Source organism: Corvus kubaryi, unplaced genomic scaffold, assembly GCF_017639235.1.
Source record: "Corvus kubaryi isolate FWS band 111438036 unplaced genomic scaffold, C.kubaryi_AGA036_p1.0 37352, whole genome shotgun sequence".
In the NCBI taxonomy this organism is placed as follows: Eukaryota; Metazoa; Chordata; class Aves; order Passeriformes; family Corvidae; genus Corvus; species Corvus kubaryi.
In genome coordinates this window covers 2,965,545-3,033,888 of record NW_024581114.1, presented here as the reverse complement: position 1 = coordinate 3,033,888, position 68,344 = coordinate 2,965,545, and the positions used below count along the sequence as shown (strand labels likewise).

The 68,344-nt window shown below is 50.6% G+C and overlaps 3 protein-coding genes across 6 annotated transcripts; 2 read left to right on the top strand and 1 right to left on the bottom strand.

Annotated features, from left to right (window-relative positions):
* Nucleotides 1-22,330: 22,330 nt before the first annotated feature.
* On the top strand, nt 22,331-37,943 carry GPR157 (G protein-coupled receptor 157). 2 transcript variants are annotated; one of them, XM_042032159.1, is made up of 6 exons: nt 22,331-26,121; nt 26,260-26,721; nt 32,480-32,693; nt 33,925-34,119; nt 34,701-34,957; nt 37,175-37,943. In XM_042032159.1, the coding sequence occupies exons 1-5, from the start codon at nt 25,727-25,729 to the stop codon at nt 34,920-34,922; spliced, it is 1,488 nt and encodes a 495-aa protein (XP_041888093.1). In that variant the 5' UTR covers nt 22,331-25,726; the 3' UTR covers nt 34,923-34,957; nt 37,175-37,943. The 2 variants fall into 2 exon arrangements, with proteins under 2 accessions (XP_041888093.1, XP_041888092.1); XM_042032158.1 differs by having other exon boundaries at nt 22,331-26,721.
* A 93-nt stretch (nt 37,944-38,036) lies between these two features.
* Nucleotides 38,037-49,681, top strand: LOC121666525 (solute carrier family 2, facilitated glucose transporter member 5-like). Its single transcript, XM_042032160.1, is given in 13 exon segments — nt 38,037-40,099; nt 41,136-41,266; nt 42,844-42,942; nt 43,306-43,466; nt 43,962-44,086; nt 45,842-45,994; nt 46,077-46,202; nt 46,475-46,662; nt 47,040-47,150; nt 47,417-47,518; nt 47,921-47,996; nt 48,307-48,434; nt 49,063-49,681. Coding segments are annotated over 12 exon segments (1,554 nt in total). The 5' UTR covers nt 38,037-40,099; nt 41,136-41,209; the 3' UTR covers nt 49,291-49,681.
* Nucleotides 49,682-50,080: 399 nt separating this feature from the next.
* On the bottom strand, nt 50,081-66,747 carry CA6 (carbonic anhydrase 6). Of its 3 annotated transcripts, XM_042032156.1 has the most exons (10): nt 66,412-66,747; nt 59,597-59,688; nt 58,458-58,643; nt 55,010-55,158; nt 54,522-54,617; nt 53,938-54,004; nt 53,317-53,474; nt 52,322-52,445; nt 51,529-51,627; nt 50,081-51,009 (listed from the first exon to the last, which is right to left on the bottom strand). In XM_042032156.1, exons 2-10 carry the CDS (start codon nt 59,673-59,675, stop codon nt 50,396-50,398), a joined length of 1,572 nt encoding a protein of 523 aa, XP_041888090.1. In that variant the 5' UTR covers nt 59,676-59,688; nt 66,412-66,747; the 3' UTR covers nt 50,081-50,395. The 3 variants fall into 3 exon arrangements, with proteins under 3 accessions (XP_041888090.1, XP_041888089.1, XP_041888091.1); XM_042032155.1 differs by lacking the exon at nt 59,597-59,688; XM_042032157.1 differs by lacking the exons at nt 59,597-59,688; nt 66,412-66,747 and having other exon boundaries at nt 55,010-55,153; nt 58,458-58,568.
* Nucleotides 66,748-68,344: the final 1,597 nt, after the last annotated feature.

Below are 68,344 nucleotides of genomic sequence, written 5' to 3'. Positions count from 1 at the left end.
AGTGCAATGCTGGCAGCAGGGCACAAGGAACTATAAATACAATGCTGAGTACCCAGGTTTGTCTCTCTGTGCTCTTCTGGGGTGGTGAAAAACAGGTTTATTAAGCATCGTTACCTTAAGCAACAGGTATAAAGAAGTAAAAACCGACCCAGACCTCTGCAGAGGGGGTGGTGATGAGTGGAGTGCTGGGTGCAGACCTGAATCTCCATCTTTCCAGGCATCCTGTGCCTTGGGTTGTACAGCTGGTGGGTGTAAGTGGTCCAGTCAAAAAACTGGTCTCCAAATGGAAAAGCAGTGACAGTGAAAGGGAAGAAAAAGGCTCCAGGGCAGCGCCAGGACTCACTCAGATGCAGATTATCAGCAAATCTGAAAACTTGATCTGAAAGCTTTCAAGGGGGTAGCAAAAGGCAGTAATAAATTGAGATTGACCCTGAGGTACACTTGGTGTTTTGCTGTGATGCACTGGCGTGTGTAGATGAAAAATTAACATGTTTCAAAATTATCCCTTCGCAACTGTTGGTTCCAGAGCCAGCGCGTTGCAGAGCTCTTGCCCAAGTATTTTAGATGCTCTGTGCCCCTGGAAATGTCCTTCAATAACCTTGAGCTTGCAGTGGTTTCCCCTGCCTCAGTCTCACTGAAGACCAGAACAGCAGAACCAGGAATCCCCGTACTTGGTAGTTGCAGGATGTAAGGTCAAGTGTGTTCTCTGGACACTTCACTTCCACGGAACAGAAGGAAAATGGACTGGTGCCTGTTGTCTCTGTGCTCTGCCATGGAAATAGGCTGAATCCCCACGAAATGCAGGGTCTGCACAGCATCAGTGGCTGTAGCCTTCCAGGGCCTGAAGCAATGGAATAGCTGGGGACAAACTGTGCATTTCCTCAAACCAACAAGGGGCAGGAATTAAATTGCACAGGGCAAAAAGCATTTCGAGGCCTGAGCTGGTTTGGAACAATGCAGTTTAGCTGAAGTTAGTGACAGGTCTTTGGACGAGGCGTTGCACTGTTCTGTGTATCAGGAAAATAAATGGACCTGTCGAGTGCTAGGGGGATGCATGAGCTTTTTGTTTGGGTGTTTGTGGGTGTTAGTTTCATTTTTTTCAAATTTATTGTTTATACTTGCAGCTTCTGTCTGAATTCTTGATGTGGTTAAGACCTCTTAGCACTGCCGTGGAGAATGAGATTTCCCCCTGCTCTCTCTGCCACCCCCTGTCCTCGCTGCCACAATTTGAGAGCGCGTTCCCTGTGTCTCACACCGGAGAAGACACTGCCGACTCCTGGATAAGTTCCAGCCTGCTCCCCAAATTGAGACCAGCTCAGGTGGGAGCAGAGTGCACTTGAGAGGCTTCTGCAGATATCTGGTTTGCTTTTCGTTTTTGCTCTTGGGAGAGCAACATCTCCAGGTGAGAAACCCCGGCAGCAATCAAACGTCTGAGTCCCCACCTCGTTGGGAAATCCGCCTGCACAGGGAGCCGGTGCCGGCTTTTTAAACCCAATCCTATAGGATCAGGGTTCTTGCAGTGTCAGGGATTTAAGACTTTTTAACTCCCCCTCCCCCGTTTTTTTTCCTCGCCCGTCTGAGCAGCTCCGGGCTCTCCCGGCATCACTTCAGTGCAAGGACCCGTCTGACACCGCTTCTGCCAGGTCCTGCCTCCCTCCCAGAGAAGCGTCTGCAACTTTTGCTGCTCCAGACAACGCTGCATCCCTGGGAAAGCAGAGCTCCTCAGAGTGGATTTGGGGTAAGAAGAGACAACTTGGGAGGGAGGGAAGGTTTCCTAACCTGCTTTAATGGAAGCTCTTTCCTTTGCATGCTCTTTTAGGAAGGGAGGTATTTTAAAGAGGCTGCAGTCCTTCCTTCTGCAGGGCTGTCTTTTACGATTGATAAAAGATTAAAAAGTGCAACTTCTTCTGTGTGCTTGCTAATTAAACTTCATTCAGTTCGTTTCCTTTCTGCCTTTTAATATGAGGGAGGCTGAATCAGCGAAGGCTTTTTTTTTTTTTTTCCCCTCTCCATTCTGCTTTTCTAAAACAAGCCAACAAAACCAAATAAAATAATAATAATTAAAAGAAAAAACAAACCCTCACAACCAAACCCAGTCCAGGGACCAGTGAGGACCTGTGGTTCTGCGTGCTGGCCGCTGGCTCGCGGGCAGGTGGTGGGATTTTCCTGGCTGGCTGCTGGTGCAGTTGTGCTGCAGTCCGAGCCCTGTGCTGGCTGCGGAGCTTTGCAGGAGTGCAGCAGGACGCGCTGCTGCTGCTGCTGCTGCTGCTGCAGCACTTCGGGGACGGGCACTCCCCGCAGCTCCGGCCCTTCCCCGCCGTGTCCCCGCTGTCGCCGTCCCCGCCCGGAGCGGGGCTGCCGGGGAGCGCGGGGGGAATGCGGCGCGGCCGCTTTAAGAGTGCGGAGGTGCCCGAGCTCTTCTCCTCCGAGGGATCTGCAGAGCAGCATCCTCGGCCAGGGATTCCCCTGCCCGCGCCCGCCGGAGCTGCCGGCTGCACTCAGGGGTTTGCAGCCCCAAATGACGCGTTCCCACCCCGCGTTTTCAAGCAGTAGGTTAAAAAAAAAAAAAAAAATTGTTGTGTCTTGAAATGTCCAGGCTCAGAGCTCAGCCCCAGCGCCCTCCTCCCAACTGAGCGTGTCCTTGTACCTGGTGAGCCGACCTTAGAAAGTGTGTTGGATGAATCTGAGAAAAGCGGGCTGATGACCTCCAGGCGTTGCTGCCTTTCTACAGTCGTCAAAAGTTGAATTTGCATGGGAATGTGTCAGCACAGCCTCTTACTGCAGAAGTTTAACTTGCATTTTCCGGAGGCATGTGCAGTCTGATTTATTAATGGCGCAAGGACTGGTTGGTTTATTTTAACTCTAAAGTAAAAAAAAAAAAAAAAAAAAAAGACATCACTTTGACATAAACGTCTGCTAGCAACTTGCATTTTCCTAGTATAAAAATATCTATTAATTGAAAGGCAGCTTCTTAGCAACTCCAGAGCCTTGGGAACTGTATGGGGCAAGGGGGAAAAATGCAGTTTGAGCAATTATCAATTCTGTTGCAATAGCAGTGAAGTCAGCTGCGCTGGAATCCCTGCAGATCTGGGTTTGCTATTCCGTGTCTGGGGGCGAGGGGGGGAGGCTGCTCAGCACTCAGTGCTTACAGCACATCCCGAGTCAGAGCCTCGCTGCAGCCTGGAGTTGATGCTGGATGACATTAGCAGCATCTGAAATGACCAAATATTTGCCTTCCCTATTTTAGTGATGTCTCTTGACACCAGGAAGGGTGTTCTCGTCCCCACCGAGGCTGAGGCAATTACTGCTGTCTTCGACTCCGTTTGAGAGTGGGAGCGCGTGTTTACACTGATTAGATCTGTAATTGGGGTGGGCTTTTATCGTGCGCTTGCACAAGGACTAAGAGAAGTCACTCAGATCCGTAGGAAAGGTGAGTGTTATCCTCGGCACAGAGGAGCTGGGGCTGAGGTGTGATCTCTCAAGGTCACACAGTGCCAGCTGATGCTAGAGACAAGCCCTTGGCACCCTCAGCTCCCAGCTGCTCCTTTAAATTCAGTGAAACTTTCATATCTTCCTTCAGAGATGTCTCTGGCCCCAAGTCATGGAGGCACAAGGGGAGTCAGATGTAAGGCCAAACTCCTGAATTTGGTGTGATTTAATGCAGACTTTATGCAGCACATTAACACCGCGTTACTTCTGTTCCTTGCATCATCGTCTTAACGAGCAAGGAGACTCGAACTCATTTGTAAAGTACTTATGCTTTACTTTTATGTAAAGTACTAATGTTTGTGGCATTTATGAAGAACTCTCTAATCGGTAGAATAGGAACAAAGTAAAAGTAACTGAGTTTACAGCAGGCTTGGTGTAAATCACCAAGGGGCAATGACTGCGCCAGGGTGTTCCTGCAGATGGCTGCTGAGGAAGGGTTCTCAGCATGAGTAAATATCAGTCTCTGCCTTAAGGAAAAACACGCAACTGCTGTAAAACTGAACAGAACAGATTCCCTGAAGGTGGTACAAGGGGGGGAAGCTGCCACATTCCCTGGAGTTCTGCTCTCCAGAAGTGGGCAGAGAGCCTCTTGAAAGGGTTCTCCTCATGTCCTCTCCCCTGCAAAGCTGGTGTGAGTCTGTCCAACAGAGAGGAAATTATGATTGTAGAGGGTAAAAAGGAGACAAATCAGAGAGCTGTGAGTCTGAGATAGAAGCCCCTGTATTAAAGTGTCCCTGTCCTGGTAATCAGGTGATGTGTAACGAGTGCCAGGCTGCTGTAGGGAAGTTAATGCAAAGAACCCTTCAGTGCTGAGCAGTGGGAGGAAGAGTCCCAAAAGACAAAATAACACCAGAGTGCAAAGGCTGGGGAGGGAGGATGCACTCAATGCTATTTCTCCTCTTACATCCTCTGCTGCTCCGGCAGTTCTTGCTTTGCACACCTGGGAAGGCGCCTTCAGCACACATTAAATCTTAACAGGAATTCACAGGACCTCCAGTGCCACCCTAAACTCCTGTGCTGTGCCTGCAGTAGCCCATGATAGGTCCCCAGGCAGTGTGAGTACAACATCAGCCAGGCACTGAGCAGCCTGAGTGCAGAGATTCAGTGCCTCTGACACCTCGACTGTGCTGTGCCTGATGAAAGGCCATATTTCAGCTGATTTCTTCCTTTAATGCCAGTCTCTGATCTGGAAAGCAGTGATCTTTTCCTGGCTGCCATAGTGGATTTTAGAGTGAGTTTTAGCATTTTGGGCCGCCTGGGGTATTCGCTCCTGCTGGAATCTTTTATTTTAATAAGAGTAAAGTGTCTTGAGAAAGTAGGAGCTTTATGAAATGTAAGGAGGTTTATTCCTGGTGCTGATGAGCTTGCACAGAGAGATGCCACCTGAAATCCTCTGGTCACAGCCGGCACTGCTACCAGGGCCTCAGATGACTCTGCTTCACCACATGTTTAAGGAGTGGGACTTAAACTGTGGTTTGCTTGTTGCTACTTGACTTTTCAGTTCTGTTTCCAGGGGCTGGTAGAGAAATGTTTTTGAAGGACTGGGTCAAGTGACAGCATGTGTTTTTGGAGAAGGTCATGGATCCTGTGCCTGGCTCCCCACTGCAAAGGGCAGAGAGCCATTAAATATCTGGGTGTATTTGTTTTAACTCCTTGGTGCTGCTCAGGCAGAGGCAGTGCAGTGCAGCAGCAGGCTCTGTGCTCGGCTGCAGGGATGGAGCTTCTTTCCAGGCTAATTTGTGCTTCTTATTCCCTCCCTTAATTTACGACAGACTCTGTGGGTATTGAGCAGCACTGCAGCAAACCCACGTGCTCCAAGTTTCTTTCTTCTAAGAGCTCTGGTGTTATCATGAGTGAAGAAACACAGAAGTGCTGTGAGGAAGGGCCTTCTGTACAAAGTGGAATTCACAAATAGCTCCTGGAGCCCAGTGGAGGGTCACTGGCAATGCCTGTTCCTGTGAGGGATCGGGAAGATGCACTTTTCCTTCCTGATTAGTGTAGAGCAGTTTTGCCCACTTTCCTGCAGACCTGAAACTCTCAGGCTGGGGCAAGGAGAGAGGCTGCTTCTTGCAAAACCTCTGCAGGTTCTCCCAGCTGGCTTTGCCCCTGCAGAATCGGAGTGGTCGGGAGTGCAGGGGGTGGGGGGGGTTGGTGGCTCAGTCCTGTGCTGTGATGCACCAATGAATTAAAAAGCCTCACCAGCTGCTGTAAATTGCTTTCTGCCCATCCCTGTCTGACACGTCAACACAGGAATTCCCATGTACTGGGAATCTTAATGTTTCCTTCTCCTACCTCTGTGCCTGGGTGTAAATGTCCTTAAGATGTAATTTTTCCAGCTCAGCCTTCAGAATTTCTAATTATGCCAGGAGAGCTGAGCTGCAGTGGGGCTGCCATCCGGCTGCCCTTGTGCCTTTCCCCTGCTTCCCAGACAACTGAGCTTTTGAGAAGGGACAGCCCCTGCTGCTGAGTGAGGGAGAACTAAAATTTGGCAAATCTAAATGAGTTTTCATTTGCGTCAATATTCTGCAGCAAATAACTTTGCACATTTGTAAACAGAGGGCAAACTTACCACACTTTAAGAGCTTTCTTGGGATGAATTGGAAGTACTCTGCTCTTGTCTGAAAGTACAAAATTCAGTGAGGGATGTGCTTATCGAAGATGCCTTTCACTTGGTTTAGCAGCAGAAATTGTGTTGAATCCTGTGGAAACAAAATAAGGTCCCTGCCCTAGAAAGCTCACAGACAAGAGCTTATTCAAGAAAAGAGTAGAATTGGGCTTGAGCTGTCTGTTGACCTTGAGTTGTTGGTGAAATTTTTGGTTTTAAAATATCGGTGGATCATAACTGAGCATCACTCATAAGCCCTTTGCCAGTCCTGTCACTCAAAAAGGCTTGGCTGGTTGGTAGCATTTGATTAAACAAAGGGAAAGGATGTGGAGAGCCATTTTCCACTTTGAAGGTCACCGTCAGACTGGGCAGAGCAGGGAGGAGGTTGGTGGCTGAGGTCATCCCTCAGGTGCTGCATTTTGGCTCCCAGGCTCTGGGGTGTTTCCCCACACCCCCCTTCTCCCAGGGGACACCGCTGTGTGCCTTCACACACGGCAAAGAACCCTTTTCTTGGCAGCAGTCGCTGTGCTAATGCAGCGGCACTGCCATGGCAGAGTGTGACTTCACCTGTGTCCCTTGCAGGGCTTCTAGAAGTGTTTGACAGTGCTGCTGTGCCTCAGAGAGCACCCCCTGACCTGCTCGAGGCAAAGAGGGGCCTCAGGTAAAGGTCTTCAAGGTGAAGGGCAGGAGAAACTGGACGCTGAAGGCTTGGAAGTAGCCTGGGCTGTGGGAGTGTGAGTTGGAGCCCTGGCTGCAGTCCTGAGGAGCCAGACCTGGGGCTGAGCACCAGGAAACGTCCCAGGCTCCAAGGCTGGTACCTCAGCGTGCTCAGGGCAGAGGTGCTCTGCAGAGGAGCTGTGGCAGTGTGGTTGTGGCACAGAGAGGGTGAGACGGGGCAGGAGCCTGGGCCGCTGCTGGGGCGTTCGGAGGAGGGTGGTGCAAACCAGACCTGCTCCTCCTGGAAGGCTCAGTCCTGCCCAGAGCTGGGCACTCACTCAGGGACTCAGTGTCCGGTTACTGAGCATCAGCTCCGTGTCTGGGGGAGAGAAGGGAGCACTCTGTGGTTTGCTGGCAAGTCACCCGCTCTTTGATGCACTGCAGCAAAAGCCCTGTCTGAAAACTCCTCAGCAAAAAGGACATTGCAGGGGAAGGGGAGGGGGGACAATGGACGCCCGGGACACAAAGATGCTGCTGCAAGTGCTGTGACAGCCAAGCCTGGCCTGTGCTGCTTCCCCTGCACCCATTTGGTGATTGAGTTGGCCAAGCCCATTGCCTTGTGTCTGTGGGTGGAATGCAGTGTCCTTTCCCTGGATGCCCTTCAGTCGCAGGAGGGACAGGACTGCGTGTTGGTGCATCCCCAGGGGCTCAGGGTAGTGATTCAGGGACCAGCCAGGGCGAGGGAGCAGCTCCAGGAGGTGAAGTGAGCTTGGGTGAGAAGCCACCACTGCAGCAGCTCTGCAGTCGCCTCGGCCAGGCTGCTCCAGCGCCGTGGGGACAGCAGTGACAGATGCAGCGCACGGTGGAGCAGCAGTGCTGACGGGAGGGAAGCTGAGGACCAAAGAGAAGCCTCCTGCTGATGCAGTGCAGGTGATCCTTGGCTCGGTGTTGCAGCATGTGCAGGGTACCCTGCCTGTACTGCAGGGCAAAGGTGAGGTAAGGGGGAGTTCATGCGTCTTATCTAAAGGGGTTAAAGCTCTTCAGTTGCTGGCCCGCAATTAATTTCCTGTTGCTGCAGATGCAGATTGCAACCTGCAGGCCACCCCATCAGGTGATCTGTTCTGCCCCCCTTGGGGGAATTACACCCAAAGTGGCAACCCCGGGATGGAAGAAGATCCCCCTGGTCTCTGGGCAGGTGCAGGGCTGCTGGCCACAGTCTGCCAGGGACCACAGGAGTGCTCCTAAGGGTGGGCATCCTGCTACGCTGCTTCCAAGCTGGGCCTCTTGGCAGCACAACAGAGCAGAGTTTGGCCACCTTGCTCTGCAAGGAGTTGCAAGGCAGCGTGGTAGGGCTTTTTAACTCGGTGTCCTGCAGTGAACCTGTTAACTCCTCATACTACAGAAAAAACAGTGAGGAAGAGAAGGGAGTGCTTGCTGGTGTTACCTGAGGTGCAGCTTCTCGTGGTGCCAGTGGCTGATGCTTTGGCACTGGGGAAGCAAAGTTTGCAGGAAAGCCTGGATACAGAAAAACCTTCCAGTTCTGCTCCTGATGCTTGTTCTGTGCAGTGCCACTCCGTGGCCTCAAACTGCTCTTCCTTAGGTAGGAACGGGCAGAGAGTTTGGAGAAGGCAGGATTAGGAAGAGCATTTCTTTCCATGGCTGTCATTTCAAGAAGAATCGAGGGGTTGCAGTGGCAGGAGAGGAAGTGTGGACAGGTGACAGAGCTGGCAGCTTTCTGCTGGCCTTGCAGCATCCCTGGGTGCAAAGGCAGATGCTGTTGCACAGACTGCCCTCCCTAAGCACCTCTGCGTGTGAGGAACTGAGCCTGACCCCTTTTCTTGATGGAAACTGTTGGTTCTGCAGATGTGAGCATGGAAAAAAATAAAAATACCTGCCGTCTGCTGGGCGTGGGGGAGGGAAAAAAGCTGACAGCAAAAAGCCCAGTTTTCTTAAACTGATCAACCAAAGGGACTCTTTGTTTCCACCCCTCAGTCAGAGCTTCCCCCAGATGTCACTGAAGGAGACTGTCCCATCTGCAGAGCCCCTGGGTGGGGGATGTCTCTCCAGCAGCTTGGAGGAGGCCAGGATATGTCATTCCCAGGACAAGGTGTCCCCTCTGGCTCCCAGCAGAGGGAAGCAGCAGCTCACCAACCTGCAGCCCTGAGCTGCTCTGTGCTCCTCCAGCCTTGGTGTCATTAAAACAACCAAACAAAACTCCACAACACCTCCCCAAGTAAAGATTAATTTCTCTTGCTGCTTAACTGCAAAGCTTTTGAGTAGCAGGGAATTGCTACCTGTAATTGCACCAGCTAATCCTACCTGCAAGCTATGTCCTTCACCTCAGGTGCTATTCTTAGTTCAGTCCCTGCTGGATTCCTGACAGAGCAAATGCTGAGGCTTGGTCTGTGCCTTTGGACAGATTAGTGAGATGAGTGGATTGGGAAGGATCTTCCCTTTTATTCTCCATTATGCAGGAGAATAATGGAGACCCTGCTTTTCTGAGGGAAGTAAGTCCAGTGCTGATGGAAATGCTAGAAAGTGGTGAAAATGCAGATGGATGAACTTGGGGAACTGTAGCTGGCCTTGACTCAGCCCGAAGGAGAAAACGGAATGACTTCAGTTTCTTGTGACTCTTTGCTCTTATGACCTTAGTCCAAAAGTCTCTTTTGTCTTTTTGCCTTTTTTTTGATCTGAAACTGGGTCTCCAGCTTGCTGCTCTCCATTTTTTTCATCAGCTAATTGGCAGAATCCCTGTGCCATCCAAGCCCTGCTCCTGTGAGTGTGACAGTGTGACCCTGGAGAGGAGTGACACAGTCCAGGAGATCAGCAGCTTTTTAAGGGGTGTCTGCTTGGTGGAGCAGTAATGTGGCTGCTATGTCCTCAGCAGCATTTTCCCCCCTGAGACTACAGGGACAGGTTTTTCCACTGCAGAAAAGAAGCAGAAAAGATGTGTACGTCCCTCTGCTTTGGGCTTTTGCAGCCTAGTGGATTTCAGTGTGTCTCAGTCCCCCAGTGGTGCAAGTCCTTTCTAACAGGACAGCAGCAAGACATGACAGTGTGTTGGGATGTAGCTGCACCTGGCAGCTGCATCTTCCTAAGGAACAAAAGTCCTCATCTTTCAACTGGTACGGGTCTGAGCAAGAGCAGACTACCAGGGGGAAGAAGGCACTCGAGTCTGAGCAGTCAGATGTTTCACTGTCACTGGGAACACGCTCAACCGCCTGGAACGTCACCCCTTGCTCTGTGCCTGAACTGGTTCAGTTCCTTGTGCTGATCCTTCTGTTTCCTGTTTCTGCGAAAGGGGAAGCGTTCACAGGCTGTTCTACCCACAGTGTTTTGGGAGAGCTTTTGCCAGTGATCCCAGAGCTCTCTGATCCTGGTCACTTTGCCCTGTGTTTACACCTGTGCAACTGAAGAGACTTGTGCCCATCTCATAATCTGTGATTTGCCTCTACAAAGTGTGTGTGCAGTCGTGCATGGCTGCAGCAGAGGTGCCAGAGGGATCTGCAGAGGAGCTGAGGAGAGCTGGACCAGCATCTGAGTGTTCCAGTCAGCGGGTTCATGACAGCTCAAGTTCCTTGAGCAGCCTGAGGACTTCTCCTGCGCTGCTGCTCAAGTTCCAGCTGGTAAAAGTGCCTTAGTCACCAGCCCTTGTCCCCCTCACTGCTGTCAGTGAAAGCTGCAGCAGGCCAGCAAGGGTGAAGCAATGCCAGGGTCAGACACGAGTGGGGCTGTTTGGAGATGGGCTGCTGGGTGAGAGTGGGGCTGTTTGGAGATGGGCTGCTGGGTGAGCCGTGCCTCTGCACTCTCAGCTGTGGCACCCTCGAGGCTGCTGAGGGGCTGGGAGCTGCTGTGTGCTGTTAACCCCTGCTAGCACAGGCTGTGAGCTGGTGCTCAGGGACAGGGAACCCAGCTCTGCTGGAGCAGGGAATGCTCCCAGCTGGAGAATTTGTCCAAACACATGGCACTGCAGCTGGTTGCCTTCCACACTCACTCGCTGCTGGAATTTCCCAGCTCTGGTGCTGCCCAAGGTGTTTCTGCAGGGGAAGGTGCCAAACAGGTTATTGAGGTTTGTCAGGTTTTTGTGAAGACCTTGGGCAGGTTTTACTCATCACACAGAGAGAAAGGGCCTGTGGAGTAGGCACAAGGTATTTACGTGATAAATACAAGCTCAAACACAGGAACTGGTGTTGCACATACACTATTTCTGTTCATTGTTAACAGGCCACTTTGCTGCAATTAAGGTAATTGGTTCCTCTGCTCATTACAGGTGCACAGCTACAAAGTCCTCAGCTTATCTGCCCTTGCAAAAGAGATCTGGACATGTACTTTGGGGAAAGCCTGAATTTTTTTTCTCCTCTATGTCAAGAATTTTGTCATCTCTATGTTAAAGTGATGGGTTTTGAGGGGAAAGAAATCGTGTATTAGTGACTTGTGACTGGCAGTTTGCACGAGCACACAGGAATCTGCCTCCACGGGGCTACCACTGGTGGGAAAGGGTTGGAATGGATGAGGAAGGTGGACGCTTCCTTTGAAGTAGGAGAGCCCTGAGGAACTGCATGAACAAGCGCAGAACTGGCCCTTTATGCTGCCTGTTGCTGTTAACACTGTTCAAGCCCTCACACTCCTCTCCAGGGGACTCTGCTCTGCATCCTTCCCCAGATGATGAAGGGGAAAGGGTGAAGGGCCCATCCCCTTGTAGTACAAGCTTAGAGCTACTTTATTTTTTAGATATATTTGTAGAAATGCATTAAAAAATAAAAAGAATACTTTGGAGCTGTCGGATCTCCCACTCACCCCTGTCACACTGTGTATCCTGACCCTCTTTTTCCCCCAGCTGCATCTTCAGGTGAGGGCAGAGAAGGGAAGCCAGGGCACCTGGAGAACGGTGGGGAATCGTGGGGTCATCCAGTGAGGCACCAGGGGCACTCTGAGCTTGTGCTGAGCTGGCATCTGCATCTGGCCCTGTGGTTGTATTAAGAAAAGTTAAGTGGACCCTTGCTGGTACAAAGGAGAGGGAAAATATCTGCATTGTGTGTGGGGAGGAGGCTGCTGCAGCTCTGTCTCTGAAGGGCTCGTTATTAATTAGCTGTGTGCACAGCAAGTGCTTCTCTGGAGAGTGAACCAGGTGCCTTCGCCTCCCTCCGCACCCTGCATTTTTAACAATCGGTGCTGGGGGAGAGGGGGAGCTTTTCAGGAGATGGGTCCTTGAGCTGCAGGGACTGGCAGAGGAAATCGTGCAGCGCCTGTGGGGTGAGTTTGGGGTGTGCACTCCAGCCTGGGCCCTGCACCCGGGGCGTTCTGCTGTCCTCGCTGCATGACGGATCCCAGCTCCCAGTTCCCTTTCCCAGTTCCTGGAGCCTCGGAGGGGATTACAAAGTTGTGGGTGACATCCCTTTGCCGGGAGCAATCCTGGAGGAATCTTGCATTCCTCCTCCTCTGTGAAATGGACTGGATTCAGCCTGGCACAGTGTGTGGCAGCTCGGGGTGACTGAGCTCCCCTGGAGCTGGGGCAGGAACCCAGAGCTGGGGCAGAGCCCGGAGCTGGGGCAGAGCCCGGAGCTGGGGCAGAGCTCGGAGCTGGGGCAGAGCCCGGAGCTGGGGCAGGAACCAGGAGCTGGGGCAGGAACCAGGAGCTGGGGCAGGAACCCAGAGCTGTGCCACAGCCCGGAGCTGGGGCAGGAACCCAGAGCTGGGGCAGGAACCCAGAGCTGTGCCACAGCCCGGAGCTGTGCCAGGAACCCAGAGCTGTGCCGCAGCCCGGTCCTGTCCGGGCTCGGTGCGTGCGGGGCTGTCCCCGTGTCCCCGCTCCCCCGGGCGGTGACACCGCGGGGCCGGCGCTGCCTCCGGCCGGGCAGGCTCAGGAAGAGCCTTCCCTGGGGCTTGTCTGGGCTTGTTCAGGCCTGAGCCCGCCTTTGTCTGCGCGGTCCGGGACCGGGGGAGCACGGGGGATCTGGCTCCGTGGTCTGCAGCCGCTCTGGGGACGCCGGGACAGCCCCGGCAGAAGGAGCTGAGCGCTGTGCGAGCGCTGTGCCCGCTCTGTGCCCGCCCTGTGCCCGTCCTGTGCCCCAGGTAAGCGCGCTCCGCCGCTGCACCGATGCTCCTGCCTGTCCTGCCCTCCCTGCAGCTTCTCGCAGAGCCCGTCCGTGCCTCGGGGCTGTGGCAGGAGCTGCCGGTGGTCTGTGAGCCCGCGTGGGCTCTCAGAGCTCTGGGAATCTCGTAGAACATTACAGTAGCTGCCCCTGCTCGTCTGTCATGTCGGGGTAAAGAATGTTTCCTTTTCCTTTTCTTTCCTTGCCTCTTCTGTAGCCCTTTTCCTTCAGACCACTCATACAAAAATGCACGTTGGATTTGGGGGTGCTGGTGTGGTTTTTGGGGGATCCCAGAAAGCGACAGCAGCCGAGAAGCAGCCGTGTGCTCACACCGAGCGTGCTGGGGCTGCGCAGGCAGAGCCGGGTGCTCCTGAGCGCTGGAGCCCGGGAGCTGCGAGTGATCCTGGGGAGCTGCCTGAGACATAGTACCTGGATTGATGTGGAATTAGGCTCTCTGTGGTGCACTGTCATGTCAGGCGTTTACATAGAGAACATAAAGCTGAATGCTTTGTAAGGAGCTGGCAGCTGCTCCCCTCTCCTGCCACACTTGGCACAAAGTGTCCTCTCCATCCTGTTTCCAGTGCTGTTACCTGGCTCGGTGTGTTGCCTCCACATTCCCTTTGGGATGGAAAGGATAAATAACACAGCTCAAATGCTCACATGGGGGAGGAAAGCTCTGTTTTGCCTTTATTTTGGAGACAGGCCCACCCATGCTTTATATCTCTGATGTCAAATATATTCATTTGTAAGCAGCTTACCTCTCATCTGTACAGTCAGTTTGATATTTTATTAGCTGTATATCTGCCAGGGTATTTTGGAGTTTCCACCTACAGGGGGTGAGTTTGGTTGATTGTAATTGCCTTTGTAACTTTTAAGTGCTGTAAGGTGGTTTTTTTTGTTCATTTTGGTACATCAGGGGGGCAAAGGATTCTTAAATAATGAGGCTCCTTTTTCCTTCCCTCCCAGGGCACCTGGCCCAAGGATGCTGCAGACAGGCAGCTCTGGTGACCACCCTCTGTCATGTCATCTCACATGGTGTTTTGCCCCCTGAGGAAGTTGATTGATCTATTTGAAGCAACTTTAGAAATCTGAGGCAACAAAAAAAAAAAAAGTTTTGAGTGTACAATGAAACTTCTTAGTCCATTTTATAGGCAAGTCTGTGTTTCTTTGTATTTTGAAGGTAAACCACCAGTAATCTTCCAGTAACTGGTACAGATCATTTCTTAATGCAAATGGAGAGAAGTTAATAACACACAAACCATTGTTTTGTTTCCAAAGAGAGACTCAGCTGAAGGGGCTTATACAACAGTGGGGATCTAATTCAGCCTTCAGTTTTATATATTTCTTTTTGTTTTCATTTGAATACATTGTAGGAGAAGTGACCAGGCATTCAACCTATGCCCAGCCTGCCTGGAGCAACCTTCTCCCTGAGAAAAGAATCCTTCACCCAGTGGACAAGAGAAGGCTTTGGTAAGAGGAATTAGAGTTAAAAAATTGTACGCTACTGAAGATGGAGTGGGAATCTTTTCTGCATAGCCTCCCTGGTGATGTGAGTCTGCTGTTGTACCCCTTCACAAGGGAAGCAGCTGAGGTGCAGGACTCTTTCCTTGTCTGGGATATTGCAGTGCACTCCTGGGGAGCCCACAAATGCATCTTCCAGGGGTGGTGGTTCTTTCTGTTAGGGAGGTGTAGCCCAGGCCAGGCTGGGGAGGAGGATGTGGGGAGCATCTGAGGGTTACAAATGTACAGATAGGTGGGTCTGGCCTTGGAAGAAAGGAGAGAGGCATGTCCTGGAGGTTCTCTAAAGACCCCTCCATGTCCTGATGAAGGAAGAGCTTGAGTTTAAAAAGCTAAAAAAGGTGCTGTGAGAGTAAAATCTCTGCTATGGATCAGCGTGGCAGCATCCTCTGTCCCAGCTGGCTGATCTGGGGGGCCAGGTCAGGAACTTTTGGAGTTGGATAAACTTGTTTTTCCAGGCCCACCTCGGCTGTAACCCCCAGGTTCCTGTTTGGGCTGACAAGCTGGAGCAGGGGTGGGGTGCTGAGGGCCCTGCTGGCTCCTGACAGCCCTGCTGGCTGCTGACAGCCCTGCCTGGCTGCTGCTCTCTGCCTAATGCTGCGCAGTGCTGGGTTAATGAGTCATGGCTCTGCCGGTCCTCCCTGGCTGCAATGGCCTGGACTCTGCCCAGGCTGCTCCCTGAATCAGCAGAATCCCTCAGCCTGGTGTCCTTAGGTTGTACTGGCTCTGCAGAGTGGAGCTGGCAGGGAGCAGGGGCAGCTTTGCTTCCAGGAGCATCCCTGCAGCCTCGGAGGTGGCTGGAGGGTGATGGTGTCTGGGCCACGTCTGCACAACCATTAACAGCTCCCACTCAGCTGCTGGTGGAGCTGCGAGCTGCAGAATGACAGCTCCTCAAAGACCTTCTCTGGGTGCAATACAGGCAGAGCTGGTGTTCAGGGTGTGTGACAAGGGACCGCAGAGCAGCCAAAGCAGAATGTTTTGGCTTCTGCTTAAACCTTTGGGTTCAGTCTGTGTGTTTTATCTAAGTTAGATAAGATATGGGGAGGGAATGGTGTAAAGGGAAGAGAACACGCACTAAGTTCATGCTCTCGTGTGTGAAATACATTCTGGGTGACACAAAGGTGCTCTTGTGCTCACTGAGACAGGGCTGCTTTGAAAACCTTGCACTCAGCTTAGGATGCTGCTGCTGGACATGTCTGATCCCATTTGGGAGAGAAGAGAGTGGAAAAAGGTGATGAAGGCTCTGTTACTCATTGTTACTGCAAGGGGAAGAACAGAATTTCCTAGAATGTGGAAAGCAAGGGGCTTTTTTCCTTGTCTTCATGTAAAAAGAAAAATTAAATCTAAAAGAAAGAAAGAAGTTTCACTGAATTGTTTAACCCTGCTGGGGGAGAAGGCCCAGGTCTGGGGTACTGTGTGAGCGTGTTTCTCCCTGCACAGAACGTGGAGAAATTCAGTAAGTGATGCTTGGATTGATTCTGTGGCTTCAGCTTGTTTTGATGTGGGGATTTAATATGGCTTAAGCCAGTGATATTAGCCAGACCCAGTGAGATCCCAAATGAGGATTCACTTGGGTGAGAGGAGATGGATTTTCAATATGACGCCTTTCAAGGGGTGGGAGGATACTGTTGCTTTAGGTTTTCTTCATAGTATCCTTACCTGTACCGTGTTTTATGGAACTTTTGTGTCTATATTACCTGGAGCAGGGGATCGAGTGACAGAACAGGGCTGTCCTGCAGATCCTGGGTATTGCAATGACCTGAAACCCTTCCTGAATGTTCCCTGTTACATCAGAGAGTGCAGGAAAGCTTGTGGAGAGAAGCTGCTGTGGTTCCTACACATCAGCAATGCGATCCCAGGGCTGCCAAACTGCTGCTGCCTTTTGACCTGTCCCTGCAATAAGATGCAGGGAGCCCGAGTGGCCGCGTCCCCGTGAGCTGAGTGACCAGCTGACCATCAGTGGGGCTTGGGATGCAGTTGTCCTACAGGCAGAACTGCTGGCCGCTCTCACAGGACTCTTCCCTTGCCGTTTCTGTGTGATTTTTGCCTGTTTTACCGTTCTACAGAAAGCAGCTGCCCGTTCTGGCTGTGCTGCTCTCAGTTCTGCTCCGTTCTCAGCCGCCTGTGGCTCAGGGCAAAGGTGTTGTCCCATTTCCCAGCCTGAGCTCGGCCCAGGAGCAGTGGCAGTGCTGGGAGGAGCCCCAGGAGGGGCGGAACTGACCGGGGCTGGAGTGAGAGAGCTCTGAGCAGGTGCCTGCACCTCCCGGAGCCTCTGCTCGGCTGCCCTGCCTCGGATCAGCCCTGGGAGCACGAAGGTGGGATCACCTGGACCTTCAGATGGACCTCAGGGACTGCTGCCAGCTGGATCAGCTCCTACCACGGCCCTGGAGGGAACTGGTAAATGTCTCTCCTCTCTGGGGAGTGTCAATTCATCTCTTAAGGGAAGTTTCTGCCATGTGATTAATTAAAGAAAGGCAAACAGGAGTTGTTAAGCTGGTGTCTTGTATTTGGGGAATTAGGATGCTATGGGGAGTTTGGAGGAGAAGAAAGCAATGGGGAAAATACAATAATAACAGTGATTAATAAGCACTGCCAAGAATGAAAGCCCAGAAGCACTTTCTGGATGGCTTGGTGGGATGTTGCAGGAGTTGCAGCAGAAGGTGGGCTAATACAGCACTGACCTGAAAACCTTTGGGGCGACTAACCTGAAACTCAGGACCCACAGATTGTAGGATTTGTGTCAAACCAAAGGCAGAATTTATCAAATGTGTTCTCAGCTTAAAAAGGGAAGCCTGTGTGTAAGGTTGAAAGTCAGGGAAACTGAGTGTATTTGGAGAAGCAAGGCCCTTCCTCTCCTACCTGAAGGTTCACAACAGGAAAGATTGATATCTTTGGGGAAAAGGAGAGGAATTGTTCTCATTCTGCCACCACCACGAGTGGTTTGGTCTGGAATAATGGAATTGTTTAGGTTTAGGCTGACTTTTCTCTGGGATGGCAGTTCATCCTGGTGAGCATAATGGACCCAGCTCAGACATCACTTCTAATTCCACGGCTTAGAGCTAGAAAGGCTTGATTAGAACAGCCTGAATAAAAGACCCTGGGCATCCTGGTGTAGTTTCGAAGTCAGCCTGGTTTAAAACAGGCAGTTGAAGGAGCTGATTTCAACCCAAATCTTTCTGAGGTGTGAAAACTGTTGCTTTGTCTTTTTCACTCAAACTTTCTCCTCTTGCTGGGTTTCACCCAAACATTTCACAGATGAAAATTCAGCTTTGTTTTGCCTTGCTGCAGGAATTATTTGAAGCTTTCAGAGGCAGATGATCCGTTTACATCAGATTTTCAGTGAGAGTTGCTCAAATCTTTAGTGAAACTCAGCAATTCTTCAGTTCCCGGCTCAGGGCTTGTGACTGGGTTGGTCAGAGTGTAAAACTCCACTTGTTGACAAGAGGAGGAAGACACAATGCTGGGAATGAACTGAAACAAATGTGCTGAATTAAATGAAGCTTGTGGTATCACATATTTCTGTGCTGACAAAGTGATTGCTGCAGGTCTTACCTGACAGAACCTTTTACCTTTCTTGGAATGCAGAATTTCTGTAACAGGAGAGTATTTCCACCTTCCACACCCCTCAGCTTGTTGTTTTATGGTGATGATTTCTTCATAGGCTAATTCACTGTTACATGATCCACCAGGCAGCTTTTTCCTGCTGCTTTGTCACCCCTACAGTGAGATTTAGCACGAGCTGGCATCCAGCCACCTACCCCAGCAGCTGGGGGTGAGTTGGTGTGATTTGTGCAGGCTGGGGCACTTCTCTCCAGGTAAAGCACCCCAACAGTCAACGTGAAGTAAAACAGGTCATGTGTTATCTTTTCTCTAAAGGGAAAATTGCCTTTTCGGGGCCAAACTGAGTCCTTAAATGGAAAATTCAACTCAATGTGCATGACCATGTAAACTTTGAGCAGCACCTCTTTAAACTGTGCTTGTGAATTTATTTGTTTCCTCCTTCCCTAAACCATTAGGGTTTCTTATAGGTAGCAAGCAGCAGAGGGGAACTAAAACCATTCGAAAAATTAAAAGCCGGATCATTATCCTGCTGTAAAGATGTTCCCCAAAACATCATTGCCTGGCCCTGTCATGCTTAGTTTTTAGTGGCTCAAAGGAAAGTTTTACAGTTCCCAAAACAGCAATTCTGCAGCCTTGTCTGTCCCCCGAGGAGGAGGACAGATAAAGCAGGATCTTCCTCTTCTGTACCAGATTGTTTTGCTCTCCTATGGCTGTGCTTGTCCCTGACCTGTTAATTGCCTTTGAGATAGTCTGGTTTGTCCTGATCCTGGTGGGAAATGTTGGAGGGATGGTGAGGTCATTGTTTAAACAAGGCAGCTCCTTCCAGAGCCGGACGTGTTTGCAGGACAGGCAGGTGGGTGCTGCTGTCAGGTCTTGATTCTGATGTTTTGGAATTGCTTGCTTTTTTCCTCAGGGTGAAAAGGTTACAGTCAAGAAGTGATTTTTTAATTAATTGGTGCAGTCTCCTGGGAATGGAGCCCTTGTTGTGCCCTCACAGTGCCTGGTGGGTATTGCTGGTCTCTGCTGTCCTGGCTGGTTGGATGGGCACTTGCAGCACTTTGTGTCACCTTTGTCTGTCCCCTTTGGTGTCAGACCGAGGGGAGGAGCTGTCCCCACCACCTGCACTGCCGTCCTGTGCCAGAGAAGCCACAGAACTTTGTCGTGATTCTGGCAAAAACCTAACAGTTTTGTCTTGAATCACTGCATGTCTTTTGTAAAAACATCTGCTCCCAAACACTGACCATGCTGGGGACTCGGTGAGAGCCAGGAGTTTGGGGCTTTAACATCCCCCTCTTGCCTTTCAGCTGGTGCTCACCCCTTTCTCTGCAGGATGGCAGGGGTCTGGTAACCTGTTGGAAGAGGAAATACAATTTCACTGTGAGCAAAACAGGGTGGCAGCAAAAAAGAACCAAAAGTCTCTGCTCACTCTGTCTTGCTATCCAAACACAAACCAAATTCTGGAGGTTTTGGAATTCAAAACCTGGTGCATTGGGAGGGGGAAAGGAGGCTTAGATGTCTCAGAATCCACAGGTGTGGTGTTGCCAGTGGATCCCTGGCAGGAATCAGAGGCTGGTGAATGCCACGGGGCTCCTCCTGTGCAGCACCTTTGCACTCAGCTGTTGCACAAGAGGCCCTCGAGCAATCTCCTGCTCCTGAGGCTGTGGGGCAAGAGCAGGGGAATTCTTTGTCCTCAAGGCTGTGTTCTCACATGTTCATGTGTTTCCAGGAGCTGAGGGCTGCAGGAATGCTGGATAACCCCGTATCTTGTGTACCCCAGGCCCTTCCAATGTATAGCAGCAAAGTCCGCTGGCTCTAGCACGAGTGAGTATTGGTGCCTTTCTCCTTCGTGTTCCCAGTGAATTCTCTTTCTGTCCAGCGTGTGTGACCCCAGAGCAGAGCTGTGCAGTGCAGTGAGCACACCGACAGTTTAAACAGGTTTGTATCTTAAACTATTCGGCGTTTGGAAACACTTTGTTGTTCCACTGTCTTGTCTGAATGGTGCTGTGGGAGACCTGGGCGCTCGTTGAGCTCGGAGTGGGTTACAGACGACTCAGCTGTGTTTATCTTGTTAATATTGGTAACTTTTAGAGGCCCTAACCAAGATTTGGGGGTAAGGGACGTGACAACTGTTGATTTATGAGTTCGAGCCTCTTCGCCCTCGAAAGCTTTTTCTTCAGTACTGCTGCAGTTGCTTCCCTGACTCTGTTTGTCCCCAGGCTCTGACCTTCTATGAATGAGAAGAGAGGAGGATTTCACCCCCCTGCCCCAACTCCCCCCTTGTGAGATGCCGGCTGTGAGTGTTTCTTTGGCAGTGTCTTAGCTGGTTGTTGTGAGCAATGGTCAAGGAAGCAATCAGCAAGTATACTGCCCTAGAAGTGCTGCACATTGTTGGGCTGCCTCACCTCCCTGCCCTCGGGTGAGGGGATCGGGGCTGGGATGCTGCCCAGGTGATCTGTGTGGAGCTGGAGCTGCTGTGAGGAGTGCCCCAGGGTGCTGTCACTGCATCGGAGAGGAAGAAAAAGAGAAGATGAACACGCTGCTGCAAGTTTTGTTCTTTCTTTGTCCTTCCCGAATGCCTCTGGAGGGCTCTGTTGCACCCTGTCCCTGTAGCAGAGCTGTCCTTTTGCTGCTTTGCACTTCTTCTGTTCCAGGTCACCGGTGTGAAATAACTCGAGCGAGGCTTTCAGGGAAGCTGATGTGCATCATGACTGTTTTCCAGCTTGAGGCTCTCATCAGCTTTTCTGTCTCACCTGTGCTAAAGCCACAGGCTGTGGGCAGCCCTTTCTCCTGCACGGTGTTTGATTTACAGGAAGCTACACCTGAAAAATCCTACAATCTGGCCTGTTTTTCAACTGCTAAATATAAAGTACTTTGGTACTGTAGGTAATGAGAATATTAGAAAAATATCACTGAAAAATTCCACGAAGAGCAGTGCAGAGGCAGCCTCTTTGCACTCTGTGGAAATGCCCTTTCCCAAAGTGCCACCCCTCCCTCCATGCTGGAGTCTGAGCTGGGGGGTCTTATGATCAGGTCTTAAGTGTAATTTTTGATGTTTGTTGGTGGCATTCTCTGTTTCATTATGAATGTACAATATTAATATCTTTATTTTTCTCCACACAGCCACAGCATGAAGGAATATCCCATATTAATCCCCTAATTTAAATTTGAAATTAATAACTATCTCAACACTTGGAGCATCCTTTAATCCATTGATTGTTGCTGGCTTAATTCCAGCAGTGTCACTAATTACATTCTGCCTGCAAAAACATCCTCACTGCTCGTGGCTTTTTCTTGAGAGCTGCTGGCTTGAATTCTTGTGCCATCTCTGCAGCCTGACTACACGTTTTTGTGCTGATGGAACTGTTTAAAATGACTGAGCATCTCTGCTTGCTGCAAGGAAAGCCCCTGAGGGGGAGTGCTCGTCGTGGGTGACGTGTGTCTTCAAGAGCTGCCTCTTGTGTTGGTCTGGTTAAAGGGGATTTCAGGCTCCAGGGAGCCCCAAGGAGTCAGGTTGGAGAGGAGCTCAGGTGCCAGAGTCAGCTCTCAGCCCTGGCAGCAGAGCTGGCTGCCTTGGGGGGCTCGGTGCTGTGTTATTGCTCCTCAGCAGAGGGGTGGGAGGCAGGAGAAGGGGGGTACTGACCTGCAGCAGCAGCAGTAAAGTCATGATGTTTGGCCTTGCATGATCAGGATAAAATAGGAATTCATTCATACAGCATTTGCTAATTCCAGAGGACTGGGAATAAGTTAAAACTAATTTTAATTCAACTTATTTTCAGTTAGTGTATCCAGAAGACTTGGGATAAACTAAAACTAGCTTTAGTTCCATTTATTTTCAGTTGGTGTAATGACATGAGGGCACCTTGGGTGGCACTGCCCCCACGTTGGCTTTTATTGTGTGACACATCTGGCTCCTGCAGGAGAGTGGGAGCGGAGCAGACGGAATGTCTGCACCTCTTTAACTGCCTGCCTGCCTCTCTGCTCGTTTTCCTTGGTAGATACAGAGAGAATGTATTTCCTTGGGGGTTTTTTACTTGGGGGTCTTCTAAATCTCCTTGAAGAAGGGTGTCTGGAGGGGGCAGCTGCTGAGAGATGGTTCTGAAGGCTCTGAGTGATCATTCTGGAATTTTCTGAGCAGCCCTGGATGTCTCTCAGCAGTGCTGTATCAAAAGCTGTCAGTATTAGTGTCTATCCAAAATGGAAGGGAAGGGGTTAATGAATCAAGGATTAGGTCCTTAATCTGTGCCAGGAGTGCAAGAAATGTGGACCTTTTTTTTTGTCACATGCTAGAAAAAGCAACAAAGGGCAAGCATGAGGATTTTCACCTCTCTCAGAAGCCTTCCCTTAACCACGCTCCCCGGCTTCCCTTTCAGCTGGTGCAGCGACCCCAAGGACCAGGTGAGCACTTAGGAAAATGGTCCTGTTCTCCTGGAAATGAAGAGCTCAGGTGCTGGTAAAACTCTTGGCTGGCTTTTTTTGAAGATTGCTTTGCAATTCCAGAGTTAGGTCTCTGTTTCAGGTTTGCTCACTCCTGGCTGGGGTCTCACACAGACCCCGTGCCCTGCGTGGGCACAGCCAGGCTGGGCTCAGGGTCTGTGCCAGGGAAACTTGTGCAGGATGCATTTAATTTTGGATTCCTCTGAGAAGGGTGGGAGTTGGGTGCCTTAACTGTTCTGAGGCTGAGCCCTGAGAAGCTAATGAGTGTAAGAAGCAGTTGTTCTGGCTTCCTTGATTGGAATTAGCTGCATGGTGGTTTGAGAACTAAAACATTAAAGGGTTCTGGTTATTGCAGTACTCATCTGCTTTTTACTTTTTTTTAATGGGTTCAATGAAACTGGACTTGGCTTCTTTTCCCTGCTCCTACTTGAAAGGGCTGTCTGATCTGTGGGAATGATGCAGGGACGGAACAAGGTGACCAAGGTCCCTCTGCTGCTGCTAGAGGCAGCTGCGTCCATCAGAGGTGGAGAAGAGCTGGTTGGAGCAGGACGGTGGTGATGGGGAAAAGAATCCTTTGCCTGGACCAGCAGTGACCTCTCGTGGGTGGTGAGGCTGGCTGGGGACACGGGGGCACGCTGGGGATGCTGGCAGCTGGGACTTGGGCGTCAGAGGGTGTTATTCCATCTGTGGCCTTAAAGTGTGTGTGCTAAAGGCAGCTCAGGTCCTCCTGGCTTAGATATCAGAAACAAACAGCTATAAATGGTGCAGAGTCTTCTCTTCCTCACAGTCTGTGCCCTGAAGCTGGGATGTGAGATGGTGTCTTAATGGTTCAGGAGAAGCCCAGACTCTTCTCCCTGGTGAGCCCAGAGCCGGCCTTTGAGCATTTCAGGGGAGTGAAACAGAGCAAGAGCAGAACTTCTGCTCATGTGCTTTTCCCACTGAGTATCTTCATCTCTGATGAAAGTGTCTCACTGATGTGGCACTAAATCCAGGAGAGGAGCAGGCGCTGTGAAGGCACTGCCTGTGATATGCAGAGGTGCTGTGGGGTCTCAGCTCCTAATCATCATTTAAAAGCCCCAAGGCATATGACCAGGTTCCCAGTTAATGGAGAGCTGTGCCTCAGCCCAGCTTCCTACCCAGCTGCGAAGGCAAAGTAAAAACTTCTTTACTTGAAGAAGCCATTAAAGAAAAAAAAAATTAAAAGGCTGTGTCAGTACATTCTGCCTCACAGTGGAGGTAAATTTATGTAGTTACAGCTCAACCAGCGCTTTATAAGATGCAGAGTGTAGCCTGTGTGTCAGAAAGCTCTTTTAGTAGTTGGTGGGGTGAATTCAAGTCATTAAAAAAGATTTCCTATGTCTTTTCACCAAATGCCACGTTGCTTTATCTCCCTGTGCTGTAAAAAGCATCTGAAGGTGAAATTCTGAAGGGAGAATTTTCATTGTGTGTGTTGCTATATGACAAGCCACTTCCTTAGATTTTTATTCCTGAGCTACAGACAATGCTGCCTTTGAATTGAGATGTGTCTTTGGGCAGTTTCCAAATATTTCTGTTCTCTGGGCAACTGCAGATTCCTTGGGTCTGGAGGGAGGAATGTGTGTTTGGGCAGGGACAGCTGCTGCCCTGCCCCGCGGTGAGGAGGTGACAACACCAAGTGACAGGAATGCCACAGAGATGCTGAATGTCTTGCACGTGGAGGTGCCGAGAAAATGGAAGGTGATGGGACTCTTCAGTAAGAATTATTTGCCTTTTGTTGCTCAGTTTTGAAGCACAAACTCTGAGTATGCCCTGCTGTTGAGGGGTGACTTCTGTGTGCAAACTTACCATGCTCGAATCCTCTGCCTGTGCTGTTTCTGATGGTTAAGGCAAAGATCCATTTCTCAGTTTTTTATTTCCACAATTTATGGTGACCTGACAAGCCACTATTTTAGAACTGAGGAGAAAGGAGTATCTGAATCACAGCCACAAGTTAGTGGAAATGCAAATTCTGGATTTATCTTGATTCTCTATCTGGCAAGACTTAATTAAGCTGTGTTGTGGAGCCACATCCATCACCCAAAATAAAACAGCACTCAGCAGCCAGGGTGTTTGCTGACCTGGTGTGTCTGGATGTCTGTGATAGGTGGGTCCTGTGCTATAAAAGTGGGGAAAAGGGAAACCAGGGAACAAGGAAGAAGCCAAGAATGTGCAAGAGCAACAACTGGGAATGCAGCCTTGACAAAGCTTTGTCTCGTGGGGTTTTTTTGAGGGGTCAGATGGTAGCTAAAGAAAGCCTGGAACAATGATAAAGTTAAAAAAGCTATTGGTGTCAGATTGTGGGGGGGGGGGGGAAATGCAAGTTGCTGCAGCTTCCTTTTTCTATAAAGAACATGCAGAGGGCATCAGGCTCCAAAATAAATTGCTAAAAAAGCAAAGCCTGCTTGACAGAAGTTTAACTGGGTGGCAATTAAGGTACGTTGAAAGAAGATCTTGTTTCCAAAGGAAGCAACTTCAACCAAAAGGTGCATCAAGGTGAGCAAGAAGCAGCACAGCAGGCCTAGGTACAGGTGAAGAATTAGTGAAGAGAGTTTTAAAAGGCTCTGAAGTTCTATCCAGTGTCTTCTAGGAAAGGTTTTGGTGTGACTTGTCCCTGGAGCTGCCTCTCTGGAGCAGCAGGAATGTCTTTGGGTGGCACAGGGAGGAAGCTGTAAGATGCTCTATTTGTGAGGTGCTGACCCATGGGCACCCCTTTACATGCTGTGGCAAAACTGATTTAAATCAACCTGATATAAAGCTCTAAAGGCTTCACTGGCACCCAACCCAGGGCAGCCAAGGCAGAGCTGTTTGTTAGTGAAATCCTCCTTGAGAACTGGCAGAGCCATTTAAAATGTGGGGAATCCTCTCTGTTTGGAAGATGGGAAGGTGAAACTGAAAGGACACAATGGCCAAAAGTACTATGAGAACGTGAAATCATTTGTAGTTCTTAAAGATGTTTTTGTCAGGTGTTTTTTCAAGGGTGTGGTAGGATGGCTTCAGGGTGCTGGGAGAAGCTTGGGTGGGGCTAAGACACCTGGTTTTACAGGTCAGACTAAACCTTGTCAAAAGATGAGTTCAGTGGGAATCCTTCATGGCTGGGTGGCTGGGAAATGATTAAACTATTTGAGAGAACAAGACAGCTGAAACAACAGCCCTGTCCTTCGGAAACGGAGCACATCACTCTTCACATCAGAGGTGTGAAGTATGAATGATGCCACAGAGGGATCAGGCAGGTTAGGAGCAAACAAGGACACGATTCCAGCCTGGGAGTTCTCTGAAGAGGAGGGGGGGAAGCACTCCCTGAGTGCTCGTGTGTGTGTCCATAAATCCCGGCAGCTCTGGCTCAGCAGGGGAGATGAGTTGTGCGCTGTCCTTGGGGAAGGAGGTGTCGATAGTAAAGGAGAGGAGGCGACAGCAACCCAGGCGTTTATTTGTCCCGCTTCCTGCTGTGACGCTGCTCTCGGCGGCCAGGGCGGGTTTTTCGATTGAAAGAGAAAAGGGCTTTTCTGGGCTGCGGGGCCGCGGTGGGTTCGCTCCGTGCGCCCCAGCGGGAGCGGCTCCCGATCCCGATCCCTGTCCCGGCGGGGATTCCCTCGGGAGCGGGGGCAGAGGGGCCGGCCCGGCCTCACATGACGGCGGGGGCGGGTCGGGCCCCGCCGCTCCCGGAGCTGCTCCTGCGGCTCCTGCGCTCGCCTTCCCAGCCGGTCCCGCGGCTCCGGACAGAGCGCTCCGGTCACTCCGGACAGAGCGCTCCGGGCACTGCGGACAGGGCACTCCGGACAGAGCGCTCCGGGCACCGCGGACAGAGCGCTCCGGGCACCGCGGACAGAGCGCTCCGGGCACTCCGGACAGAGCGCTCCGGGCACTGCGGACAGAGCGCTCCGGGCACTCCGGACAGAGCGCGCCCGTCCCGCGGGGCTGCATCGCGCTGTCCCCTCGCTCCTCCCCGCTGTCCCCCGGCTCGGGCCGGGCCATGGCCGCCCCGCTGCCCCCCACGCCGCTGTTCGCGGCCGAGCGCGGGGCCGTGCTGGTGTCGTGCGCGCTGTCCTGCGTGGGCTCCGCGCTGCTGCTCTGCACCCACGCGCAGTGGCCGGAGCTGCGGACGCGGCCGCGGCAGCTGCTGCTCTACCTGTCCCTGGCGGACCTGCTCTCGGCCCTCTCCTACTTCTACGGGGTGCTGCAGGACTTCGAGCGCACCTCGTGGGACTGCGTGCTGCAGGGCGCCCTGTCCACCTTCGCCAACACCAGCTCCTTCTTCTGGACCATGGCCATCGCCCTCTACCTGTACCTCACCATCGTCAGGGGCTCGCCCACGGGCACGGGCTTGCTCTGGTGCTTCCACGCCGTGAGGTGAGTGCTGTGAGCTGCTGCTGCCGGCTGGGACCCCCGGGCACCCCCCTCCTGCCGTGTGCTCCGCTCGGGATGGAGCCTCGGGTGTCGCTTGAGTTTCTGTGCTTTTCTTCTCCTCTTCTTCCTCTCAAATTCCTTTTCAACAGGGATTTTGCTGTCTTTTAACTAACCGACCCTGTTTGTATCCCCTTTCCCTCCCCAAGTGAAGGGTTGGAGACATGGAAAAGTTAAAAATTCTTTGTTCAAGGTCACTTAGAAAAACCTCTGGCAAGTTCTAACGACTGAAAATCCTGGCTTCTGCTTTCCCTCCAGTCTGCTTTGATGTTCTAGAAATAATGTAACAAAACTTGTGTCTGTGATACCTGTCTGCTGCTGCCCAAGCTTCCGTGGTTGGGATCTGTTTCCGTGGGTCCCCAACTTCCCCCTGTCAGCCTGGCCCGTGGATCCTTCCCCTCTCCCCAGGCAGGTTGCTGTAGTTCCATACTCATAGGACAATGTTGTCTACAAGTGATGAAACTGCTAGAAAAGCACTCGGAAGGTTGTTTTGGCATGTTTGATTGAAAGCAAGACAAACCAGACCACAGCGTAGCTTTATGTCTCAGTTTCTGCTATTTAGGGCGCTGATTTTCCACATCATGTTTAGTAAAGGCTTTCATTATGCAATTGGAGCTTGTGGAATCATGTGCTACGTCCACACTGAGCAAAACAGTGATCCTTTAGTCCTCTGTGTTGCCAAGCTTTTGCAATAAATTATGAGGAGTGATCTGGTTTAAAAGGAAAAAAAGCCCTCAGGACAAGTACAGAATTTTCTTAGGTTTCTTAGTCAAATATTTGTCACCTTTGAGTTTCAAACAGCATCGTTTGGCAGATGACTGAACTAGAGCTGAGTCCAGGTGAGGATGGGCCAGAGAGAGACTTTGAGGCTGAGTGTGAACCAGGGAGAACTTCAACTCCTGCCCTGCCTGTTGGAATTGCTGCTTGATAGCAGGGGCAGTGTGAGGGAGCCTGAGGGGACTGCACATGGCCCTGGCACACCAGGGTGGTGGTGAAGCTGAGGGAAGATGCAGTGGAAGGGTTTTGAGGTTATTTCATCTCCAGTACATAGAGAGTTGCACTCTGAGAGCTGTGGTGAGGACGGGGTGCTGGTAAAGAGCCACGTGTCGCTTAATGGATGTTAAAAACAAGTCTGACTCCTTCCTGGGCATTCTGGCTCCATCAAGCACATCAAAGAGCTCAGGCAAATCTGGCCTGTTTGTAATTTTCCTGTCTGCTAATTGCCTGTGTGGCTTTTGTCTGTACTTCAGTTTCTCCATCTGGTTTAATGCTCCTCAGCATTACCAAGCTACCAAGCGTGGAAAGAACAGAGCCACTGAAACAGCGCTGGTGCAATCTCTAAAAACTAGAAATCCTGGAAGATCGCTCTAACCCCTGACACAGAGGGAGAGATGCTCAAACTGAGCTGCTTCTGGGTGAATTTGTTAGGTTTATGTTCAGTTCTTCACAATGAAAATGAAATGCCACCTTCAGTCCTTGGAATTGATCAGCACCACTTGCTCCTTTTAAAGGCTATTGAGCACCTCTGATCAGGTTCTGCTTTGTAAATGCCTCCTGTTCTGTGCAGAGCCAGTGTTTAAAGCTGCTTCTGCTTTATGATCTGTCTGAAAAGCCAGAGAAAACAAGCAAGGACGTGTTCCCTGCCCATCCCCTCGTGACACATCATCCTGCTTTCCTTCCCTGCACCTTTATTGTTATCTCAGTTACCTGAGAAATAAAATTCCAGACATAATGCTTGGAGATGGCTCCCCCTCACCCTTTCCAGCATTTCAGGGTCCCCTGGCTGTGGTGCTGATGGGCTAAAAATCTGTTAGAACCACGGAAGTACAACTGCTTCAAGCAGTGTATGGAGAGTGTCTTTTTGTATGTGAGTTGCAAGGGGTGGGTGAGGGAGAGCTGTTTAGAGCAAAAGGGAACTTGGCAAAGGAAGATGCATTTAAGGATTTAAAGTTAAATTTCCAGTATTTTAGCCTAGGCAAGAACCTGGAATTTTTTTCCCTTCCTAGCTTTGTAGGTTGCCAGTAGAGCCATGCAGGGACCATGGGGTGAGAGTCATCCCCAGACACCTTTGGGAGGGACCCAAGGCAGGATGGAGTTTTGTCAGGCAGGTTCCCTGTTCTTCACAAGCTCCTAAGGGCAAAGTGCTTGTAAAGACGAGTACTTGGTTAATGTTGGCTCTAACCAGAGACTCCTGATTCTTTAGCTGAGTGGAGCTGACTAAATACATGTTGGAAGTCAGTACCTGAAATTTTCCTGAGGGAAGTCAGGATGTCACAGTGGATCGGACCTGTCAGACAGGTTTGTGCCACAGGGATTCCTGTGGTAACACATCCACCAATTCCAGGCTGGAGAGCTGCAGCCTCTGCTTTGGTTTTAAACTTGTTGATCTCGGATGAGCTTTGAAAACCAGCCTACATCAGCTTTGGAAATAATTACGTAGCTGTGAAATGTGAGTTCTGGCATCCAGAGTGCAAACGACCAGGCTGCCTCACTGCTCCTGAATTTCCAGGTGTCAGGCGTCCTCCGGTTGGGTAACATCACCTTTGTTGTCAGAGAAGTTGATCCAAACTTGGGGTGAGGAATGGAGCAGACAGACAGAACCCACCTTGGCATTGTTTCCTGCTTGGCTTTTGATACCAATTGCTGCCAATGTTTGAAGGGTTTTCATTTCATGATCAGGCTGTGCAGATCATTATAAGCATAAATATACTTACTTTAAAAAATATATGTATCTATAACATATGCATGCTTATATATTAAAATATACGTGTTTATATATGTATTTACATTTATAACCGTGCATGTTCATTGAGTGCCTGGGGTCATTTCATGCACTGCTGCACTGTTCATCTCAGCCCTTGATGGGCTGCCTCCTGCAGGATTAAACTGGGGCAGATTTGGAATTCTGGTTACAATGTGTGCTCAGAGCTCCTTCCTGGAACTGGCTGGGATATCCAGGAGCCTGATTTTTCACTCCTCACAGAGTAAAAATTCCTGTCCCCTGAAGGAACTGCCTGCAGGCCTGCTGGCAGGATGGCTCCTCGTCTAACCTGTGCAGGCAGGTGACAGCAAATCACCTGCTTCTGAGAGCCTCCAGGGAGGAAAAAGCAGCTGTGCAGCATAAATCAAAACGTGGTTATTGAGCAATCTGACCCAAGAAGACCAGGACAAGTCGAGGTGAACACTGCTGGAACTGAAGGGTCCTCGCCTTGCCTTGTTTTGGTGTGACTGTGCAAAGATATGCTGGGTTGGATGATTTCTTAATTCACAGATGGTCAGGAGCTGTATTGAAGGAATAAGTACGGTTGTGTCTGCCTTACAGGTGGGATTTCCAGCCTTTCTACAGAAAGGAGGAATCGTTTTCCTTTCTCTCCCACACTGTGCCTAGATCCAGGTGTGCTTTGGAGAGGCCCAGCCTACATAATTGCTCTTTGGGGCTCAGAGGAATATTTCTGCCTCTCTGTGATCTTGGATCCTTTTTATTCCAGGCCTTACTCACACCTTGGGTGATGAATCCTGATTCTTCAGTTCCTGCATTCTCCTGGTTCAGTAACAGCATTGACGTTTTGCAGCCCTCCTGAATCTGTCATTTAGGAGCTCTTAAGAACAACCAGATCACCAGTCTCAGTTCTCCTTTCCAGTCTGCTGAAATGGAGCTGAAGTTCACGGAAATGTCTGATTCCTTTCTAGATCCTTTCTAATTTCATTTTGTTGGTAATCCTTTGTGCTTGGTGTTAGTGGTAAATATCCATCTGATCCCAGAATGCTATTCCAGTGAAAATTTACTGCCTGTTAATGCAGCAGTTCTATTCTTCCTTTCACCAGTTATCTCCTGAAGGGTTTTAAGTCCCTTGCTCAGTGGTGTGTTATTGCCTCCTGTGGCCTCTCTGTGTCTGTATTTACACTGTCCTGTCTTACATCCACACACCATAATTTCACCTGGTTTTGTCTTAATTCTCTTTCAGGTCACTGTTGAGATCATTATTTAGGCAAATGCGTTTTTTAATTCACTTCCTTTTTCTTGGTGCCTGTGTGCCTTAAAATGGTTTCTCTAAGGAAGTGCCATTTCTCTTGAATTCTTTACCTTAGTGCTCAGTTCTTCCAGGAGTGCTGAGAATGGAATGGCTTTGCATGTGCAGTTGTTTTCTGAGAAATTGCCAGTTTAACCAAAATGACTCGTGAATTGTGTGGAAACTTTCATGGTGGTGGTGACGTTTGGGATGTTTTTAGAAAGTCTGCTCTGATAACAGAGTGGGGAGGGCTTCCTGCAGCACAACTGTCCTTAAATAACAGCACTGGCTTGGATTAGCACTGCCTGTTCTGAGCTGAACCTTGAGACAAAATGTTCTAAATGTGCTGAAGAGTTGACTCTGAATTTTTTTACAGTATTATATTTACATTTGGTTCTTTCATGAGTTGGTGAATCCAGACATTGTTTAAGAGTAGGAAATGGGGTATTTTTGAAATCTAATATCATGGGATTATCTCTGATTTTACAGCTGGGCTATGGACTTTCAGATAATCTGGTCAAGGCCCCTGCTGGCTATGGAATTTCAGATAATTTGGTCAAGGCAACTGCTGTTTGCCTGCATAGCCTGGTGTCTCTGAGACTGATTTTTGGGGGCAAGATCCTTCCCATGCTCCCTGCAGCTGCTCCAGGCTGTCAGTGGAAGACTGTATGAGAGCAAGACAGTCATGAATTTGTTTTCTCTGCACCTGGCGAGACCAGGAGGGTTATGCTGGAAGCTCAGTCTGAGCACTCTGAGCATTTGTGTCCTTTATTGGAGCTGTGGCCCCCATCCCTCTCTCCAGGGTGGCTGTGGGGAGGGCAGGTGACACATTCAGCTGGATGCAGGGCACTGTTGTGGTGTAATTTTTGTTTGGGCTGGTGGGATTTTTCTGTTCTTCCTCATGGTTTCTTGTGGGCAGCCTACACTGCTGAGTGACTTAATTCATGTGTCACCACAGTTATTTTTCTTCTAAATGCTTCCCTGTATTTGACTCTGCTGTCAAGTGAGAAGCCAAAGTCACAGCTCCAAGTTGTGCGAGTGTGGCTCCTCGTTGCTTTCTTGGCTTTTTGCTGTTACTGCCAGTATTTTTCCCTGGCTCTTTGTCCTTCAGAAATTATACTTTTGCTCCCAAAATACTGACTACACCTTCACTTAAAAGCAAAGCAAACAAACAAACCACTGATGGAATGAAGCTGTGGACTTCTTTGTGTGCCGAGTTTCACTTTGGAATCAGAAGGTGGGACTTGGCTGCTTGTGCTCGGAAAGCTCAGGATCAGCTGGCTGAGTCCTGCAGGAAAATCACATTTTACAGTGCCCTGGCCTTGTCAGATCCTCAACCTCCCTGAGTCCAGGAGGGAGTGGGAGAAGGGCAGGAGGTGGGCTGGGTGCTGCTGCCCTGGCTGCACCCTGTGCAGGCCAGGGGGGAGTGCAGCACATCACTGCACCTCTGCCCTTCGGGGCTGGGGCTCCACATTCCCACAGAGGGTCCCCAGGAGGTGGATTTGCAGTCCTCGTTCATACACTGCCTGTTTGCCACTTGCCCTCACCTGCTGCAGCAGCGCCGATGGTCTGGGATAAGCACTGGAATGCTGGCTGGGGAAGAATCCCTGGCTCTGCCACCCATTTCCCGAGGTGTGGGGGGCTCAGCTGAGGATGTTCTTGGCTTAACCTCGTTCTCTGTGTCCCCCCCTCAGCTGGGGTGTCCCCCTGGCCATCACAGTGGCGGCTGTGGCTCTGAAGAAGATCGGCTACGACGCCTCCAATGTTTCTGTGGGCTGGTGCTGGGTCAACCTGGATGCTGAGGATCGGCTCCTGTGGATGCTGCTGACGGGGAAGGTCTGGGAGATCCTGGCCTATGTGACCCTGCCAGTGCTCTACATCCTCATCAAGAAGCACATTAACAGAGCAGTGAGTATTCTGCTGGGTGATTCCATCCCTCCATGCTCTTTGCTCCTTGTTTAGCAGCTGCACAGGCAGGAGCTGCTTCGTGACACTGAAATGTCCCCACCCCTGGGAGAAGCAGTGCCCCGATCCAGCAGCACCATCACACAGTGACTTAGCACAAGCAGGATGTAAAAGCCCTTTGAAAACGAGCAGGGATGTGGGATGTTCATGAGGGAAATGTTCAATGCTACAGTAAGAACTGAAACACAATGTGAAGGACAAATTCAGCTTTAATCAGTTTTCCACAGTTCCACTTGTACCAAGATCGGAATTCTCAAACCTCAGTCCTTTTAGTATCTCCAACGAAAGTTTGTGTTTATGAATTTATTTTGTACTGGAGCTTAAAGCTCCATTTGGGAGTCCAGGCACTGGATGGCTTTGGACGCCACAGAGGAGACTCCCTGTCCTAGCAGGGGTTTGGAATTCAGGGGTTCAGTTGTTGCTATTCCTTGTGAACACACAAAATCCAGGCATCTAGGACAGCATTTGCACAGCAGACAGATCCAGATGAGAGTGGCAGAAGGAGCTGCACCCAGAGTTTCCTTTTTTCTCTGGGTTGTGTTAGGGAAAAAAGCCCCCCGTGTGGAGAGATGCCCTTCTGGAAATTTCTGCCTCTGCTTGTGGTGCAGCTGTGGCGGTGCTGAGGATGAACACAGCCCTGCTTAGGGCAGGATCCTGCAGAGGAGGTGGAAGAGCGAGGCAGTTTCCAGCAGCCCCAGCGTCCTGGGAAGGGAAGGGGAGCCGGGGAGAGTTTGCTGGTGCCTGTCAGCATCACCTGACGTGCAGCAGGCAGGACACGCTGTCCCGGCCGTGGTCAGAGATAGCAGCGTGACCTCCTGGAAACCTGACCCTGCCCGGCCGGGCTGCTGCCTGTGCCAGGGATTCCTGGGCACGCTGCTGTCCCTCCCCACCCCACTCTGGGAGCAGTGCTGAGGGCAGGCAGCTGCCCCTGTTCTTTCCTCGGGGGTCTGGGGGTTCAGGGCAGCAGCACACGGAGCCTCCTGGGCTGTCGCTCCTTGGCCGCAGCAGGAATGTTTGTGTTTCCGAAGGCAGAGTGTGGCTGCTGCTCACAGCTGTGCCCCTGTTACCCTCCTGCAGGGCTCAGGGATCCAGTTTGCTCTGGCAGGAGCCCCTGGGGCCGGGGTCCCGTGTCTGTAGGCTCTGCTCACGTCCTTGTCTCCCCCGCTCCCCGCAGCACGCCGCGCTCTCCGAGTATCGGCCCATCCTCCCGGGAGCCCCGGCCCTGCAGCCCCGCACCTCCATAGCAGACAAGAAGCTCATCCTCATCCCCGTCATCTTCATCTTCCTCCGCATCTGGAGCACAGTGCGGTTCATCCTGACCCTCTGCAACTCCCCCGCCGTGCAGAACTCCGTCCTGGTTGTCCTGCACGTGAGTGTTTGCCAGCAAACGCATCCAGGGGGGTGCCTGGGAGGGAGAGAAGGGTTTGGTGCTCGCAGTATCCCCTTTTTTGGCAGGATGAGAAGGGTTTGGTGCTTGCAGTATCCCTTTTTTTTGGCAGGATGGAGGGTTGCAAGAGCTGGGAGGGAGAGAAGGGTTTGGTGCTCGCAGTATCCCTTTCTTTGGCAGGATGGAGGGTTGCAAGAGCAGCAGCAGCTCCGGGCAGGAGCTGCTCCAGCAGCATCTGGCGGCTGCAGGGGAAAGCTGCGCTGGCAGGGAGGGCCAGGGCCCGCAGCCGGCAGGGAAAGCAGCTCCGGTGGGAGTGCTGCCTGCCTGTCCTCCAGCAGGGCTCAGCCTGCTGCTGCCCGACACCGGCGCCGGCCCGCAACAGCCCCCTGGTCTGCTTTCGGGTGCTTTTTGGGAAAAAGAAAGCTCATTCTTCGGAATTTGTTGTTGTCGTTGAGGTCGAAGTCGGTGACTGTCAGGACTGCAGCTGCTCTGACGCGGTGTTTGCTCCTCTCTGGGGGTGCCCGTGGGAGCAGCCCTGGGTGATTCCTTTCCTGCCTTTGCAGGGAATTGGAAACACGTTCCAAGGAGGAGCCAACTGCATCATGTTCGTGCTGTGCACACGGGTGGTCCGGGCTCGGCTGCTCTCCCTCCTTTGCTGTGGTCACTGTGACGAGCTGGACTGGCCTGTGCAGGGATCCAACAGCTCCTGGCAGCGCCCACGGCCCCACAAGGACAAGGATGTGCCCGGCCCCGAACAGACGAAGCCGCTGCTCTCCAGCACCTGAGCTGCCTCTGTCTGCTGCTGATTCCTTCTCTCATGGTAAAAACCCAGAGTGAGCCTTTCCTCCTGCCCTGCCTGCACAGATCTGAGGGCTGGGAGCAGTGACAGGGGGCTTCTGCTGCTGCTCTGGGGAGTCCCTGACTGACTCTGCAGCCCCCATCACGCTCCCAAACCATTCACAGAACTGCTCTGCTCCTTTCCCTCTGAGCTGTTCCTCGAGCCTGCAAAATGAGGAACTAAACTGCAGGGCTGTCTGGCCCACAAGGACAGGACACCAGTCAAAACTGAAGAGGAATTGGTGTCTGTTTTTAGTGTGAAATGCCGCATGCACACACATTTCGTCAGTACTGCACAGATCAGCTGTTCAGGGCCCCAAGTTCCCCACAAGCAGATGGCAGCCCCTGCTGCCATCATCATAGAGGGGGACAGAGGGGAAGTGATTCACCCAAGCTTGCCTAGAAAGTGTCTGGGAGCAAAAAAATTGACAGAAGCTCTTCACTGCAGGTGCAGGATCCTTGGATTGGTCTATTTGGGTAAGCACCTCGCTTCCTGGAGCTCGACCTCAGGAGTGATCATGGCAGAATTTATAGGGGTGTCAAACTTAATGTGGGCTCCTGTCTGTGAATCAGATATTGATAGAGCTCTTTGCAGTCCCAGAGTGCAGCTGAAGGAGGTAAAACCCAGAGCAGCTGTCCTGGCTGCTCAGATGGATGTGCTGGCATGTGCTGTCTCTTCAGGCAGAGTGTGAAACCTGCTATGAAAGGGCACTTTTGTACTCACCCTGCAGCTCACACTCAGTCCAAAGGGTGAGTCTGGAGGGCAGGATGCCCATCTGGGCCGTGGGGCATGGCAGGAATCAGAGTCTGGGAAGAAGGCAGGCTGTTGGGAATGGCAGACCTCTCTCCATACACCTGTTTCTCCTCCTCCCAGACCACACGGCTCAAAAAACCAAAGGACTTTTTATTTGTCATCAGCTGACATTTTTAATTTGTAGAAGAGGTTTTTGCAAAGGGAACAGGAGCCTCGTGAGCTGTCTGGGGAGGGAGGGCAGCTGCAGGCCCCCAGCTGTTCCAAAGCTGCTTTATTGGCCCATGTTAGTCAAGTTTACAGCAGGCAGCAGAGTTACGTGGCGCAGAGTCCTAGGGGACTGTGGGCAGAGGTGAGTCCTGCTATTTCCTGAAGCCTTGGCATTAACTTCGTAATTTTATTAGTATATTTAAGCTCTATTGTGCACAGGCTGTGTAAACGTGGGGTGTCTTCAAGAGCTCATAAGCCCAATTTCATGGGGCTGCGGAATGGCCCTGCTTCTCAGCATCCCTGGAGTCTTTGAAAGGTAGCTGGAAGCATCTTATTTTTGCCACAGACTTCAAGAGGTTTTTTTCTCCTTTCAAAAAGCTTTTTAAAACTTCTAAAAGCTAAATAGAAACCTTGATAGCTCAGCCTCTTGTGAATCCCACAAGGCTTGGAAAGAGGAGCTGTGTTAAACTTCTTGCAGAAAAGTAGGATAGAAATTCTTTAATTTTATCCAGCTTAGTATTATGCTATATTCAGTTTTTTTGGAGCCACCCCTGAAGAGAAAAAGTAAAATTGTCACCGACTTGGCTTAAGGGAAAACAAAACAGCAGAAAAAACAACACCAAAAAAAAATCAAAACAGATCCCATGTTGTCAGTTTGCCTTTTTCCATTACAGAGCTCTGAGAAATGCTTTAGGAGGAATGTGCCAGGGTCACATTTCCAGCTCCAGGGGTTCAGGGAAGCGCTGGGCTGCGAACACCAGCTCTGGGCTGCAGCACCTGCACTGACACACACGGGGAAAGTCTGGGACATCTCTGACATCCTCAGATCAGAGAGGCCAGAGAGAGGAGAGCAGCCAACAGAAAACCTCTCAGAAATGTCTGTGGTTCCTAACACTGCAGCTGAGGGCAGCCTAAATGCGAACAGAGGAGGAAGAGCAGGGAAGGGGTGTGGAAGTGCCTGGCTGCTCCTGGCAGGGCCCCCTCTGTCCCCACACCAGGTGTGAGTGCAGGGGAGGTGCCTCAGCTGGCTCTGAAGGTGTCCCTGACCTCCTCCCTGTCACCATGGGCGGGGGGATTTTAGCAGGAGGGGCTGAGGTGGGGGTGCCAGGCTGTGCCTGTTGAGCTGCTGCGAGGTGACATCCCTGCAGCCAGCCCGCTCTCCTGGGCCAGGGCAAAGCGTGCCCGGGCTGCGGGGCGCTGGGACAGCCCCGGAGCGTGACTGTGCCTGGTTCTGTGCAGGTGCGGGATGGAGCCAGAGCCCCACAGAGGGAGCTACAGCCCGGGGAAAGCGCCGCTGGAGAGGCTGAGCCGAGGAGAGGTCCCAGCCTTTGCTCTTCAGCTGTGCTCAGGATGCTCTGCGACAGGCTGTACTCCGGTTTCCTGGTTTATCTCCCCTCCTTCCCCTCACCCTCCACTGTAAAAACTTGTTTGGGGTTTTGCTTTGGGGTTTTTGAGGCCGATGTGTGGTGAGTTCTGAGGTGAACAAACACCGTGGGGAAAACTCGAGGAGCTGCTGGACCGACTGTCCTGGGCATGGACTTCAGTCGTGGGGTGTGAGCCCTCCCGGGAGCCCCAGCCTGGCTCCTGCTCTTCGCCTGAACGTGGGCAGCACCGTGCTGACAAGTTTGGTTTGAACTGGTGCTGGACAGACGGTTCCTCTGGATGGTTTATCCCTGCTCCTCGGTGGTTGGGGGCCGCTGTCTGTGGTGGCAGCACGGGGGCATCTCCCGAGGGAATCGGAGCCCTCCAGGCTCCCTTGGTGCTCAGGGATATCGGGATGTACCCCCAGGGACAGCTCCTGCCAGGAGCAGGACAGAGCCTGGCTCTGAGCCCCAGAGGTGCTCTGCTTTGTCCGTGCCTTGGGAGTGTTGTATCGGACTGGGGAGGGCATGGGGCTTTGTTTGCTGTTCGGAGATAATGTTTTGCCTTATTCACAGCTGCTCACTTGCTTGGTTTTTAAGTATTTTCTCCAAGTTTTACAAAATAAAGTTCTGTTTCTTCACCAGGACGCTGCCCGACATTGCATTCGTGCAGCAAGAATAGGATCTGGGTTGGTTCTTGGTTCCAGAGCCGCAGCTCTGCTGCTGTTCCCTGCACAGTCCATATGGATCCGGCCCTTTCCTGTTGCTGGGGGATCAGACTGCCAAATCTGCCTCCTCCTTATTTGATTGGGAGCCATTTGTACCGCTGATAAAGCAGTGTCTGTTTATCACTTACTTTCAGGCAGATAATTTATTCCTTAAATCCTTGTTTCACCGCAAGGCCCATTGTAGCTCAGGGGCCCAGAGTATTGAATTGGCCTTGCCTAAGCATGCGATTCCTTCCCAAAATGCAGGTGAGAAGGTGCTGATGTCACTCGTGGACATGTTCTGTGGGCTGCCTCCTCAGGGTGGGAGTTGCAATGAACACTGCAGCACGGCTGGCTGCCAGCTCCTGCTCAAACATCCCCGTTTAGAGCTCACCACTAATGTTCTCCAGCAGATTTACTGTCCTGGAAACTAAGCTTGCCCTCTTAATCATCTTTTTCCCCCAAAGATATCAGGGTTTCATAGGATCCAGCCTTGAGCACAGACCATTAGGCTGAGGGTAAATAAATAAATAAAGGGGAACTCTTACCATGAGGTGGGTGACACCAGAGCGGAGTTAAAGTCTCCAGACCAGCACGGGCTGGGGTGAAGAGCAGATGTAAGAACCTCGATACCTGCTGTAGCTGAAATGGAAAATGTGCTTGTAAAATGCCTGTAAAATCAGCTTTTTGCTTGTTCCTGGCTCTGTCCTTTGCCCAAGTCCAACAGGATCCCAACTGCTGAAGATGTCATGCCCCTGCAATTGCTTTGAAAATCCAAGAAGCTGATTTACTATCCTGTCTCCCTTCATTGACCTCTTCCAACATCATCCCAGTGCCAACTACAACCTTGCAGATGTTTTTATCAGGTTCTTGCTGCGTCTGGAAAATATTCAAACTGTTCTGCTGCCATAAGCAAATATTTACTCTAACGAAGGGTCTTGGATGACAAACGTGTTCTCTTTGATTCCTGTATGTTTCAAGATTATTTCTTCAAGTTCAGGAACAGACTTTAAAGACTGTAACACCAGGGAGCAGCGAGGAGTCCCCAGGCAGGTGCAAAGGAAGACTTTTATTTGCAAAAACCCGGCCTTTTTATGCTGTTAGTCGGTTGCCAGTTTACACAGTGTTAAGGCACAACAAACCGAATTTAACCAAGCACCACACACCACGGTGCGGGCACAAGGCATTCACGCAGCCAGCGTGCCTCCCTTCCTCTGTCCCAGCTGAGTCACTCTCCCTCAGCCCATTTCTACTCAGGCTAAGTAACAGAGCCATGATTTTACCAGGCCTTCCCTGGACAGAGCTTTACCTATCGGTCACAGAAGACCGTGGCAGAGAATTCTCCTTCCCTGTCTTTACTGAGTGTCAGAGCAGCTGTCGTTCTGCCCAGAGCTCCCAGAGGTTGATACGTGGAACTCCATGATGGAAATTTGTACTCTTTGCATTTTCCCCATCTCTGGGGCAGAATTTTCCCTCTTGGCTGATGGAACAGGAGTTGCTGAGTGAGCTGTGGGCTCAGCAGCTGTGACACAGGAGCGTCCTTGAGGTGTGATCCCCATTAAGACACCTGGGAACAGTGTCCTTCAGGCTGTTCACTAAAAACAGGCAATAAAAGAGAAACGCCAAGAAGTCTGAGGACTAAATTCCACCACCCTGAGAGCAGCGGGGCTCTGTTCTTCTTCCTGCTTTGGAGCACAGTGCTTCCACGTGGAGGAAGGAATGCTGCAGCCAGCCAGAGAACGTGTGCAGGACACGTGGAAAGGAGCTGCTGCTCAAGAGGATTCCTTTTGTTAAAGTTACACAGCCAATAAACAGCAGGTTTGGTTCCAGTTTCTCCGGCTGCTGGGGATATCTGTGAACTTTGCATCTCTCTGATAAACCCTAGGAGTTGTAGTGGATGATTAACAAGGTCTTGGGCTGTTAAAGCAAGCCCATAACAGAGGAGGTTAATACTGAACCAGCACCACGTGGTGCATCTTGTGCTGGAGGAGGGAAAGGAACCAAAGTGCTTTGGAGGAGAGGCTGTCAAAAACCCAGCTCTGGGAGGATGAGCTCTGAGAAGCGCAGGAGCGCCTGAACCAGCTGGTCCGTGCGAGGTAGGACAAGAGCAGATGGATTTGTGAATTTGTGGCTGCAGGGGGGTTGGTGGGGCTCAGCTGCAGTGGTGGGGCTCAGGGCAAACTCTCTGTTGCCAGGGCTGCTCCCTGTGTTCCCTGATGCCGCAGTTGCTGGGCAGCATCTCCAGCTGTGCCATCCACGGTTGCCCAGGAGCTGCAGCTCTGTAGACTCACCTAGTCCTTGCAGAGATATCGGGGGAAATGGGCTCATTTTAGCGACTTTGGTGATAAGTCTGCCCCGTCTGGTTGGACAGGTGAGCCTGTGCCCCTGGAGCTGGGCAGCACCTCTCTTTGAGACAGGATCTGATAAAGAACATCTGACACTGGCAACAGACTTGAAAGAAAAATGAGTTGAAGACATGGGAGAGTCAGGCAGAGGAAGGGAACGATGAGGCACAGTGCCTTACCCCGCCGGTAGCGCCTGAGGGTGATTGGATGTGTTTGGAAGAGTCACAGTGGATCAGGGGAGGGGGGGAAGCCGAGGTTAAATGATTTGCTAGGAAGCAGTTTGTTAGAAGCAATGCATACAGCTTGCTCAACACTTACTGTGCCTACCAAAGCAGGATGAGAAGGTATAACACTATTGATAAAGGGAAGGAATTTTGACCAAAAATCCTGGTTTTAACCTAAAACTAACTTAAACCAGCCTTGAAGTTTGGAGTTGGGCCAGTTGTGCAGGGAAGCAAGGTGAACAGTTCAGAATGAGGAAGACCCCTGCCCACGACCACCAGACGACACTTCACAAGCACAACGTGGATGTAAATGACTTTTTGGCTCATTGTAATGCTAGGCGGGGCCAGGTAATGAATATGTATAGCTGTTTTGGGAAACTTAACGAACATGGAGCTTGTAACCCGATCTACACCAAGCTCAGTGCAGTTGTCGGCACACATGACTTCGGAGGAGCTATCCCCCCATGCATCCCAGCGCTGGAATAAATATACCTACTTTACTGCTTATTCCAGTAGTGGAGTCTTTCCGTGTATCAGCAGAAGGGGTTTGTTTTTCCGTGCAGGGCGTTTCCATCCCCTGCCGTGGCTGCCTCGGCTGGAAGAACCTGTGCTCAGCATCTGAGATTCAAACACCAAAATGAAGCTGAAAGGAGAGAAGCAGGAGGGCTCCGAGGGCACTGAAGGTGCAAAGGGGGTGAGTATTATCGCTGCCTTCTTCCAACCTGAGTCTCCCACAGGGATACAGAATAAGCATTGGAGACCTGTGGGCACCTGTAAAGAGAGGAAAAGACCTGTGGGCACCTGTAAAGAGAGGAAAAGACCACGGTCTTTTGGGCTGAGATACCCACAGGGAGAGCAGAAATGTTTCTGTTCCTGAGCCCAGTTTGTGTCTGTCTGCACGCGGTGTTGCACCGAGTCTGGTGCCTGCCTGCAGCTCTCCTACCCTGTAACTTCTGTGTCACTTTCCCCTTCTGTGTGTGAGTTTTCTTTCCTACTTTCTAATCAGCTTTAGGCTGCAGATGCTCCTGGATGGGGCTGCCTTTCACAGCAGTGTTTGGGGAGTCTTGCACAACGCGCTGCTCGGGGATGCCAGAGGTTTTCCTGAAGGTGCTGGATGTCAATAATTAACACCAGTGGCTCTTTTGAGCTCCTGGGATTAGGTTAACTGGGAGCAAGGCAGCTGCTTTTCATCACCAGTGAGAGAATGTCAGCAGTGTACTCGTAGAAAATGGACCTGGAAGCCTCAGCTTCCCCCTGATCCTTTGTGTGAGATCAACTTGAATTTCGATCTCCCGTAACAACACCTTAAACTCTGCAGATCCCTGGAGCTGAACTGCCAGAGATTCTGAGGAATAGAAAGAAGCACCAGCAGCTTTTTGGACAAATGTTCAGTTAGGGAAATGACAGAGTCCTCATGTGGGACCTGAGCTGAGTGCTGGGATGGAAAACCTCGCAGACATTAAGGCTGGTGACGGTGGCAGCAAACGAGATGAAAATGGAAAGTGACTTTATTGATGTAGCAGCAACGAGATGCATTAGTGAGCTATAAAACCCAGCCAGACAAAACCCCAACAACCCAGCTCTGTCAACACAGCCTGGGGGCTGAACAGCAACTAAACTGTTGTGCAAAGGGAGTTGTTTGAGCTGTTTGTAACGCTGGGAATGGGTGCCCACAGCGGGGTTTGATCCCGCTCCAGATGGCAATTCCCCTCCTCTGCTCAAGTGCAAAGCTCTTGGACCCCTCAACCAAGGCCTCCGTGAGCTGCTTGGAGAAGTTCTAATTGGCTTCAGTGGCAATCAATTAGATCCATAAATAGCTCTATCCCAAAATGCAGAGGAAGAAGAAATGAACAGGAAAGGGATTTTGCCACTTGATGCAAAATCACTTCTTTTTAAAGCTTTCCTGTGCCAATATCCTGTGTTGTTCCACTACCCAATTTGCATGTTGGAAAAAGAATAATTGCAAACAACTTTTTTTCCCTGCGGGGTGGCTTTTTAAGAATGATGACTTGAAAAAAAATTAATCATCCAAATGATTCATCAATACCAGCAAAGCAGAGTGAATGACTGTAATGACTGTGGGCATATCAAGCAGAACAAAATGAGTTGTAATGAAAACTACCCACTGGGCTTTTATATGCAGTAAAATGAAGGGAAAAACACAGAAAGCAAGACTTTGGGTATTTCTTTGTTTTTATTGAATGTTATTAATGCCTAAAAGCCAGACCCACTTCTAAGGTGGTGGTTATGCTTTTTTCTTTCCCTCCACAGAAAATGACACTTTCCCTGGCCCTGGTAGCTCTGATTTCTGCATTTGGATCTTCTTTCCAGTACGGCTACAACGTGTCTGTGATCAACTCTCCTGCCCCGGTGGGTTGTGCTTGGGAGCAGGGTCAGAGCAGGGCAAGGCAGATGTAGCATTACGTACCCAAAATATACTTTGTGGGTGTTTGTGGGCAGGGGCCCGTCCCCTCTTTGTGCCTGGGACAGATGAGCTATGGGGTGCCTCCCCCTCTGGGAACCAGGCACATCCTACAGGGCAGGACACCCTGTAGGAACAGTTACCCAGCCCAGCCTTCTCCATCCCTCTCTTGCATTCATTTCCCAGCTCACCCCACCTGTTTTTTTTTTTTTATCAAGACAGTAGTTTAGAGCTTCATGGCATTTGTTATCTGGCTTTTACAGCACGAAATTGTATTTATTGCTCTAAACACGCTTTGTGTTTCATTCCAGTACATGCAAGACTTTTACAACAGAACCTACCTGGACAGGACTGGAGTGCCCATGGACAGCAACTTCCAGATGCTGCTCTGGTCCCTCACCGTGTCCATGTTCCCCCTGGGTGGCCTGTTCGGGTCCCTCATGGTGTGGCCTCTGGTCAACAACTGTGGCCGGTAAGTGGGAGCCGTGCCCGAGGTCCTGCCCCACGATTTGGGATCAGATAAGATTCATCCCGTGGTGACTCCACCTTGCCCAGCCCTTCAGGAGCATGACATTGCCACACACCCCTTGAAGCTAAAGCAGGTGGGATGAGGATGGATTGCTGGGCTCAGCCACAAGCGTTGTCCCCCCAGTGTAAAGGAATTTATGTGGTTCTGGTATGGCCAAGGCCAGGCTGTGGGCTGGGCACTGAGCCAGGCAGAGCAGGGAGGAAAGTCCTGGGATCCCAGCTCAGGCCCATATCTGCTGCTCAGGTTTCCTGAGAAACTTCTCTTCTTCCTGGAAGCCTTTGTTGTCTGCAGGAAAAATGTGACAATTGCCATTTTCTCTCCTTGCTCAGTGTTTGGGATGATGATTTGTTTGGGTTTTGGACAGCAGGACACAGAGGGGATCTATCTGCAACTTAGAAACACCCTGCTGACTCTGTCTCCTTTCCTGCTACTTTGCAGAAAGGGCACTTTGCTGATAAATAACCTCTTTTCCATCGCTGCTGCAATCCTCATGGGAACCTCAGAGCTAGCAAAAACCTTTGAAGTAATCATCCTTTCCCGTGTTGTCATGGGAGTATTTGCTGGTAAGTGGATGGTAAAGGGAGAGCAATAAATATTCCCTGGGCTCTGTAAAGGTGTTTCATTCTCCCAGCAGATGCTTTCACAGGTAGCACACTTTAGGATCTGCATGACAAGGCTGTGCTTTAGCAGTGGTGCAGAAGTACTAAAGATCTTGGGGAGATAACGGCCCTGGGACTGGGATTGAAGCTGCAGGGAGGAGATGTGTGTCTGTAAATGCAGCAATAAACATCTGCTGGGCACTGCAGCTCCCACAGCCAGCAAACCTGCTGAGGATAACCTGTTTTCCCAGACAAAGCAGATAGTCTACTTTTTTCCTTTTTAACATAACCAGAAAAATCCATCAAAATCATTGCCAGGTCCAATAATCCAGTCCTGGAACTGACTGTTCCTTCTGCAGGAGAAAAGACATGTTAAAAGGGAGAGCAAAGGGCTCAGAGCCACAGAGACAGAGGGAAGCCAAGGACATCTGTGTGTTGCTGGTGTGGCTTTATTGGAGCTACGGTAACAGGGAACAAACAGAACCATGCTGGGTACCCCAGCAGAGCCAGGTCTATGAGGGTCCTGAGAGCATTTACACTCAATTATCTGGCTTTGGGCTGGCGAGGCTGGCACACTCCATGCTTTGTTAATGAGCTGGGGTAGCCTGTAGAGATAAATTTCCTGCCTTAGCTCACCAATGGTAATTGCTGCATGTACAGCTCAAGTTGCTTTCCCAAGCCAGTTTCTTGTTTTCCATTTTTTTTTAGTCCAATGGTTTTATTTTGGCTTTTGACTCTCAAACCTGGCAGCAGCTCTCAGCACTGGAGCTTGGAATAAACGTTAAGGGTCTTGTTAAATGTGATCCCTCTTTCCAGTTATTTATAACCCACAAACAAATCCAGCCTGGCTGTCCTGACTTGTCCTTCTCAGGCTGACCTCACTTGAACTGTGGATGTTGTGCCTGGGGAGGATCTGGGAGGATCCAAGTGTCACCCTCCAGCATTGGTGGCACTTGTTTCTGTGCTTTTTAGGCCTTTTAGCTTTCAAATATCAGCCTGATTACCTTTGTAACCCCTGGCTCCTGAAGCCTAGGAACTCTAGAAATGTCAGATAAGAGTCTCCCGTGGTCATTTGATTCCAGGAATTTGGGGGCTGCCAGGATTTACAGCGTAAGCACAGGAGCTGGTAGCTCGCTGGGGTCACTGTGGGCAGCCCTAGAATGTTCCTCAAAATAACCCATGTCGCTGGTGTCCTTATTAGAGCATAAATACCTATTCCAGCAAGCCACCTGCAAGCCACCTCCGACCAGCAAAGCTCTCAGCACTGCGTTACTGAGCAGGGAATTTTTAAAAGCCGACACAAAGTCATTTCCTTCCACTTTCACGTCAGCGTGTTTGGATGCTGATTTCTCCTCTTGTTTTAGAGGAAGCAAAAGTTCCTCTCTTGCACTTGGAGTTTGTTTCCAAATCTGAAGCAGCAACATTTTTCTTTGTGTGTCTTGTGCTGCTCCTGGCAGACCCTGCTGGGAGAAAGCTGCTTTTAGGAGGATAAACACTGAGAACCCCCAAATCATCTGCTGGCTCTGTAGGCAAGGCAGGCTCCCGCTAACTCTGTCAGACTCCAAAAATGCTTTGCTGCCCAGCAGTTGGTTATCCAGGCACTCAAAGCAGAAGGGTTTGAGTGTGAAGTTTCTGCATGTCCTGTGGTTCATCAGGAATCTCTTTTGCCCCCACGGGAAATCAGAGCTGCATGTCTAACACCGCTCTCTTAACTGCTAGGTCTGGCTTCCAATGTGGTTCCCATGTTCCTTGGAGAAATGTCCCCCAAAAACCTGAGAGGTGCTATTGGGGTGGTCCCACAGCTCTTCATCACCATTGGCATCCTTGCAGCTCAGATCCTTGGTCTCTACAGCATCCTTGGCAATGCTAAAGGTAAAGCTCCGGCTCAGGGCCTCTCTGTGGGCTCCACAGGGGGAGGATTTCTCTCAGCTGATGTCTCGTGTCCTTTCTGCAGGGTGACCTGTGCTGCTGGGGCTCACTGGGATCCCATCCCTGCTTCAGCTCCTGACATTGCCCTTTTTCCCCGAGAGCCCCAGGTACCTGCTCATCCAAAAGGGCAGCGAAGAGCAGGCACGGAGAGGTACGGTCCATCCTTCCTTGGAAGGCGAGGTGGGGTGGGATGGATCTGACTGTGGGATGTGGCTGACAGCAAGAGAGTGTGAGATTCTCCACTGACGTGTTGCTGGGGGGTGGAATTCTTGGAACACTGCTCCTTTCCCTGCATGTGTGGATCCCCGGGTTCCCACCACGGAAGCACTGCTGCCCAGGGTCACACATTGCTCTGCTCTGGTCTGAAGCAGGACAGCTCTCTGTAAACCTGGGGCTCACAACTCCCTGTGCTCTCCCCACCAGCTCTGCAGAGGTTGAGGGGCTCGGAGGACGTGGATGATGAGATAGAGGAGATGTACCAAGAGGACCGGTCAGAGAAGGAGGAGGGGCAGTTCTCTGTGCTCAGCCTGTGCACCTTCAGGGGCCTGAGGTGGCAGCTCATCTCCATCATCGTCATGATGATGGGGCAGCAGCTCTCGGGGGTCAATGCGGTGAGTGGGGAAGGCCGGGGGGGTACAAACAAAGGGGTGGGGCTGCAGAGGGGCTGATGGGGACAGTGCTGACCCAGGAGACAAACCTGGGAGTGCCTCTTCACCCAGGACACACCCAGTGTCACACTGGCGTGGGTTGACCCTGGCCAGTACCAAATCCATGGACGAGGTACAGGGTCAAGCTGCCCTGTTAAGGATGATTGGAATGCTTTTAGAGTGAAGTGCTTGTGCCCACGTCCAAACACCAGTGTCTCCAGAAAGGGACTAATTCAGTCCTCAGGCTTCTGTGCACCAGTGCCAGGATTTAAAGCAGCCAGAAGGGGGTTCCCATGTTCTGCCTCTGGCCACGTATAGACACAGGTGTGGTTCTGCTGCAGGTCTTCTACTACGCAGACAGAATCTTCGAGTCAGCAGGAGTGGACAGCAGCAGCATTCAGTACGTCACGGTGTCCATAGGTGCCATCAACGTCGTCATGACTTCGCTTGCTGTAAGTTTGTGCTGGGGCTCTCTGAGTTCAGACTTGTGCAGTCTCCCCTGCCCCTGTTTAAATTAGGTTGTGCTCATGGAATCCTACAGTCACAGAATGGTTTGGGCTGGAAGGGACCTTAAAGATCATCTCGTCCCAAAACCTTTCAGTAGAGAGTTATTTGCTGGGAGATGCTTTCCACGACAGATGTCCTGTGGTGCCCGTGGATGAAAACATCTGCAGCAAGTGCTGAGCCCCTGGTGTCATCCCTCTCCTGTCTCTTCCAGGTTTTCATTGTGGAATCCCTGGGGAGGAGGATCCTTCTCCTGGCTGGCTTTGTGCTGTGCTCTGCCTCCTGTGCAGTGTTAACGCTGGCTCTCAATCTCCAGGTGTGTCTGAATGGCTCAGGTGGTCCCAGCCATGATTTCTGGACTCCCCAGGGAGCAGGCCATTGGAATATTTTGAGGGTGGTTCTACACCCTGGGGAGGAGGGGACAATATGAAAGGTCTCTGTACCTGTGTATCTACCAAGAGAAAAGCCAGGAAAAGCTGTGATCCTGCTTGCCTGAATGCTCCTTCCAGTTTGTCACGTTCATAGTCCCTGTTGCATCCCTTTGGCAGCAAGGATCATACCCAGGCTGGGATTTCTGTTGTCTGATCGTGGACACACCTGGCACTGGAGGGTGGCACTGCCTTCAGAATGCCCTCACATCTTACTGGGAGCAGTGCCTCGAGTGTGCTGGTGATGTTCAGACAGGAACCGCGTCTAACCTGTGATTCAATCCCTGCAGACCACTATCTCCTGGATGTCCTACCTCAGCATAGCCTGTGTCATCATCTACATCATTGGACACGCCATTGGCCCCAGTAAGTACCCACGGCCTGCCCAGTCTCCCCCACAAGCCGAGTAAAGCCAAGTGGTATGTTCAGTTTCAAACCAAAACCTTTGTGGAGCTCATGCAGGGAGGCTGAATTTCATCTCTGTGTGGCCATGCCCCATGCAAGTCATTTCATTGCCCCGCTGTTTTCTTTGAATTTAATCTTTGTTTAATTTGCTGGGTGCTTCTAAACACTGGTAGTTAGAAACCACTGTTTGCCACTAAAATGAGCTGTCTGATTAGCAATTCCAAGTGAGGGGATTGCCTTTGGGATTTCCTCACCTGCAGCTGCCCTGCAGGTCCCATTCCTGCTGTGATGATCACGGAGATGTTCCTGCAGTCGTCCCGGCCCGCGGCGTTCATGGTGGGGGGCTCTGTGCACTGGCTGAGCAACTTCACCGTGGGGCTGCTGTTCCTCTACATGGAGGTAAGAACCAACCACAGGGCAAAACCTCATCTGAAAATCGGCCTCTTCACCCCTGTGCTCTTACAGAGAGGCTTTGAGGAGCTGTAAGCTTGGTTCCCAGAACCTGTGTGTGGGATTGTGTTAAGGGCAAGAGACTGATGTTCATCAGCATTTTCTTATCACACCTGGCTGTTGCACAGGCTTTGAAAGAAAGCAGTTTCTTTGCCAGGTAAATGTCTCATCCTGAGCTCAGGAGCGTGGAAAAGATGACAAATTCCCCATCTCCCACTGCAGGATGTGCCTTGGGGGGACAATTTTAGCTTCTGAAATCTGGGTGCCCAGTTCACACTGCCCTCAGGAAGTGACCCATAAACTGCTGCAGTCCCTGACTTTAACCTGTGCAAAGGGAGCTGCTGAGTTGGGTTTGATTTGTGGAGCAGACCCTCACCCTCCTTTCCCAGTCAGTTCCCAATAAACCCGTGCTGGTGGTTTGAGAAGACAGAATCTACACCCACCCCAACTTTGAGTCGTTCAGCTCAAACTATGAGCTGCATTTTCTGTAGCCAGTGCAGGGTCCTGCGTGTCCAGAGCAGGTAATTCCCACCTGGAATGTTGCCCTGATCCCTTCTCTCTCTTGTCACTGCCCTAGGCTGGGCTGGGGCCCTACAGCTTCCTCATCTTCTGTGCCATCTGCCTCTCCACCATGATTTACATCTTCTTTATTGTTCCTGAGACCAAGAATAAAACCTTCATGGAAATCAACAGGATCATGGCCAAGAGGAACAAAGTGGAGATTCAGGAAGACAAAGAGCTTAAAGATTCCTTCCCCCTAGACAAGCGGGAGGAGAAGGAAGCACTCTCCAGCACTGAGATGTGACCCAGCTGTGTTTGGCCTGACACGATCTGTTCAGCAGGAAAACAAATACAGGGATTCCTGCTTTGATGCTGATCTGAGAATCACAGAACTGTTAAGGCCAGAAAAGACGTTTAAAATCAAACCCAGCCGAAAACCTGATGCTGCCAAGTCCTCCTCTTGTCCCAAGGAAAGGGAAATGTCCTCAGCCAGCTCAGTTCTGTGACCAAGCAGCCGATGACCTGAGGTGATGTGTGTCCCTGGTGTCCTGACTGACACGTCCTGGGGGACACACGCCAGCCCTTGGGCTGGGTGTGGGGCAGTCGTGTGTAAGGAGTGCACTAAATTCCTCTGAGGAATTGGCACTTGTGTGTTTGAGGGTCCAGCAAGGGGAAATTAAATTTAATTTGTTATATCAGTGTGCCGCCCTCTGTTTTGAAAAAAGCAGAAATGTTGAACAGCCTGGCACAAATTTGGTGTGGTTGATGGAGAATCCTTCACATGACTTGCTTTAACCTTAGAAAATTAGGTTATATATGTAATATCTCTGCCCTCAAATTTGTGATATGTAAATGTTGGAAAAGGAGCTGTTTCTATGCTCTGTCTCTACATCCACTACAGAAAAGGAGGCAAAGTCATGTCCTCAGCCAAGACACAGGGACTGCACAGGGCCTGTCCCAAGACCTGTCCTGCCAGGGCTTTACATCCCCCCCCCCTCCTGTGGGATACGACTGCAAGGGAAAGGGGTGGTGAGCTGATGGTGACAAACAGAAGGAAGGACACATGCAGGGAAGATGGTGAGACACAGACTGCATGAAGGATGGGAGAGAAATTTTATTTGAGGAAGTGGCTCCTTTGACCAGAGAGCAGCTCTTTGGCATGAAGAAAGATCCATATATGGGGACCTAAATCAACCCCTCAGCAGGGATGTAACAACCCAGGGTGCTGGACTGTGCCAAATCCTGCAGTTCTTTGCTTCTATCTCACTGATGGAGGCTTTGCTCTCTTGGAAAAACATGCCAGAGCACCAGGAGGTGCTTAGTGAGCCTACACAAAGCAGGAGCAGAAACAAGCAAACAATCTCAGATTTTCTCAGTTTTCCCAACAAAGAAAACCCCAGAGGTTGGGATCAGTGGCAGCTGGTGTCATTGTGCAGAAGCACCCCCCCGAGGAGGGCCATGGGGGTCTGTCCCCAGGCTATGACGTCCCCCTTGAGCTGCCCTGCTTTGCACAGCGCCAGCGCCCGAACCTCTGCGGCGCTGAGGACTCGGCTCCACAGGTTCACCTGCGTCATCCACCCTGCAAAACCATTGGAGAACGTCCCCAGCAGAGTGTCCCTGTCTTTGCCAAGGACCAGTGTCCCCCCAGCCTGGCTCACGTAGCCCTTCTGGACACTCTGTGCTTTGCCAGCTGCCCCGTTGAGCCAGAGGTTGGCCGCTCCCGCCTGGGAGGCCCAGGTCACGCAGTGGTGCAGCCAGTCCTGCGCCCCGTGCTGCAGGGGGAAGCTGAGGAAGTGGCCTCCGATCCAGAGCCCCAGCTCTGCGCCCACGGTCACCAGCAGCTCGTGGTCACTCTCCCCAGTGGAGTAGGACAGGATGGTCTGGCTGCCGGCGGGCTGGGCTCTGCTCCAGAAACACAGGGTGAAGGCTTGGAGGGACACAGCACGGAGGGGATGGACCTCCACAAAGCTCTCAATGTTTTCCACGGGGAAGTAGAAAGCTGGAAAGGTGCTGGATTTCGTACCTGAAATAACCAAAAAGCCAGCAGTTACATTTCCTGTAAATAAGTCCAAATCCTGGAGAATACACCCACGGAACTAAGGGCTGTGTAGTCTGAGCTTTCCAGTTACTGGTGTGTGTTGTGCCAGCAGGGAAGGGGCTGGAAATGATGAAAAGCTGAGCTGAGCTCCCCCACCCAACTGTTTAGGGAAATCACTTTTTTCCCTCCTTCCTCCTCTTTTCTCATGTTGTGTAAAATAGAGAGGATGATTGTTTATCCCGGGGGAACTGTGAGCTGAAATTTTTCACTTGTCTGTAAAAATGGGCTCCCATGTGGCAGGAGAAAGCTGCAGCTGCTGTGGGAGTAGCTGGGTTAGGGCTGGCCCTCATGATACAGGATTTCCATCAGCAGGCCCAGATATGGGACAGAATTCTACCTGTGGGTGTCAGTACCAAACCTGTCAATGATTTAGGCCACCAGGGTCGGCAGGGCACGGGCTCCTCATCCTCACAAGGTAAGCTGGACTCAGCCTGTGTTTCTCACCTGTGTGGCTCAGTCCATTCAGCAGCTCTGTCTTCATGTCTTGGAGCTGCATCTGGATTTGGTCCAGCCTGAGGGTGAACTCCTCTGGATGACACTGGGCTAGAGCAATCAGACAGCTGAACTTACAGAAGCCTGGGGCCTACATGTGGTACATTTTCTAGTCTGAGCAAACCCTTAGTTTTAAAATGCAGCTTCTCTCCTCTGTGTGGTGCCTGGCTGCTCAGCCAGAGCTGTTCCCACACGGTCCAAGCACCAGACACACCTGAGCTGAGGGTCCTGACGTGGTGCCAGGTAGCACCAGCGACCCTGGAGGTGTGTGACACTCAAAAGGCAGGGCTGGCACACACCTTAAACACAGGGTGCCAGCAGGGAGGCACAATGGGGGCACAATGGCCACAGCTGAGGACAACTGGGGGCACAATGGGCACACCTGAGGACAATCAGGAACACAATGGGATCACCTGAGGACAATCAGGAACACAATGGGCAACACCTGAGGACAATCAGGAACACAATGGGCAACACCTGAGGACAATCAGGAACACAATGGGATCACCTGAGGACAATCAGGAACACAATGGGCAACACCTGAGGACACTCAGGAACACAATGGGATCACCTGAGGACAATCAGGAACACAATGGGGACACCTGAGGACACTCAGGAACACAATGGGCACCTCCACCTGAGCAGGGACACTGCTGCTCCCGGGATGGGGGGTTCCAGCACATCCAGCTGAAATCACCTGCAGTTCACCACCTTCCCCAGGTGTGCTGGGTCCTGTGGCCCTTACCCTGGGCGCGGTGGGCTCGGAAGGAGGCCTCCACCACGCGGCCCTGCAGCGGCTGCACGTGCCGGTAGTCGTTGCGCAGGGTGCGGTTGTGCCAGTCCAGCAGGGAGTTCTCCAGGAGCCGGATCTGGGGACAGCACAGGGACACCACAGGGACATCACAGAGGGCTGGGCACAGCAGCAGCTCTGCCTGGAGCTGCAGTGCACATCCTGCAGCTCGGGATGAGGCTGAGCAACTCGTTAGAGAGGAGTCCTCGGGGTCTCTTGCTGAGTAGCAGCGAGGGAAAGGAACAGAACGTGAGGCTCTTATCAGGTAATTCATGATAAAGGAATTTGGCCTGGGGGGAGTTCTGAACACCTGCCTGATGATATGCATGGATGGAGATTTTGCTGCTATTCTGTACCTTTCTCACAAGTGCCTTGCAGCCTTCCCTGCCAAAAAGAGTGTTTCTTTTTCAAAGAGAGCACACTGTGATCCCCCACTACTGTGGTCTCAGTTTTATCTTGTTCTTCTCCTGGAAGAAAATGTTTCTGATGCTTCTTTATTATTTCTTAACTTTAAAGCATTACTTTCAGTGTAAGTCTAGACAAGGAAACCCCCTGAAATACCTTCTAAAATCTGCCAATTATTCTGTAATTATTTTAATGCTATGAATGGCTCTTTTTTGTTTTTTTTTCTTTTCAGGGGGACTCTCTTGCAGTAGTTTTTGCCTTGTTAATTCTCACTGGTCTCTTCCTTTTTTATAGTGCTTCAGAGTGCCTGAGATTAACTGAGCAGAGAGTTTTGTTATCAGTCACCAGACCTCGGGTCACCTGCTACACAGCCTGACCCTGCTGTGATGTAGAATCACAGCCACCGGTAACTCCAGTTGCTCAGGAATCCATCCCAAAAGCTCTGTATGAGAGATGCCCTAAGAGCTCTTCTGTTCCCAAGATCCCTGGAGGACAGAAAAGGAAATGTGTGGAGGGAAGAGAAGCTGGTGACAGCCAGCACTGACCTGTGCATGTGACAGGACAATTGGGGAGTGGAAGATGGTCCAGATGACGCTCTCGGAGCACGGGGGGGTGGTCAGGGAGCCCTGGTACCTGTAGAAGTGTGCAAGGTTTTCTGGCAGCATGGCTTGGACGTCCAGAGAACTGAGCATTGTTGATTGACCTCAAAAGGAAGCAGAGAGATGGTATTAGAAGATAATGGGGAGGGAAGAGAGGTGAAAGTGCTCTCAGAGCTGGGGTTGGCACATCCCCCTGCCCAGAGCACTGGCTCATTAGACCTTTGGTGTAACTGGATGGAGAGGAATGAATGGCCCTTTCTGGATTTGTGGTTTGTCAGTCAGAGATATTTGGGTCCTGGGGATGGTGGCAGCTGCTCTCAGTGCTCTGCCAGTCCCTGGGGGTGCTCCCAGGAGGCATTAATGGGTGTGCAGGCTGCAGGAAGGTGATATTTGGTGCTGCAGTGCATTGCACAGACCTCCAGGATGTATTTATTGCTGCCCTGGGAACCTTCCCCACCGCCCTGGGCTGGGCTGGAGTTGTGCAGGGCTGAGGATGTTCCCAGCCCCAGCGTGTACACACGGGCTGTGAGAGCATCAGGGACAGAGAAGGGCGTTCCCAGCTCTTACCTGCAAACCTGATTCTTGCCAGTTTGGAAATGAACTCGCTGTAGTAGGTGTTCTCAAAGTGCCCATCCTAAACACAGCACAGACACTTGGTCAAAAGGCGTGACCTGCCTGTCCTTCTCACTGCTAATCACCTGGGAGGGGCTAATTGATGAACCGGGAGACCACCACAGATCTCCTGATAGGCCGGGCAATGCAAGGCGTGGTCAGCCCTGTACAGGTTGGGTAGAACAGTGAACAGGACTCTTTTTCACTACTTTTAAATCCACACTGAATCAAGTGTTCCCACTGCAAAACAGAGCAAGGCTTGGGAGGCACAGCAGGGAAACCCCAGCTGCCACACCTGATACTGCTTTATATATATATATATGTATATATAATACTAGTTATGGGGCAGTTTTCTGGGGCTCCCAAGTGGTATTGGCTGGTGCTTGTGAAGCCCAGACGGCCCAGGGGAAGCAGCACAGCTTCCTACAGAGGTGTCAGGCACCATCCCTTGGGACAGCTGTACAAAGGTGGCACGGCTGCTTGTGCCTGAGGGAGGTTTCAGCCAGTGCCCCCTGCCCCCAGCCCGGGGTCACACCTACCGAGTACAGGAAGGCCAGCACAGCCAGCCCCTGGGGCTTGTCTTTGGCTTCCTCAAAGCTTGAGTAGTTAGCAGAGTTGTAGTGGACAATGTGCAGCTGTTGGGAGAGAGAATCTTTTACCGAAAAGTGATGAATGGCTTCTGGGTGCTTTAGAGGAACAGACTGAAGGGACATTCACCACCCAAACTCCTGCTGTTTGTGCCTCCTAGCAGGCCAAAGGGACCTTGGTTTAACAGGTTTGTGGTGACTCTGGGGGAGCAGCTCCAGCTCTGAAGAACATGAGTGCTCTTGCCCTGGCTTTTCTTGGAGCCCTCTGTGCCAGCACCATCAGGCTCAGCCCTCCCACTGCACCAACCACCCACCCTTGTGGGAGCCCTGGTTTCCCCCCGTGCCTCTGCATTGCTTCCTGCAGGCTCTTCCTGCAGCTCCCGGTTTCCCAGCGTGAGAGGCCCAGAGCCCCCTCCCTGCAGCCCCTGTGCCACACGAACCTCGGCGAAGTATCTCATCCCATCGATGGTGTGCTCGGAGCCACTGGTCTCCAGGTCCAGCCCACCCCAGTGCAGGTGCATCTGGACAGCTGTATAGACACCTGGGAGCCCTCTGGAGATGTTCATGGTGGGTGGCAAATCGATCTGAACTGAAAAATAACAGCACTGGAGACAGCAGAGCGTGCAGCCCTGCCCACCCCTGTGGTGGTTCCTGCAGTGCCAGTGGCACCCCTGAAATGAGCAGGCACAGTCACGACCCCAGTATGGGAGGGAAAACACTGAAGTTTAAAGCTGGGTGTGCTTAAAACCTTTCCTGGGCTCAGGCTCGTGCAGCACACCAGGACTGGGCACTCAGCAGTGCCTGCAGACTCCTTCTCCCTGAGCAGCTCTGGGTTTGGCATTAGGCACGAAAGAAAGGCTTTAATGCTCAGCTCTCACACTGCACAGCACATCTTGCACAGATTTGTTAACCACTTCCTTTCCAAGGCAGAAAAGGGGAATAGGAATCAACACAGTGCGTGGCCTCATCTGTCACCATAATTCCCAGTGTTCTGGACTCTGCATTTTTGAGGCCCAGCCATTCTGGGAGAGCCCTGTAGGTTTGAAAAGGCTGTGTCATTGCTTGAAGGATTCATGGAGACAAACCTGTTTTCTTCTCCTTGCCAAGGAGTAGTCACAAACCCTTTGTCTTCTGCTAATTCCCTGCCACAAATCATAGATTATGTTAATAAACCTGGGAGCGAAAGTGGAGAATTGCCTCATCTAAATGGAGGCCCCCAGCATGTCATAAAAACTAGCAACCCTCCTTGCAAAATGCAGCCCAGCACATTATTCATTAGTCATAGTTTGGGTTTCTGAGGAGTTGCTTTTGTTTGTGAACTGTTTATAGACAGACAGGATGAAAGCATGCTTCCTTGTAATATCCCAAAGGGTCTAGAGTGGGAGGGATAAAAAAAATCTACCTTCTTCACAAGTTCCCTGCTGACTGCCTTCCATAATGAGGGTTATTTACTTCAAGCACCTCACCAGGGTTTCTACTTTCTACAAAACACAGCCAGGGAATCGTGTTGTGAGTTTGTAACAAGCTTAAGGCTCCTCTAAGATATTCTAAGCAAATATTTGCTGCAAGCACGAAGGTAAGGAATAGCCTGGTTTGCTGCTACTTTTCACCCATGTGGAGGTGAGTGGCAAGTGTGACTGCTCTGAGCTGGCAGTGCCTCGCTCCTGCTTTGCTCTGGCTCTGCCAGGCGGTGGAGGATTGATGCCATGAAGATTTTTTGCCTTTTCTTTTATACCCCTGTTACACCTTTTTACAACTTCTGTATTCCCAGTGCTTTTTGCCTACATTCTTGGACTTGTTTGTCAAGCTGAGAGACTCAACATTTTAGAAGCTTCGTAGCCAGGGATCAGTGTGCCCCAGAGCCCAAGGTCCTCTCCAGAACATATTCTGTAAACCAAGATAGAACCATCCAGGGGAAGGCTCCTTGGGGAGGGGGGCTCACTTGAGCCTCTCATTGGGGAATCTTTGATAGATCTGCTAATTAGTAACACCTATAATGTTATACCCAATGTTGGGAGACACAGAGACACAGACAGAGACAGACTGGGCGGGGTGCATGTCGATGCATATGACCTGGACGTGTGCACCTAAGGATCCTTAAAATAAATCCCAAGGTAAAATCCCTTTTCCCCTTCTAACCGTGTATGCCTCTTGATTTTAAAACCAGGAAAAGGCATCAGGATGAGCTGGGGCTGTGCAGTGAGAGTGCAGCTGAGCCTTCCCCAGCATTCCTGCTCTGCAGACTGGACTCTGCCCACCCCTGCCCTGCAGGCACAGCGCATACAGCCAGCCTGCCTGCCCAGCTCTGCCCCTGAGGAGGCCGAGTGAACGAGGGGCACACTTCAGGTCCCACTTAAATCTGCCCCTGGAGGAAGATGCACACATGGATGATATTTTAATTTTTCAGAGCTGTGCTTGTCCTCGCTACCAGCTGGAGGACCAACCCTCTTTAAAACGAAAAGAAAGGTCCAAATACAAAAGGTTTTGTTAACCCAAGGCTCTGTGTGTGAGTGTCTGCACCCAGACTCACACCACAGCAAACAGGCCTTAGCAGGTGGGGTTTAGCCTGGTGCTAACACAGCTACAGAGAAAATGAACCTGGTTTCCTGGGTGAGACATTTGGGGTTTGGCTCTGAGAGCCTGTAAGGAGAGTCCTGCTGATAAATCCCTCGCCTGTCCCTTTCAAATCTGCTGAGTGTTTTCCCTGAGAGGTTCTGCTGCCCCGTCCCATCTCACTGAAGCCAATAGAAAACCCCAGCCTGACTCACAGGAGCTGTGAATAGGGACACTCGTTTGTCTTTGTGCTTTAGGAAACTGCCCCGCATCAGAAAATCATTGTTGGGAAGTTAACAAAAGAATGGGCAAATACACACACGCAGTCAAAAAAGCTAAACCTGCAAGAATTAATGTCTAGGCAGGCAGGGCAGTAGTGCTGACAGGAGAGCTTCGAGCTGAACGCTGAGTCTGTGTGGCAACACAAAAGGAGGTACAATTTTCAGGAACACAATCACAACAGTCTTCCTCTGCTGGCACTTTGTCTCACCTCTCCACTGCGCTGCCCTCACACCGTTTTTCTCCCTCCTTGTTACAGAGAGCAAGGGAGAGCTGTTGTGCAGCATTCAAGAGCCGACAGCTTTATGTTCCCAACGCCTTCCCAAAAGCACTCATCCTCTCTCCACTGCAGCCACCAGAAAATTCTCTCATTGCTTATCTGTAGTCCAAAGGCATTATCCCAACAGTACCAGCTGATGAATTATTTAGGCAATGAATTACAGATTGCAGCAGGGGAATCTGGGATCTCCTAAATTGTAAGCCTTGCCCTGAAACTGTGCAGCCAAAGGCCAGGCTTTTAACATGTGCTGTGCTTCAGTTTCCCTTCCTGAGCCCCAAAATACCAATCCTCTGGCTGTGAGGGAGGGATCCTGCTCTGTGTGGTACTCTGGGTGACCTACATCCAACCAAACCTGGGATGCAAAGGTTTCCATTCCTGTCACTTCTTATTAACATACAGGCCAAGAGATGCATTTTTCTGAATGCAGAGGAGTCAGTGTGGCCCAAACACCACTCACTGCTGCAGTCCTGTTGTCTCGTAGCACATTAAAGGAAAGGGTCAATCTAGAATTCTCCAGATGCATTTTATCCCTTTTTCATGTCCAACAGAGAAAACACCTTGCAGAGACCTAACTGCCTTTTATTTGTCTGGTTTATTTACGTATTTCTGGAGAGCTTTCCTGGGCGAGTGAGGAAAACAGCAAACCCAAGAGAGCAGAACAAAGTGAGATGGCAGAGCGAGTTCAAAAAAAGGGCATTGTCTGTGAGTGCATTTCCATAGCTAAGACAAGAGATCTGCTCCTGCAGTGCCCTGAGCCTGACACCCCCCAGCCTTACCAGAGTGGCCATTGTTGGTCATCCTGAACTGGCCCTGCAAGGGCCCATCGTAGCCACCGAGCTCCAGCTGCAGCAGCAGGGGGTTGTACCTCACTTTTCTCCTCTGGATGTCGATTGGAGATTGCTGCTTGCCAGCACAGTCTGGGAAGTGCTGTCCCCAGTGCTCTTCGTCCAGCTCTCCTTCTCCTGGAGGGGAGGCAAGGGAGGTGACAGGGGCGCGGGGGGAAGTGCTGTTAGTCAGGAATCAGAGAACTCTCCTCACCTGCCAGCAGGAAATGCCAATCTAATTATTGTAACACCAGGAACTGCAGCCATGAAAGGTTGCTTTGCCTTCCCCAGAGTGAAAATGCACATTATTGTGTCTGCAGGACAACTGTGCTGCAAAGTAAGAAACCTGCATTGCAGCAGCAGCTCAGTGATGGCTGGAGACTGAACCTCCAGCAGAAGAGGAGCGGTGTTTACATGGAAATGGGGATTTAAACGGGTCCCGACTGCCAGAGGTGTGGAATTGGCTTCTTAACCAGTGTGTGAATAGGATCAGAGCAATAGGCAGGAAGGCTCAGCTTAGGATCAGGAACTGACAGCAATTAGTTATTTTTAACTACAGAGAGAGCAATTGCATTATTGCAACTCTTCAGCAATATCCTTTGTTTTAGCTTAGCCCACTGAAGATCGTAAAAGGATTAACACTTACTTCAGTGAGTTCTGCAAACAACCCCCTGACAAATGAAATTTAGATAAAATTTCCCCCCAAAAATATAAATACCTAAATAAGTACTTCTCAGTGCTCTGTACTGCCTGGGATATGACAATAAAATAAGAAGCAGGCAGTATTTAAAGCTTTTCCTTCCAGGATCACCCAAAGGGCAGCTTTTCTTCTAACACATTCTGAAGGTTTCCCCCATTGTTTGAACCTCGTTGTGCTGCCAACCCTGATAATGTGTCCTAACCACACAAAGGAGTAAAAAGAGGTGACATTGAGGAGAATCACTTTCAAGACACAGAGGCATCAATAAAGTGGAATAAATTAGCTGCTCTGTGATCTCTCGCTAAGGGACAGCCAAGCTGCTTCTGCAGCACAAAAGGGAAGGGAGCCTCTTGAGCAGCAGCAGCCCCAAAGCAGCCCCGTTTTTCGTTACCTTTGTATGTCCAGGGCACCTCGTGGGTGTGGCTGAGAGGCGCCAGGAGCAGGCGGAGCAGGAGCGCTGCCATCAGCATGTCCGTGTTGTACCTGCAGCCAGAGCCCAGGGGAGTGATTGCTGCAGAACACCCTCAGGATGCTGACAACCCCCCACTAAATGCTGATTTACTGCGGGTCTGGCCTTTCCAGCACCTCTCCTGTCCTTCTCCTCGCCCACCCCAGGCAGTAACACCAACGATGCCCGCAGACAATCTGTCCGGCCGGTCAGCTCTGCTGACCCCCTTGGCTGAGCTGGCCCTGCAGAGGGGACGCGTTTCCCCCGATGGCCAAAGCTGATGCCCTCGGGGTCGCTGTCTGACCCCGGCTGCTGCACAGCTCTGCCCGCTTTTCCTGTCCATTCATTCCCCATGAATGGGCTGAAAAGCTGCTCGCTGCAAGTACCGGTGCAGCAGTGCTCTGTAAGCAAAAGTACCCAGCCCGGCTCTCAGACCTGCTTCCCTTTACGCAGAGCAAGGAGCCAAGGCAGAGGGCATTTAGAGGACTGGATTTCAAAAGTGCAGAGCATTCATAATCTTACCAGAAATCGAAACTGTGGACACTTATAAGCTTGTCTGAAAATCAGACTCCTGAGACTGCGTTTAAAAGCACTCCACACCCCTGAGCCTTAGCATTCAACTTTCAGCACCTTCCCTCATCACTGAAAATCCAGTTTTGAATGGGAGAGATTTGCAACCTTTGAAAAACTCAGAGCTCTCAAAAACCATTTAGACTTGAAAGATACAGGCACCATACAAGAGACTGAAACCCTGATGGCTTTTCAAAAAACATACAGGAATGCAAATAAAAACAAGCAGGTGACAGGTGTCTAAATGCTCTTGTGGACTTCTGTATCTCTTCAGACACTTGGTTTCCTTAAAAATGTGTCCCAAGCAAATACTTGTCTATGGTCCAGTAAAAGTCCTTCAGCAGAACAGGGAACAGACCACGGATTCTCTGCCTGCCTTTTTGTATCCTGTCACCAGGCAAATGCCATTCCCTTTGAAAAACCTCCTCCTCCCTCCAGGAATGACACACTGCTGCCAGCCCTTTCTTCCCAGCCGTGGCCCCCAGCTCCTAAACCCACGGTTCCAAAACAAAAGGGGAGCAGAAATCTCCCCAGGAATGGAATTTTTACCTTCTATGGAAAAGAACTAGCGATTCCAACAAAAGCAGCATAGCTTGGCTGTTGGTTTTAGGTGTCAGGCAGCAATATTAAACACAAGGCGAGGCAGCTCAGATCAGTGATAATCTCCTCAACACTTCTGTTTGCAGTGTGCCTGCCTCTTGTTATAAAATTGGCAATTATTTTCAGGAACAAGGTGATTTTCAGTCACTCAGCGAGGTGACTCAGGTGAGTCTAGGGGTGAGGGTCAGTTGAGCTGCACAGAAGGGTCCCAAGCCCAGACCTGGTGTGGCAGTTTGGGGCAGTTTGGGGCAGTTTGGGGCAGTTTGGGTGGCAGTTTGGGCAGGACAGGCCCCGAGATGCTGCAGCACAGGCAGTTGGGGGCAGTGAGGTGGGTGAGGAAAGATTTTTCTGCCTCCCTGAGTATGAACCACCCTCCATTCACTTCTTTCTTCACAGTTGGTACCTGGGGCACAACTGCCCCAGGTGCCCCATCCCTGGGAGTGTCCAAGGACAGGTTGGACAGCACTTGGAACAACTGGGGATAGTGGAAGGTGTTCCTGCCCATGGTGGGGGGTTGGAACAAGCTGCTCCTCAGGATCCCCTTCCAACCCAAGCCATTCTATGAATAATAACAGCAATTCAACACTAAGAGCCACAGGTGAGCTACAGGTGCCATGGGAACTCAGGTTTCTGTGCTGCAGAACAGAAGCAGGTCTTCTACTCAAAATTTTGTTCTTTGCAAGTGAATTGTTAACATTAAAAGGCCTTTCCTGGTTTGCTGTTGGTGCAGTGCCTATTTAATCTTTGGGAACTGGTGCAATATTGAGCTGATTAACCAAACGTGTTTTTTCCCCTCTCTCCTCCAAAGAAGTCATTTATTCTGACGGTTGCACTGAACTGTGTATGGACCAAACTAAGCAAACATGCCCTGCAATGCACTTCTTAATCCTTGTGTATCCAGTTGTGTAAATAGGCTTTGAAATTAGCTGAGGGTGAAATTTTGGGGGTTTATACCTCTTTGCACTTCAGGATTCCACACAGCAGCACAGGAGGGCGTGAAGAGTCAGGCACAGGAGCTGACCTCTGCTTGGAGCACCTCTCCTGTCACCTGCCTGTGAGGGCACCAGGGAGTGGAAATGGATGTCACACGGTGACAAGCTGCTTCCCTTGCCTGTGCTTTATTGATCAGCCAGCCCAGTCTGCACAAAGGACTTGAACTAAAGCCCATTCGGGAATGTACCAGTGCCAGGAAACTGGAGATGACAGTGAATTAATTTTTAATGGAGCTTTTGCAACATTTGTGACATTTCACTTGACATCAGCAGGAGCTGTGGGTGCTCAGCACATCCAAACCCCACATCTCTGGTAGCTCAAATTATTGTCTTTAAAGTCCCTTCTAACCCAAACCATTCTGTGATTCTATGAAGGCAGCAGTCTGTGGAAAGGATTTACTAAGGGCACAAAGCATGAATTTGTTTTGGGGTTAGGACAGAACAATAATTCTAATTAAGTGATTTAAATGTATTTGGATATTAAGCTTCTAACTACAAGCTGAATATTATGGAAGTCCTTCTCCCATATAACGTATTGCCCACGTCCACCACTGGTTACTGGATCTTGGAGCTTTTTTAATGTATGTGGTGTTAAATCTGGCTGGCCTGAGGCTTGTCTTGGTCAGCTCTTTTGCTACCTGGATATAATTGCTAGAGAGAAATATGGACAAAGTGCCTGGGAACTCCATGCCTGAGGTGAACTGGGGGTTCACAGGTGAAGACTGTAACAGGACTCATCTCTGCGCTGAGATTTAGCCAGTGATAAAATCTGATGCTGTATATATCAGCCATGAATATTCTTGGCATGATTTCTTCCCAAGGGCAGGGAACTTTCACACAGACTCCAGCCTTCCCCCTCCCGCCTCGACTGCAGTAGGAAATAAGCCTTTTATCCCACATCATTGGCTTCCATGCACTTCACTTTTATCTCTACAGTTTTCCCTGACTCTTTGCCATCTTTTAAATCCTGCTTCTCCCAGGCTATTCTCTCTGTCCTCGCTGGCCTAAAGCTCAGCTCAAGTCTGACATTCTGAGTATTGGTGGCCACATTAAAACCTTGACAGGGCATTGAAGTAGCTGGCTCAAACCTCAGTGCTCCTTTGACCCAGAACTTGAAAGGGTTAACTCCTCTGCCTCTGAATCAGCAGGAATTCGGGCAGGGCTTGCAGTAAGAGCTGCATCACTCCCCAGACCAGCAAACATTTGACCAGGAACAGGCTGTTTGAAGTGAGATGGACAGAGTACCTTCAGTCAGGCTATCCAGGTTTTTCTAAGTGAGTCTAAAACCTCCTCAAACAGAGCCCTCTCTGCTGAGGTTGTGCTGGATGAGTGAAAGTATCCAGAGCCTACACAAGTTTTATGAAAGACAAAGATCAGCCAGTGCTGGCAGGCCCAGACCCCTGAGGAAAGCTGACAATAGCTGTGCAGATTGAAACATGAGATTCTTTTATTCAACAATTCCTGTAATGTTTCTACATCTTATTTCCAAAACTGGCCCTCTTTTCTTTGAAATTTTGCCCATGTTTTTTTTTTTCCCCCCTTTTTGCCCCTGGTTTTCAAGTACGTACAGAGATCACAGAGGTAGAAAAGCGCTGGAATTCATTTCTCCAGTTCACACAATCCCTTTAGACCTCCTTCATCTTATATAATATTTTGATGTATTTGACTAAATTTAATCATAGAATCACAGAATGGTTGGGTTTGGAAGGCACCTTAAAGAACATCTAGTCCAACCCTCTGCCATGGGCAGGGACACCTTCTTACTTTCTTCTGATACAAATTCAGACACCTTTATTGATTCTGCTGAAGCTTTGTGGTAGAAATGGGCTTTGAGGCAGTCAGAGACGGACACCAGAGATCTACACCAGTGCTCCTAAAGGCAGGATTTGCCCATTTGAAAGCAGAGAGGTTTCCTCTGTGAATTCCATTTCACGGTCTAACAGATCTCAGCATTAGCTACCTGCAGTTCATTGTCAACCTAAATTTTCTTTTGCTCAATTTCAGCCAATTACTCTTAGTTATAGCTATAACCCTTGGATTATCTTAAAATAGTGTTCTGTTTTTAATGTTCACATCACTTCTGGGGTGGTTATCACCTCGCTGTACCGTGGGCAGGAGCAGCCTTTCAGTGCCATTTCCCCAAGGTGGAGGAAAGGACAATGTGATGCTATAAAAATGAGAGAACACGGTCAAATAATCCCCCTTCATTTCCATTTCCAGGAAACGTCAATACAGCTCTTGTAATGCCTCTTTAGAGCTGCTCTACAGACTTTGCTGAAAGGGATTTCACGTTCTGGATCTCTGCTTGAGACTTTGGAAGAAAGCAAAGCATGAAGGGAGGATTAGGAAGGGGGAGGCCAAACTTCCCACTGCATTGAGTGTGAGGATTGAAGGAGCTGTGTCGAGAGAGGGTCTCAGAGAAATGTTTCCATCATCCCAGGGCTCTGTGCTGTGCACTGCATGGGATAGAGGAGGAATGACTCTGTGACAAAGCAGCTTGGCAGCGTGTGCCAATACCTGTTCACGGTGCTATTGGTGAATTACACCTATCTGCACTGCTCCCCTTAAAAGTGTTCAGTTTGCTCCTGATCTCCCGGTGTAATGGCAGGCAGAGGAAGCACAATTGCTGCTCAATCTCTCTGAAAATCAACATCAGCAGTGCACAGAGGAGAAGACCCCAAGCCCCTTAACAAACAAACAGTGCACAGAACAAGGAAAGGCTCTGGAAACTGCTGCTGCCCATTGCTGGGTAAGCACTTTTCCTTTCTGCATTGTGTGTTGAGCAGCTGTGACATCCAGTGGCCAAACACAATACGGTTGGGTCTGGTACAGACCTCTTCATACATGGTAACAATAACAGAGCCCTTCCATGGCACTTTTCATCTTCAAAAAGCTGTATAAGCACGAATTCATTAACCCCTGCACAGCTCAGCAGGGCAGAGCAATGCAGTGATCCCAAGAGAGGGGGACACCACTCTCCAAGCTCTCCAAAGACATGGCAATCAGCCCTCCAGGGAGAGAAGAGCCTGCTACAGGACCAGAGTGCAGGACCTTCACCCCCCAGGGCAAAGAGCAGCTGCTGAGAGATAAGGGATCAGAAAGGTGCAGCTCACTCAGCACCTGATGAAGAGGCCACACCTGAGGAATAGGTTGTGCTTGTTTTCCCAAGAGAAAAAAAATCCATGGTAAAAGAGGGGAAAAGATGGGGAAAGCTGAGATTACAGCAGGACCAGAGAGGCTTTGGAAGAGATCCTTTGTCAGAGGCCTGGCCTGAGGAAAAAGCTTCTGCAGAGATTTTCTGAAAATATCAGAGGACTTTGCTGATAGATGTGGAAGATAGGGAAGGCAGCACAAGTGTGGATTGGGATTAAGAAATGCAGTGGTAGAATCAAAATGTGACTGTAAGGAGATGCTACCTGAAACTTCCTTTCTAGCCCACGCAGGAAACCAGCCTTGCCAGAGAAGCTGTGTTCTGTATGGGTACCTTTGGTGCCAACCCAGGCATGCCTGTTCCTCTTGATCATAAAAGCAGAGTTCAGTGAGATGCATTCAGAGATCCAAACTGAGGACAGATGCACCCAGTTTCAGTGACCAAGAAACCGGTCCCTGCTCTCCTGAGCTCATCACTGCCCCAGCGTTTGCTTGCTCAGCTCTGCAGTGTTTTCTTCTGCAGGCAAGGTCACTGCAGGGACCTTCAGAAGGAGCAAAGTGCCCCCAGTGCCTCCTCTCCCAGCACCTCATCACCACTGCCTTCTGAGCAGCTAAAAGTGATGATGAGAGCTAAAAGTGTTTCCCATGAGAATGAGGTTGAATTTCAAGACAGGAAGACAACATGAAGGAAATTTAAATCCTACTGTCTGTGCTGTACCTGTTCTGTGGCAAGAGAATCCTGCTTGATAACTCTTGTGCTTTACATAAGTATTTTGCACTCATTAAGGAAACAAATGAGTTGTTATTGGACTACTTTTCTTTTTTTTGGTTTTTTGGTTTTTTTTGGTTTTTTTTGGTTTTTTTCAGGTTATCATTCAAAAAAACTCCAACCCTAAACACCAAATACTATTTCTTAATGGCTAATCGATTCCTATTGGTTTCCTTCCAAATGACCATTCCCCACACCCTGAAAATGGATGTAGTAGTTGTATATGTAGGTTAGCATTTACAGGAGTAAAGAATATTCTGCCTGGTACCACCTGAGTGTCTCACACAGCCCTCGTGTACTTGTGAAGGCTGAGGAAGGACCCACACTGCACACAAACCTGTGTCCACACTAACCAGTATGGACTAGCCAGTCCTTCTCCAAAGCCCTGGGAGAAGACAGGATAATGAAGAGACGTGCTGGAAGTTAAGAGCATTAAGCAAGCCATGAGGTCTGTCACCTCCAGCTGTTTCACTATTCATGTGCCTAAAGCCCATGTGCCTCATTGCAGGGTGAAGCTGTGAGACAAAGGCATGGCAGAAAATGAGATGAAAAGTGAGAGAGAAGGATGTAAAGTCAAGTCTGAGGAGGTTCTGAATGCCTGGAAGAAAACATCTTAAACAGTCACTCCACAATTTAATAGATACCCAGAAAGAGCATTAGTCAGACTCTGCCATTACCTTTCCAATGAGCGTTCCTTAAAAACACCAGGATCTGCAGGGTCAATGAAGAGCAGAAATCTGAGGGACAGAGTGCTGACTTCTGCATCCGATGGCTTCCCTCCGGAGATCCCACCCGGACTGGAGTGAGGTGCAGAGCTTGGTTCCCTGAGATGCAGAGCTGCCCTCCCAAAGGAACCTGATCAGAACACAAACAGGCTGGCACTTGCCGAAGTGTCGGATGGAGCGGGCGAGGGAGGTGCACACGCAGCCACCCAGACACATCTTCAGGTGTTCTGGGAGGCACTGGGGAGAAAGAGAAGTCCCTGAGCATTCAGGAAGTGCTTTCAAGGTGCTCTGAGAGCTCACGCCCTGGAATGCGCCCTGCACTGCTGATGGTTATTAACACTTTAATGCATCGCAAACAAGTCCTGATCTGTGGTGGTTCTGCTCCTACCTTGGCACCCTCAGCTGCCTGAACCAGTGATTTCACACTCTGCAAAGCTCAGGAGGCTCCTGCCCAGCTGCTCTAAACAGGGCAGGGAAAGGCTGGCCTGCTCGGCTTCTGTGCTCAGCAGCGTGTTGCAAGCAAACAAAAAATTGACATTTATCACACTTCCAATTTTACCTGTAAAGCACAAGGAATGCCAGGCCTTGCAGTGGAGGGATCTTGCTGGTGAGAGTCGTCCTCCATTTCTGGCTGGTGGATGCCTGTGAGCCAGGTCTGTGTCGGTGGTTTTTCCCCACCTGCTCCATCAGCAGTTCCTCTGCTGTGTTAGTGTTCCTGAGTGGGCTGTCGAATGGGAGCACAGGCTTCATGTGTCCCCAAACTCTCTGTCCCCAGTGTCCACCCATTAGCCATACAAGGCCACTTCCAAACCACGAAATATTTTAAGAGTGTACTGAGTATTTGATAAAGCTCGGATTCCCAAAGAAACCCATGCTTCCTAGATATCCCATAGCCGTGGGGATGCTCTTTAAAGGAAGACAAAAATCAGGCAGGATACATGACTGAGCAGTGGCATTTTTAACATCAGCTTTGAGTTTAATTTTAACACGTACGGCACAGTGCAGTTTTAAATCTGCTGATCCAGGAAAAAATTATACCAACACCTGAACAGTGCCAGGCTTGTGCTCATGGATGCCTGACCACCGCTGTCTGCAGCTACCGCAGCCCCGGTGCCTGCAGCTGTGTCTCCACGGGGACTCGGGGCCACTGGAGCGCACGGGACCCCTGGCACAGCGTCCGTGGCTCCTGCCAGGATGGGGAATGCAGGCTCTCAGCTCTCAGCTCATTGCTCACCCTCCAGCCAAGGAAATTTGTGCTGCCTCTGTGGTCGCAAGGGAAGGAGAGCCCAGGCAGGGGACAAGCCCTAAACCCTTCCTCACAAGCTCCGAATTCTTTCTCGCAAGGCTGGTCTCCTAGGGTCAGTTCTCCCCCACAGCTTGGGTTTGGTTGAATGGGAATAGGGCAAGAGCTCAGTGCTCCAGGCAGGGGCTTTGCTTTACACCCATTTCTGCCCCCCCACCGAGCTAATGATGACCTCTCAGAATACGTTTTGTCCCCAAAGAGCACCCTGCTGTACCTCAGCATCAGCCTTTGCTCAGCTACTACAATGTTTAATTTCAGCCTCAGGCCTTCTTGTGCTCCATTTTCTTTAGCTCATTATAAGACTTGACACCTCTGTGTGATTTTCCTTCATGGCAATAAAGGCACTTCTACAAAGTGCAAAGATAGTGAAGCATCTCTAATCCAGCAGTTAACCAGCATTAAAATCCAGCTTTATGATTTCCAGCATCTGGAATGTGTTTTTACAGGAAATGTTCCCCTCTCGTGCCCTCCCACCAGGAAGGGTAAGGCTGCAGGATAAGCCAGTGCTGCCAAGGACACAGCTCTGAGGGGTACAATGTGCAGTTTTGGGGGGGCTGGCACTTCAAAGAATTCTCTACCTGC

Bases quoted from the DNA above. Each gene is read 5' to 3' on its own strand.
- GPR157 (XM_042032158.1), top strand. From the start codon at position 25,727: ATGAGTTGTGCGCTGTCCTTGGGGAAGGAGGTGTCGATAGTAAAGGAG. The intron at 32,694-33,924 runs GTGAGTATTCTG...CGCTCCCCGCAG, and splicing joins AGAAGCACATTAACAGAGCA to CACGCCGCGCTCTCCGAGTA. The intron at 34,120-34,700 runs GTGAGTGTTTGC...CTGCCTTTGCAG, and splicing joins CCGTCCTGGTTGTCCTGCAC to GGAATTGGAAACACGTTCCA.
- CA6 (XM_042032155.1), bottom strand. From the start codon at position 66,724: ATGCTCAGGGACTTCTCTTTCTCCCCAGTGCCTCCCAGAACACCTGAA. The intron at 54,005-54,521 runs GTAGGTGTGACC...TGCTGTGTTTAG, and splicing joins TGCTGGCCTTCCTGTACTCG to GATGGGCACTTTGAGAACAC. The intron at 53,475-53,937 runs GTAAGAGCTGGG...CTTCCTTTTGAG, and splicing joins GGCAAGAATCAGGTTTGCAG to GTCAATCAACAATGCTCAGT.